Source organism: Mesocricetus auratus, unplaced genomic scaffold, assembly GCF_017639785.1.
Source record: "Mesocricetus auratus isolate SY011 unplaced genomic scaffold, BCM_Maur_2.0 Super-Scaffold_100006, whole genome shotgun sequence".
Taxonomy (NCBI): Eukaryota; Metazoa; Chordata; class Mammalia; order Rodentia; family Cricetidae; genus Mesocricetus; species Mesocricetus auratus.
Genome location: NW_024429190.1, coordinates 67,573,270 through 67,645,358, shown reverse-complemented (window position 1 = coordinate 67,645,358; position 72,089 = coordinate 67,573,270). Strand labels below are relative to the sequence as shown.

The window sequence follows — 72,089 nt, the reverse complement described above, 5'->3', positions numbered from 1 at the left end:
ATGAGAGAGTACATGCCATGTTTCTCTTTTGTGACTGGGTTACCTCGCTCAGGATGGTTTCTTTTAGTGCCATCCATTTGCCTGCAAATCTCAGGATTCCATTGTTTTTTTTCTGCTGAATATTACTCCATTGTGCAAATGTACCACCACATTTTCTCTATCCACTCTTCGGTTGAGGGACATCTAGGTTGCTTCCAAGTTCTGGCTATTACAAATAATGCTGCTATGAACATAGTGGAACAGACATCCTTGTTGTATGAATGGGCATCTTTTGGGTATATGCCTAAGAGTGGAGGTGCTGGGTCTTGTAGTAGGTTTATTCCCATTTTTCTGAGGAATCTCCATACTGATTTCCAAAGTGGCTGAACAAGTTGGCACTCCCACCAGCAATGGAGGCATGTTCCCCTTTCACCACATCCTCTCCAGCATAAATTGTCATTGGTGTTTTTGATTTTAGCCATTCTGACAGGAGTGAGATGGTATCTCAACGTTGTTTTGATTTGCATTTCCCTGATGGCTAATGATGTTGAGCACTTTCTCAAGTGCCTCTCAGCCATTTTAGACTCCTCTATTGAAAATTCTCTATTTAGTTCTGCAGCCCACTTTTTAATTGGATCCTTTGGTGTTTTAGACACTTTTAATTTTTTATAAATTTTATTTAAATTAGAAACAATCTTATTTTACATATCAATCCCAGTTCCCTCTCCCTCACACACCCCATCCCATCCCCCATCTACTCCCCAGGGAGGGTGAAGCCTTCCATGAGGGATCACTAAAATCTGTCAAGCCATTTGGGGCAGGGCCTGACACCCCCACCCCCACCCTAACCCCCGTACAATCAGTAAGATGCTATATATAAGAGTGTTAACCCAATGAAGACTACTGAAATAAGCATGTACAATAGAACGAATTAATGAGAATGACATTCATGGATGCAGGATTTGGAAGGTGAAGGGGGAAATCGGGCTCTAGTGACTATATATATACACGGATTATATGTAATATATTTTAATTATACAAATACCTGTATTATATACAAGTATAATTAAACATCACTTCAATTTTAACCTTACAGGTGAGTATTTGCTATATATATCTTACCTTTTGTTACAAAGTTTTTATAAGTAATGTCAAAAGGGTTTAGTCTGTAGGGTGTTTTTCTCTTAACGGGGAAAATAAGGGAGTTTTACAATTTCTCCATCAAAATTCCTTTGAACTTCTTTTATTTTTTGTTGCCAAGCTTCCTTCTTCCTTGTTATGGGTATTAGTAACTACAAACCATATTTACTTTTGCGGTTTTGTTCTGAAAAAGAAAATTTGACATATTTACATAAAACACAATATTAACCTAGATTCTGAGCTAGAGGGTCTAAGAGGAAGTTACTGCTTGTTTTGGCGCAGCCGAAGCAAGAAGGAATGCACTCAGTGTTGACACCTCTTCTGGTAAAATGCCATGCCGGTCACTGGATCAAGTGCTCCTTCATGATGCCTGTACTGTGGGTCCTGGAGAAGAGCCCTAGCCTATAGGACTCAGTGCAGAGCACGGGAAGGAACATTCTGAGACATTGCTGATTGAGGGGCATCTAGGTTGCTTCCAGGCTCTGACTATTACAAATAATGCTGCTATAAACATAGTGGAACAGATGCCCTTGTTGTATGAATGTTCATTCTTTTGGTACATGCCTGAGTGGAATTGCTGTATCTTGAGGTAGATTGGTTCCCATTTTCCAAAGAAACCACCATACTGATTTACAAAGTAGCTGCACAATTTGCACTCTCAACAGCAATGGAGGAGTGTTCCCCTTTATCCACATTCTCTCCAGCATAAACTGTCGTTGGTGTTTTTTTCTTTTTTTTAGCCATTCTGACAGTTGTAAGATGGTATCTCAATCTGTTAGTGGAAATGAAATGTTCATTGTGGCTTACAAACTAGAAAAAATATTTCAACAAATACCTGATTACATCCCATTAACTGAGTGAAAGCCATCAAAGACAGAAATGAGAAAAAAAGACACTAAAGTAACTCACAGAATCATAAAAATAAATGAAATAGAGTTTTCTGCTCCACCAAGGGAATTAGGACTAGACCGGCTGCCTGTGCTTGGGGTCTACTGCTGCATCTTCCATCCCAGTGGCGGGAACCAACGTACCATAGTCTCCTGCTCCACCCACGGGACCAGGTAAACCAGGTCCCATTTCCAGACTGCCTGCCTGAACCCGGGCTCTGCCACTGATTGAGGCTTCCATCCAGGCAGAGGCAGCAGGAGCCAAGGTACTGTAGTTTCGTGCTCTACCCATGGAACTAGGATTTGACCAGCTGCCTGTGCTTGGGGTCTACCCCTGAATCTTCCATCCCAGCTGCGGAAACCGAGGCACCATAGTCTCCTGCTCCACCCACGGGACCAGGTAAACCAGCACAAACACTGAGATCTACAATTAATAAATGGGACCTCCTGAAACTGAGAAGCTTCTGTAAGGCAAAGGACACAGTCAGCAAGACAAAAGGGCAGCCCACAGAATGGGAAAAGATATTCACTAACCCCACATCTGACAGAGGGCTAATCTCCAAAATTTACAAAGAACTCAAGAAGCAAGTCTCCAAAACACCAAAGGATCCAATTAAAAAGTGGGGAACTGAACTAAATAGAGAATTCTCAATAGAGGAGTATAAAATGGCTGAGAGACACTTGAGAAAGTGTTCAACATCATTAGCCATTAGGGAAATGCAAATCAAAATAACTCTGAGATATCATCCCACTCCTGTCAGAATGTCTAAAATCAAAGCCACCAATGACAGTTTGTGCTGGAGAGGATGTAGAGAAAGGGGTACACTCCTCCACTGCTGGTGGGAGTGCCAACTTGTACAGCCACTATGGAAATCAGTATGGAGATTCCTCAGGAAAATGGGACTCAGTCTACCACAAGACCCAGCAATTCCACTCTTAGGCATAAACCCAAAAGATGCCCATTCACACAACAAGGATGTCTGTTCCACTATGTTCATAGCAGCATTATATGTAATAGCTAGATCCTGGAAGCAACCTAGATGCCCCACAACTGAAGAGTGGATAGAGAAAATGTGGTACAGTTACACAATGAAGTACTACTCAGAGGGAAAAAAACAATGGAATCTTGAAATTTGCAGGCAAATGGATAGCACTAGAGGAAACCATCCTGAGTGAGGTAACTCAGACACAAAAAGACAAACATGGTATGTACTCACTCATATATGGATTATAGATATGGATCAGGGGAGTCTCAGCCTACAATCCCAGTGCCAGTGAGTCTGGGAAACAGGGAGGTTCCCAAGAGAGATGCATGATACCCCAGAGAAGTGGAATGAGGCAAGATCTCCTGAGCAGATTGAGAACATCGGGGGAGGGGAGAGGGAGCCAAGAAAAAGAGACATGGATAAGAGGAGGGGAGAAGAAGACATGGGGGAGCAGGAGGTTTGAGTCAAGATAAGAATAGAAGATAGCAGGATGAGAGATACCATAATAGATTGAGTCATTATAGGCTTGAGGAGAGAGTTGACACTAGTGAGATCTCCAGAGATCTACAAGAATAGCAGCAACTGGCAAACTAAGCAATAGTGGAGAGACTGCATTAAATGCCCATCCCCGATAATGAGATTGATGACTACCTTATATGCCATCCTAGAACCTTCATCCAGTGACTGATGCAAGCAGAGACAGATACCCACAGCTAAACACTGAACTGAACTCCTGGAACCTAGTGACAGAGATGGAGAAGTGATGAGCAAAGGGGACAAGGTCATGATGGTGAAACCCACAAAGACAGCTGACTGAACAAGGAGGAGCTCTTGAGTCCCAGACTGATGTGTGAGAGGCCAACAGAGAACTAATCAAGACTCCAGGAATATAGTTTCAGTGAGGAGGCCACAGAAATCACTGGGGCCTTGGATAGTAGATCAGTGTTTACCATGGTTTATGAATGATCTTTGGGAGCCCATTCCAAATAGAGGGATGCTCTCTCAGCCTGGACCTGGAAGGGCCTAGGTCCTGCCCTGGATGAAATGACAGACTTTAGAGATCCCCCTAAGGAGGGCCTCACCCTCCCTGGGGAATGATGTTCGGATTGGGTGGGGAGCTGGGGGGCTGGTGGAGGGACAAGGGAGGAGGGGTGGGAGAGGGAGCTGGGATTGACATGAGAAGAATTCATGTTTTTAATTTAAATAAAAGCATTACAAAAATAAATAAATGACATAATTGGAGCTCTACTTCTATGCTATTCAGAGAGGGGACCGCATTTTAGTTCACAGCACTAATGTTGTTTAGCAGTTGTGGCAGATGGACTGTGGTTTGAAAGATGGAAACATTTGAGACAACAAAGTGAAGCATGTATGGGACACTATGATCGCCAAATCCTCTAAATCTGTTTCTATAAGAGTCTTATAAAATAAAAACTATTCTATTTATTCTAATGCTAAAGTGACCTCATTTTACTTTTATCACAATGAATCAAGGTCAGTTAGAATTAGATACGAGTACATAGACAGTAAGGATAGAAATTATGTTTGTTTACTATGAGCTTTGAAGAGTCATGTATCAGGAATTAGCTTTACCAGATCCATGTTAGACTGATTCTTACAGAAGGCAAACTCCCCAGAAAGATGTACCTTCTGTAGGATAGGCAACTTTTAGTGAGGTTTATTCTAAATAAAAAGAAAGAAAATACAAAGAAATGTATACCTGTACTATGTATTTTCTGTGTCCCAATTGGACCTTCACAAATTAAAATTACATGACATTCTTTATTTTTGGTTGTTTGGATCCTGAAGCCTTGAATTTCTCAGGAAATCTTCCCATAAATAAATGTGCTTTCAGTTGGGCATAGCGTCTCACAGCTGTAATTCCAATGCTCAGAGTCTGAGACAGGACTGTCATGAGTTCAAGGTCAGCTTGCACTGAAATGTGAGACTCTTGCTCAAAAAACTAAAATGTATGTAATTATTAGGTATTTTCAAATCCAAATTTATATAAATCACGTAACTCAAGATGTATATGAGGACGTAACAAAATATACAACATTCTGCAATGGTATTACAGTGTATCACAGAAAATGATAATCTACCTGAAAACTTCAAGTGAAATAATTTTGCAGAAAAATGTTTCAGATTTATTGAAGCTGTTTTAAAAAGACTTCAAGGACTTACAAAAATTTAGTTACAAGCTATGAAAAAATATATATACACATACACACATACATGTATCATAAATGTTTGATGTAAAAATAGAATTTCAAGTATCATTTTGGATACTGATAAATCATATAAAGTAATATAATAAACTTAGGAAATTTAGCCCCATTTGGTTTTGTACAAAATTACATTTCCACTGATAAATTCTTTCATATTGTTGACCTGATTTTGAATAGTTTAACTTGCTACCACAGTTGAAATAAAAACAAATGCATTCAAATACTTTAAACCTAAATCTTAAACAAGTCGATCAACTAGATATTATCCTAGTTAAAATTACTAAGAATAATAGAAAGTAAAATCAAACACACCTTTGTTTGCAGTGTCGTATGAATTGGTGTGTATTCCTCACACACAGTGATAAGCATTGTAAAGACATTTTCATAAACATCATGTACTTCACATTGACACCTGTGCATTCTCCTTTCTCTTCCCTTCCCCCCAGCCCCACCAGTTCCCTTATATTTCCCAGATAATCACCCTTATTGTTTTATGCTATACATTTTAATGTATGTGTGTACCCATATAATCTAGGATCCACATATGAGAAAAAACTGTGATTATTTGTCTGAGTCTGGCTTATTTCATTTAATATGATAACTTATAGTTCTTGCTGTTTTCTTGCAAATTTTATGATTTTATTCTTCTTTATGGCTGACTGAAACTCATTGTATACATACGCTATCTGTTTTTGGATACCTAGGATGATTTCATACCTTAGCCATTGTGAATATTGCCACAATAAACACGGAGTCTGGCATCTCTTTTGTATGCTGACTTGGACTCTTTAGAATGTAGCTCCAGAGTTGTATAGCACTAGTGGTTGTTTTGTTTCTAATCTTCAAGAAATCGCCACACTGATTTCCATAGAGCCAGAATATTTACACTCTCACCATAGTGTGTAAGAGTTTCCTTTTACCCTTAACACTGGCAACATCTGTTGTTTTCCTCATGACTGACATCCTGAAGGGTGAGACTGAGAATCAGTAAGTTTTTATTTACCCTTCTCGATGACTGATAATGCTGAACTTTTTGAAAGTGTTTATTGAACACCATCTCTTCGGTCCACAAGAATGACCCCAACTAGGTTTCTAAGCAATAATGAAGAGGTTGCCTTAAATGCCCTTCCCCTATAACGAGAATGATGACTACCTTAAATGCCATCCTACAGCCTTCATCCAGTAGCTGATGGAAGCAGAAGCAGAGATCCACAGCTAAGCATTGAGCCAAACCCCTGGAATCCAGTTTTAGAGAGGGAGGAGTGACAAACAAAGGGGTCAAGACCACGCTGGGGAATCCCAGAGAAACAGCTGCCCTGAGTAAGTGGGAACTCATGGACCTCAGTCTGACAGCTGGGAAACCAACATAGGATCAAACAAGGTTCCCTGAACATGGGTGTCAGCTAGGAGGACTAGGCAGTCGATGGGTCCCCTGGCAGTGGAACCCTAGCACACAGAGGGACTTTGGGAGCACATTCCCCCTAGAGGGATACTCTCTTAGCTTAGATCCATGGGAAGGGCCTAGGCCCTGCCCTAAATGACTTGACAGATTTTGATGATCCCTAGTGGAAGGCCTCACTCTCCCTGGGGTATGTTTGGGGGATGGGAGGAGGGGTCAGCGGGGGAGAGGGACATGGGAGGGAACTGGGATTGATGTGTAAAATGATTGTTTCTAATTTAAATAAAATTTATAAAAAAGAAAACATCTCTTCGTTTTATTTGCTCACTTACTGATTGTGTTACTCGGGGTGTTTAATTTTACAGTTCTTTATATATTCTAGGTGTTAGTTATCTCTCAGATGCTTAGCTGTTAAAATTTCTTCTGCTCTGTAGGATGTCTCTTCCCTGTTGTTTCTTTTGCCATGTGGAAGCTTTTTCATTTAACGTGATTTAATTTGTCAATTCTTAGAATTATTTTCTGAGCTATAGAATCTTTTTTCAAAAAGCCATTGCTTTTTATGACATAAAGTTGTTTTTCCTGTGTTTTCCTCCCTGATGGCTGTCTCTTACAGTTTTTCTACTGTCTCTCCCCAATGGTCCCAGAAATAGAGTGTTTTTTAAAGTGCAGCTTAATAATAATAAATTCATTGTTATCTATTGTAATGTCTTCCTTTTAATTTCTAGTTTTATTAATTTGGGTCTTTCTCACTATCTTTTGCTTAGTATGGCTAATGGTTGGCCAATCTATATCTTTCCTAAAACCTAACTCTTCTTTTGTTGATTTTTTCATTTCTATTTGATTAACTGATGCCCTGATGATTATTATTTCTTTCCATCTACTAATTTTGGGGTTTTTTTGTTCCTGTTGTCCAATGCATTGAGGTAAACTGTTAAACTATTAACTTGAGCTGTATATGGTTTTAATAAGCACATTTTTTTACTATTTTTTCTTTCATTGTATCCCAAAGATTCTGGTATGCTGTGCTTTCATTTTTATTTGACTCCAGAATTATTTTTATTTCTCTCCAGATTTATTCAGTGTCCATTAATATCTCAATAGTGCATATTTTCTGTAGTTTCCCTCATGCTCATTTCTAGTTTTAGCCCAGTATGCTCAAATAAAATATAAAATGTTACATAAACTTTTAAAATTTTATTGACTGGCTCTCTATCCTAGATATGACTAATTTTGGAGAGAGTTCTATTGATTGCTGAGAATAATATGCATTCCATGCTATTGGCTAGACTATTTAAAGAATGTCTATTATGTACATTTGATCTAAAGTGTCTTTAACTTTGATATTTCTTTGACAACTCTTTGGATGACCTTGCTACTATTGAGAATAGGATAATACAGTTATCAGCTATTGTTATGTTGAAGTCACTTTGTGCCTTTATCTACAGTTGTGTTCATTTTATGAAATCTGGTGCATTTGTGCTTAGAATTGCTACCTCATCTTGGTTTAAACAGTATAGCAGTCCTTCTGTCATTTCAAGCTAACATCTGACTTATGGGGGAACAAAGAAAAAAGTGAAAAATTTTGTTTGTAAAGCTATTTAAGGTTCTTGTTCTTATAAACTCTGGCTTTGCCTTTATGTAGTTTGCCTTCACTAGCAATGCTCTATGTTGATGCTGGCTGGGGGAAGGGCAGATTTACAGTCATTCAGAACCCTCAGGAACCAGTTGGAAGCCCTGGAGAGCTTGAGCGGGGACGTGTTGCGAATATTTGTATCTTAGAAACCTGTAAATATTAAAAATCAGGGGTTTTTTTCCAGAGAGTATTTTATGAATCACCACTGAGAGCAGCTCTGTAGCTGATGGGAAGCCAATAGCTACATATATCAGGCTCTGAAATCCAGCAGGCCCAGTTTTCCTGACCTTGGCTCTTAACTACTGAGGAAGCCAAGCAGGAAAATCAATGCAGACCCCTTCCTAGAACACATGAGTTTTCTGTAACTGGTAACTGGCTCTAACTTCCCCAATGATGTTGCTAAGCTTTCCTTTGAACTACACTGAAACACAAGATGTTTTCATGCAAGCTACTCCTCCTTCATCTGGAACAAGAGCTGTATCACCATCTGACAGCTCACCCAGCTTTTCCCGTGTCCCTCCCCATCTCCCACACACATTTTCCCTTGTAAACCCCCAGCATATCTAACCTTCTGTTGACATTTCCTTCTAGAAGAATTTGAGCTAACTAACATATACATCCAATACAACTTCAGCTGAACCTCAATCAGTATCTCGGGATTATAACTCTACCCTGTGTTTCATCGCTCTATTCTTCTAGACACAGACACATTCGTCCTCATTCATGCCCTTGATCCCTTTTCCTCAACGGACTTCCTTCTCGACTCCTCTATGTTCTGTACTCCAGACTGTGATTACTCACTACTGTTCAATGACTCAGATTACATGTGAAATTGGCACTGAAAAGTAAACAAATATGTTTGTTTGTTTTCTTTTAATACAGTAAGTATAAAGTTTTGCTGTATTGTTAGGGGACCTGTGGAAAAGCAATGTATCACGGTTGAAGACAAATATGGAGGGGACACCCACCTCATGGTGGTTAGGAGGAGAAAAAAGAAGGAAAAGTTGGAACATAAATGCCCCCTTCAAGGCCATCTCCCAGTTACCTGATTTTCTCCCATTAGACCCTCATCCTAAAGGTCCATTGCCCAGTAGTACGACAGACTGTCAATTAAACCTTAGCACACTGGCCCTTAGAGGACACATTCAAGACACAGCACTAGGTCATGAATAAAGTCTGCCTCTCCTTTAGTATATAGGACCAGTTCTCTCAGCTGCATCATTTTTGCACTCAACAGGAGAATTTGACAGTTCTGGTTGCTCAAGATTCACACCAAACATTGACATTGTCTTTTAATTTAACTGTTTTTGATGAGTGTGGTTGTTTTTTCAACTGTACAGCATTTATGCTTAGGACATATAATTGTTTTGTCTCTGAATTTCATACCATAAAGAGAAGTTACCATTCATTTAAAATTATGTATTGTTAGTGCTGTGTGTGTGTGTGTGTGTGTGTGTGTGTGTACCCATACACCCCCATGCAAATATATGGAGGTAAAAGGACGACTTTCAGACACCAATCCTTTCCTCCCAGAGTGGGCTTCAGACACTGAACCCGAGTTGTCAGACCTGCACTTCAAGTACCTTTGTCTGTAGAGTCATCTCACCACCCTTATTGTCAGCAGTTTTTAACTAAGCTGTTTTATTGAGTTTAACTCTACCATTGAGTCCAGGTGTTGCTACTTTCACATCCTCCTGGAATGCATAAAATAGTATTTGTCCTCTACCCATCTTCCATTGTGTTGTGCACATTGAATATCCTGACCACTTATCAAAGCAGCACCCTATTCTAGACCAAGGATGCAAATTTTAGAAGTATGTCCTCAATTCTGTGTGTGTGTGTGTGTGTGTGTGTGTGTGTGTGTGTGTATGCATGCGTGTGCATGTTCATGTCCCTGCATGCAAAGGCCAGAGGGGGACATGTGCTATCTTATTCTATCATTCCCTACTTTGTTTAAATAAAACACAAGGTTGAAAGTCTCTCACCCAACCAAAACCTTCACATTTTGGCTAGTCCAGCTGACCAGCAAGTCCCTGGGATCTTTCTGCTGCCATTCCCCAGTTCTGGGGTTACAGACATACATGTACATGTCCAGATTTTTCCTGGATGCTGGAGCTTCAATGCAGACCCTCAGACTTGCAGAGCAAGTCCTGTAACCACAGAGACATCTCCCCAGACTCTTAAATGTGTGCTTTAGAAACATGAGCTGTGACAAGGTCTGTTCTTGCTCCTATAGCAACCAAACAAAGGGTGGCAGAAAGTGACACTGCGCCTACTCTTTTGGCCCCAGGCCATAGGAGATAAGAGCTTGGTTCAGGTGATTCCCAGTTGTGTTAGTTTTGTAAAGATAACTGGTTTCTCTTTCATTTTGTTCAGGGTCCATACATTTCATTATTTCACATTAAAGAATATCAAAATTACTCATGGATGTTATAAAACAGAAGCCAAATTCATTTAAAATTTTCGCATTCAGAAAGCAATATGACTTGGTAGCATGGCTATCATTATGTTCTGGATTGAAAAATAGTCTCCAGAACTGAAAAAATCAAGCATGGGCTTTTGAAATTTTGTAAGTGAACTACTTCTGCTAATTCTGGTTTATTGATAGTATTTGGCTTAGGTTTTCCTTCCTTTTAGCACTGAACTGATCTCTAATTCTGTGCATCTTAGCTTCAGAGGTACAGATGCAAATTCTTCATTTAGGCCTGAGTTAGCAAAAAAGAATAAAAACTAAATTTGGGAGAATATAACTGTTTCTCATAGTAGCACAATGTTATTTTAAGACCCGTAGAGACAATATATACTAAAATTGAAAACACTGTGGACAAAGCTCTATCTGGATCTCGGTGTATTGCTTGTTATCCATAACCATCATTGGCTACATGTTTGAAAAATAATTGTGTAGCCACCTGAGAAAATATTCTAGCAGACTAACACACATCACTTTTCTAAAAGACATGCAAATGAGGTAAAACTTTGGGAGTTTCATTTCTTCAGATTACTTTTCCAAAAAGAGAAGATACGATTATTAGTTGCTTTTTAAATCCTTATTTTCATAATTTAGTGCTTTGAAAAATCTTAAAAAGATAGAAATGTGACTTGCATATTTTATAGGTTATAATGAATTTTGTTTATTTATTGTGTTGTGAGAGAGAATACGTATGTGATTGTGGGTAGGTGTGACACAGCAATCATAGGTATGTAAGAGGACAACTTTTGGAAGTTATTCTCTGCTTCAAGCATCGATTCTAGGGATTGAACTGAGTAGTTAGGCCTACATAGCAAGCCAAGCATTTGTACCTGCAGAGTCCTCTCACCAGACCAAAGTGAGTTTTCTAAACATATACAATATAAATGGAATATTACATTTTAAGGAATAAAAGGCAAACTTGAGAGATCAAAGGAGAGTATAAAATATGAATCTATGGGAAATATAGACAAATGGTGTGCAGTGAACCCTTAGCTTTGCACCAGCCTACCAAACAGTGTTGCAAAACCTTTTATAAATGCATAGACCATCCATTTATAGTTGGTAGACTTTTGACAGATGTAATCTATTAAGGATGGGACTTTTACCATGATGTCACATGATGGATAAGTTCTGGGTAATGGCAGGATCTGTGGGCCAGATGTTAGGCTTTGACAAGTCCTTGAACATGGTGCTTAGGTACAGCTTCATCAGAATCCCAAGGGTAGGAGGACTATAGCTGGCATCTAGCCATGTTTGACACAGTGTTAGACGTAGTTACTGCCCACGTTTCTTAGAAGTGCAGTGCCTTTATGAAAACTGAGACTTACACAGCACTCATTAATGCCTGTGGGATATAGAATATTCCATTGTAAGTACAGCCAACATTAATATTAATGACTAATTTTTACTCTGTACTTAAGGACAGCAGCTGTGACTTACATATGGGACCTAAACTTTCCGGTACAAAGACCAAGAGATATTTGATAATTAATTCTCATGAAGCTGCTTTGAATGAACCCACAGAATCCTATGATGTAATAATGAAGAAAGACTTGAACCAGAGAAACCAATGACAAGCTGTGGATTGAGGTACTTTTGAACAAGTACAATAAATTATCTGAATTTTAATTCTGAGTATTAGACAGGGTAATATTCCTTTCTCAAGTGTTGTACTAGGAGCTGGAGAGATAGCTCACTTAGAAACATGCTTGCCTTGCAAGCCTCATGGCCTAAGTTTGCTTCCCCAGAACCCATATTTAAAAGACATTGTAGCACATGCACACTTGTTATCCCAGCCCCCGGAGACAGAAATAGGCAGACCCTTGGGGCCGACAACTACTCCATTTAATGAGTTCCAGGTCAGAAAGAGATCCCATAGAGAAAATCAAGTAGTATCTGAAGAATGACGCCTGGATTGTCCTCTGGCCTTCAAATGCTCACACAGGCAACATACATGTGCACCCGCACATATGCCAACATGTATACCTATGAATATACAAACTCAATGTGTTTTACTAAAATAAAAGCATTTATAAATATCAATTAAAAACAAGTATAGGAATGTAATGTGTATCTAACACACATTTTGTTCTTGTGAGTCATTAACATTAAAATTCAGTAAGAAGGAACTAGTTGTTTATTTTGTTTTGTTTTTGGACTTAGAACAATGTTTTGCTTAAGCTTCCTATCTGATTTTCCCTATAAAAGATTTTCCTTGAAGCATTTATGAGGAGTTTTTATTGTTTGGAGCATGAGTATAAACAACCTTTGTGTATATCAAGTCTGTCAGACTGTAAAATAACCATCAATGCATAGAGTTTCTATTGTCTGTAAAGAAACATGCAGATATTATTACATTCAGAGATATTTATACTTCAGGGAAGGACATTTTGCATAGAAATGGTTTTTATTCCTAGTCTTTGCAGCAGTATAGTACTGGATAAAATATACACTACTTACTCACCATTGTCATAGAAATTCACAATTAATTTTGTGATTATATCCAGTAGGGACTCTCTCAATGGATCCTTAGACACAAAGAGATACAGCAAGGATGGAAACTGGTCAGCACAATAGACTCTTGGGAAGCTTCTCTCTCTCTCTGTGTCTCTCTGAATTTTTAAATTTTATAATTATGTTAATTATATTTTATTGTTTAAAACAATTTAAAATTTAAATACAAGTTTATCATAGTCTTCCCCTCCACCAAGTTCTTCCAGATCCTCTTCCTCTCCCTACGCATCCAACTTTAAGTTCTTTCTAAAAAACAAAACAAAATAAAGCAAAAACCCAATACAACAACAAAACCAAGAAAATAAAACACACCCAAAAAAGAAAACGAAGTGTAACCAAGTAACAGTACACAAAAAACTGTAGCATATATATATGTGTGTGTGTGTGTGTGTGTGTGTGTGTGTGTGTGTGTTTGTTTGTCAAGTACTCCTGAACATGACACCTGTTCTGGAGTGGTTGATGTACACTGCGTCACTCCATCAGAGAAAACTGATTTTTCCTCTCCCAGCAGGTGTGACAATTCAGTTATTAACCTTTACCTTAGTGGCTAGGTATTCTTCCCTTCTTTCTTATTTCCTTCCTTCCTTTGTTTCTTTTATTTTTCCTTCATTTTATTTTACAATATAACAAGATAAAATATAATAAAATAAAACTAAAACTATCACACAGAAGTTGGACAAGACAAACCAACACAAGAAAAAGAACCCAAGCGAAGGCATAAGAATCAGAGACCCACTTGTTCACACACTCAGGAATCTCATAATTAGTTTAAAATTGTATTTTTAATTATCTTACAATATAGTACATTAGGATTTTTCATACATTCTCAGTTTCAGCTAACTCTACTTTCTCCTCTTCCCAGGCCCCGCTACCATCCCCCCTTAAACCTTTCCACTGCCCTAATATGCCTCCAGTACTTTTCATATCACGGGTAGCCTACTATTATCCCTTCCTTTAGACCACCCCCAACCCGCCACCTCAGTGGCCCTTTTCTAGTCTTCTGGACTCTACTGGATTCTGAATTAAACACATAAGTCTAAAATTTAAATGTAAGCTCTACATATGAGAGAAAGTGTGTGGCATTTGTCTTACTGAACCTGGCTGGCTTAGTTCGCTCTGTATAGTATTTCCAGTTCCATAAATTTTTCCTGAATTTTTCATTTTACAGGAACAAAATTCCATTGTGAATACGCACAGAATTTTCATTATCCATTCATGACTTCATGATCGTCTAGGCTCATTCTATTTCCTAGCTATTATAACTAAAGCAGTAGTGAATGATGATATGAAAGTATCTGTGTAGTAGGGCAGGCTTAGTTGGGTATATGTCCAGGAGTGGCCTAGCTGGGTCACATGATAATTCTATTTTTACCTTTTTGGTTTCCAAGGTGACCTCACCAACAGTATACAAGGATCCCCCTTTTGTCAGACTCTTGCCAGCATTTATCATCAGTTTTTCTCCCTAATAGTAGACACTCTGACAGGGGTGAAGTAGAATCCCAAAGGTGTATTAATTTGCATTTCCTTGATGGCTTGAACACTTTTTGAACCCAGTAAAGATTTAACGATCTCATGATGATTTGTGTCATTGGGGTGGGGGTGGTGAAGTGAGAGCAATTGGAGAAGGAGATTGTATGGAAAGGAAGGAAGATAGAAAAAGGGTTTATAACTGCTTAAACATTTACCTAAATAAAAAAGGGAAGGAAAACATAGACAGGGCCAGCCTATGATTGAACCAGGAATTCGATACAATTAGTTGGAAATAAAAATACAGAAATATTCCTCACCTACATCTTCTCAAGATACTACCCTTCTAGCATATCTGTTTCTGACTGCTGAGTCCTTGGTTTTAGGGCTCAAGAGAAAGATCTCAACCTTGTGTTAGAATCAAACTGGGGTTCATGCTAACCAAGCAGAAGCAGATAGAACGGGAAAGGCAAGGGCAGTCAAGAGGGAAGTGTTGGGTCAGAACTTGAAACTTCATCTCCATTATTACCTTTAAAAAATTAGGGAAGAGCATGGTTAAAGGGAAAAGGAAACGATCCAAAGCTAGGGCTGAAAACATAACACAATCCAGAAAATTACATGGTTCTAGAAGACAGTTACAGGCCAAGTTAAAGCAGGTCTTTGCTTTGGCTGAATCCCAGACAGGTGTTATGGAGTTGTAAGACAGTCCGCATGAAGCTCCACCAAGTGGATTTAGTCTTGACATTTTATTCTCTGTATTTGGCAATCTATCTTTTACTGTCTTCACATGTCCCACAGTCCTGTCTTTTGTTTTGCTTTTCTGCAACTGGGAGATCAAAAACAATTCTTTCAGAAACAAATTGTTACTATAAGAGAAACAAGTAGATAAAGAGCCTTGTTCCTGTCTGCAGAGGCCTGTGAAAAATCACTCACAGCATAAGAGGAATGAGACAGGAATGCAAACAGAGAAAAGCAGAAAGTGTGAAGGTTTTCTTCTTTATTCAAATACCAGGTTACATGCTCACTCAATTCTAACACACAAAATTTACAGAAGGACTGATCTGCAATTCTCCAAAAATACCAAATCAAAGAACCAGCCCATTTGAAGAGTAAAAAAATAAATTCATGTGTCTATGCTCCACAAATGTCCTTATCTAACCAGAAGGTTCAAAAGTCCCAAGAGGATCTTAGGATCTGAATTTTCTCAGCAGGAGTATCCCTGTCAGTTGAATCCATGGCAACTCTTCCTGTGCTTGAGAAGGCTTAGAAATGAGCTAGTCACAAAGCTTGGGTTAGTGGCAGCTGTAAAGAACTTTTCCAGTGTGGAGGTGATGAAGATGGCACCCGTCAGAATGAGGCTGCCATAGATCTGCAAATGCCTAAGCAGCAGAAACTCCTTGCTTAATGAAGTCAAATTGCACAACACAAGAAAAAAAAGCTAAATACATGAAACAATCTTTGGATACTTTCAAACCACCTCACACTGATTATCTTTTAAAAGCTGCTTGAACATTCCTCTAGACATGGCTGAACTTTGGTTATAAACATCCGTCATTGTCTTCTCATCTTTGTACAAATAAACTTGGCTTTATTTGTTTAGTATTATGAGTTAATTAAGGACATTGTTAAGTACATAACTAGATATGACACTTTATTCAAGTTGTTTGAAAACACAGAAGCCAATGTTTCTTTACTTGTGAGTTGGAGAACCCTTGACTGCCCCTTCTAAGAATTTTGAAGGATGGAGTTAACCCAGTACCTATGCTGAGACTTTGAAAAGTCCATAACTGTATAGAGATGTTACAAAGGATGTACTCTATAAATATTCTGAACACTACAGGTGTTAATGTAATATTGGCCAGATTCACTCAAATTAGATAGCTAATTAACAGACTGAATGCATATCTAAGTTCACTAATATAATGCTAAAATATTTTACAAATGATTAAAGCCATAAGATGTAAATAAAAAGATATTTAAATTTATTTTAATCTTATTTAATTATTTGAAATTTTATTAAATCACATATGTTTTGTATTTATGCTTTAGATCATTCTAGTGCAATTACTTTATTATATTTACTTTCCCTTTCCTAAGATAATGACAGCATTACTCTTTTATGATGAGTAGATTAACTAAACTAGAGACTATTACACACAGTTATACTTAAATATTGATATATTGAAGTCTTTTGGGCATATTTACCCAAAGTGGCACAGTCATAGCACTTTTTAATATGAAAACTTGTTTACTGTCCACTTGCTGGAGAGCGAAGGCAACTCCAAGTAACCATGCTGGGATTAGGCAGGCTTTATGTGCTAGTGTTGTTTTGTTCCTATGCCCTCAGGAGGACATCTTTACCAAAGTTCATTTTGTACGACATTCAATTCATTTATCATGCTGATGAGAGACGACATCAAGGCATCACTTTCTTGAGTGCCATTCTTTGCATCAGTCCTTTCTTATCATAAAAGAATCCTTATGTTTCTAGCATGCTATTTCAGTCATTATTATCAGCCGGAATCTATACTTACTCTTGCCTGTCATCACATGTAAATGGCAATGGCCTCACTTGCTCACATGAACTTCCAACCACATTAGTCAATGGTTGTGCCATTTCAAATAGTTACTCTTCTAACTGGAATCAGTACTCATTACCTTTGGTCGCTGTGACCAAAATACCTGAAGGAAGCAATTCAGGGAAGGGAGATTTCTTTTAGCTCACAGTTTCAAGCCATAGCAGCAGTAGTATCCAAGTAGTACACCTTGTTCCCATCAATTATACCAGGAAGCAGGAAGAGTGAGGAAGAAAGGATCCGAGAATAATACATCATCAAGGAGCCACACCCCTTCCCCAGTAACCTACTTCCTTCAGCTGAGCCTCCTCCCCAAGTTTCCATAATCTCCCAAATGGTGCCACCACCTGGAGACTAAACATGAAACTGTGAACATGTCAGACTCAAATCAGAGACTCATAAACAGAAAAGCGCTTGACAGTATCTCGTGTCTAATATCTCTGTCCATAAGCATTTGGGTGAGAATGTTAACATTTATGTCATGTTATCAGTTGTAGCATTAGTATTTGATAAGAAATTTTGTTTCAATGACAAAAATGGGTTCTCACTCAAGTAACTGTTGATACATTGTTTTTCTTGGATTCACTCATTACTTTTCCTTTGGATTACTGGATTATCAATCTGCAATTGAAGCCAAAGTCTTTAGTCACCTTGAACTATTTTCATGATTTTTTTACTATTAAAATTAATTTAAATATTAAAACAGCAAGTAAAGATGATGATAGTATTTCCTTTCAAAAGTACCAGTGGTGAAAATTAATTGATTTTGTGCATGGTATAATCAATGCATGTATTGATTAAAAGTTTAATATAACATTTGTTTATTATCTCTTCATGCCTTTTAATTTTGCTTCTATTTGTAAAGCTAAATTTGAAATTTAAAGGTCATGCAAATTTTCCTCCTCGTTCATCCTTAGTCTTACATTCACTCTCTCTTCTCTGTTCAGTGTGTATGATGTGTGTGTGTCTGTGTGTCCGTGTGTATGTGCGTGCCTGCATGTGTGTGTGTGTGTGTGTGAGAGAGAGAGAGAGGGGGGGGTGGAGCATGATTACATGATGCTGAAATTCAAATTTGGTCTGTCTATATTCTTGCATTTCAATAAAATATTTTTGCTGTCTTATAGTTAGTAGCAATATAGATGGGGTTAAAGCTCTCACCTAGAACATTTTAAAGATGATAAAAGTAATGCTGAGGTGTCTTCATTGTGAAGAGTCTCTGAGTCTGTACTTGTTTTCACTTTGCATTCGGTGTTGATCCCTGATCAGACCACAGATATGTACTCTCCATGCTAGAGAGGATTTTCTGAGGTAGGCAGATAAGTCCTTTGTTAATTCCCCAGAGGACAATGAAAAGTTCCTTATATTAGATATTTTGAGTTGCTTTGTAACTCCCCACTTTGGAAATACCATAAAATTTCACAATTTGAAAGTAGACAAATCTAAATGCATTTAAAAGTTTCAGCTCTAACTCTAATCTAATCCATGAAATGCAGGTTCCACTCTATGTGTTAGTACATGTGTCAGTTTGACTTCAAAGCAAACTCTAGCCATCCCGACTTCTCAAGGTCTTGCCTGCAGACCACTTTCTCTTGCTGTCTAGATATCCCACTCCTACACCTCCTTCATTCCTAATGACTAAGTCCCAATCATATTTCAAAATCAAGTTAAGCTTTCTTGTGAACTTCCAAGTTAGTCACATTAGATAATGCCTACTGCTTTCAATGAACTCTAGTCTTCTCTTAAGACTGCTCATTCCTTTCCCTGTACTTGTCTATGAAAGGTACAGGATGAAATACTGCAACATGTGCAGGGAACTTAAATTGAAACAAAAGAAGATGAGAGGCTGGGGACGTTTCTAAATTGCCAGAGTGCTTGCCTAGCATGCAACAAGCTCTGGATTCAATCCCCAATGTCTTGCAAAACTGAGCATGGAACACCATGCCTGCAATTCCAAGAATGGAGGTGGGGCTGAAGACAGAAAGATCAGGAGTACAATGTCATCCTTATCTACATAGCAAGTTTAAGAACAGACTAGGCTAAATAAGACTTTGCCTCAAAAATAAGGGAGGAGAGAGAGAGAATATGGTAAATAAATTTAGGCATAATTCAAAGTATAATTAAGAAATGTTCAGCCGGGTGGTGGTGGCGCACGCCTTTAATCCCAGCATTCTGGAGGCAGAGGCAGGCAGATCTCTGTGAGTTTGAGGCTAGGCTGAACCGACAGCCTCCAAAATAATACAGAGAAACCCTGTCTCCTAAAACCAAAAAAAGAAAAAAGAAAAAAAAAGAAATGTTGAACATGCCCTGAGAAGAAATATAGATGGGAAGAAGTCTCTAGAGGAAAATAATTCAGGTGTTTCTCAACAATGAATGCCAGCCCTGAACTTCTAGTTGGATCCTGTTTATGTGTCACTCATATATCTTTTATTAACTCTACTGTGTTAAAACACATGAGTTAATACACAATGGGAATTTTCAGGTGCACTTAGCTCCATCCCATAGATTATATTGACTCACAAAGAGAATAGCAGCTGCAGTCACACATTTGACTATTAGTAAATAGATAACATAGAAAAAGTAGCTGCCAAGGTAAAATCACCACTGAGAAAAACCAGAGGATGCTCTCTTCCTCACCTTAGATGTCCCTTAACATGCTCTCTAAATATGAAGGGAGTAAGTGACTTCAGGGGACTTTGGATCATCTGTGTTGCATAAAGCTGATTAATTAACATACTTAAGCCTATTCCTTATGATCTTGAAAAGCCTTATTAACCACAGAAGAGTTTATGTAGATTGGACTCGAGTCAGTACAATAATCCATCTGCCCTCGTAGAATTCTTATATGGCTTTGTTAGGCTTCATCTCCATTGCTTTAAATGTTAGTGCTAACTACATGGTTGCTTTAGATTGCCTTTTCCAAGTGCTTGCTCCTGGCGTTTAAGGAAGAGACTTCATAAATTGTTTTCACACTCTAAAATCTTTATCCTCTGTTGAGTTCTACCTTGAAAACCAATGATCTATGAAGGATCTTTGTTTCTTCCCATTCATTATTACTTTTTGCAATATCTTATTCCTCAGGCCATGGCTCAGTGGGTAAGGAAATTTACTGTCAAATTGATGATCCTGGTTCAATTCCCAGAACTCACATGATAAAAGGAGAGAAATGACTCTCTCTCTCTCTCTCTCTCTCTCTCTCTCTCTCTCTCTCTCTCTCTCTCTCTCTCTCTCTCCAAATATATAAAAATAAGAAAAATTAAAAATATCTTTGTTCCTGTCTTATTTCCTGCCTAAGGTAAGCTAAAAGAGAAACAGTGGTAACAGATTCCTTGTTTTGTCCCAATTTAAAACCTTGAAGTTGGCATACAAATGGACTTTGGGTGCCCATCCCACAATGAGAGTTGTTCTCTCAGCCTGGACTCCTGTGGAAGGGCCTAGGCCCTGCCTTGGATGAAATGACAGACTCTGGAGATCCCCCATGGAGGGTCTCACCTTCCCTGGGGATCAGAGTTGAGATTGGATAGGGAACTGGGGGCCTGATGGAGAGAGCAGGGCAAGAGGGGAGCTGGGATTGACATGTGAAACAAGCTTGTTTCTAACTTAAATTTTAAAAAAGGAAGAGAAAAAAATTATCCATAGTCGCTTAGGTTGTTATGGAGCTTGGGCACAGAAAAATAAATAAAATGGGCAAATCCCTGAAGTTTAAAAATTTTTATCTTTAATTATTAATTTACGGTGTTATTGTATTTTTATCCATAAAATTTATATTTTTAAACTACTTCCTTCATTTCTGAAATAAACAATTTCAAGTCTAAAAATTGAGCCCAGGGCCTCCATTGTTGAAGGTAGCGAGTGAGCACTCCACCACAGAGCTATGTCTTCAGCCTGAACCTGGCTTTTCTTTCCTTCTTCCCTTTTTGACATGGTTATATATTAGGTCATGTCTCAGTTGTTTATGAATTGAGCTGACCATTATCGTCTTGCCTGGTCTCTCTATTAGTTAGTCAGTTACAGCAATTCATTTCCAGTTATTCAAATGGCTTTTCAGCTCTCAAACATAATTAAAAATTATTTTAGATGTGCTATCATGAATTAATGCCAAAATTGTCATGCTCTTTTTGTTTTTACTTAGGCTATTTTAAGACACTCATTAGTATGTCTTTAACATTATAGATTTTACTTATAATATTTTAAAAGTACTCATTAGTATGTCTTTAACATTGTAGAATTGTGTAGAACTTTTAAGATCCTGAGCTAGAAGTGTAATTAGTATCATAAATAGTATTGTAGAGTTATAGGTAGCGTAATATAATTTTTCCAATTACATTAAGTTTTACAGTTTAATAGCATGAAAATAATAAGAAATTCTTCTTTCAATTAGTTTTTCTACCCAATCAATTTAATTAATCAAACATATAAGCTTCCCTTTTGTTTGTTATGTTCTCGGTAGTTCTTAAGTATTTTTAACTACTTCTTTGATTTTTTGAGTTTATATTTATGTCATTTCCCCCTTTCCTCCCTCCAAACCGTCCCATATATCCCCAGAAGCTATCAGTTGCCAATAACTCCACAGCTAGAGGCAACACTGTACTAGCTCCCCTTTTCTATGCTGGAGTTTAGTCTTGTTTGGGCTTGCAGAGGACCTGTTATGACCAGCTGTCGGTCCGTATTTGCAGCTGTCCTGCTGTGTCCAGAAGACAATATTCGCTTGCCATCATCCACCACCTCTGGCTCTTAAACATTTTCCTTCACCTCTTCCACAGTGACCCTTAGCCTTGGGAGGAGGGCAGCATGAAGTACATATGTTCCATCAGAGTTGAACGTTCTTGCAGTCCCTTATCCTCTGCACCTGACTAAGTCCCTGAGGTAATCACCATCTACTGCAAATAGAACTTTGTCAGATGAGGGTTGAGAGATGCATTGATCTATGTGCATCACGGTAAGTCATTAGGAACTAGTTCAATATTGTGTCAATTTAAGCTGGATGTGGTGGCACACACCTTTAATTCCAGCACATGGGAAGCAGAGCCTGGTGGATCTCTGTGAGTTCCAACCAGGGTATACATAGATAGGTAGACAGATAGAAGATAGATAGGTAGGTAGGTAGGCAGATAGATAGATAGATAGATAGATAGATAGATAGATAGAGTCAATTTAGTCAAATAAGTAGTGGGTTTTCACCTAGAACTTAACTGAGAGATGAAGGAAATCCATGCCTGGATATTCTTTACTTTGTCTATTCTGTGGGTGTAAACTCCAGAAAAAAAATTTTTAAAGACTCCAAGAAAGGAAGTAGGAGTGAATATGGAAGTAAGAGAATAATCTTGTTACATAAAATCAATATATGGATAATGTTTTCTTTCTCCTTGTTCACGGTAGCAAAATGAAATCTAGTTTTTAAAGATTGAAAGTGAGTTACACTGCCAACTAATGGTGATTCTGCTAAAACCAGAGCAATGAGGAACACTAGCAGGGGAGAGGGTTACTCTTTATCCTTCATAATTAATTGCTCATGTCCCCAACAGACACATGATTCAAGAAAAACCTACACCATCATTTCACAGTCAAGGGAAACAAAATTGGAAAATGACTCACAGTGTGTACAGCTTTAGGCCCAAGTGTCAGTTGTTCCCCCAAATTCATGGCAAAGATAATGATGAAAAACTTAATATCTCCCCTAGCTTGAGACCCCAAGTACGATTTCCAGGTTGAACACCTTTGCTGTTTCCAGGGATTATTTGTTATTTGTCACAACAATCATCTGCAATATAGCCTTCTTGACTCTCCCACACCAGTTACTAAATTAAACCCTGGTTGTTGTTCCTAAACCAGGAAGGAGGAAGCCACTGCCCACAAGCTCTAGTGAAGGTTTAAAAGAAAGAAAAGAGCTGTTTGGTCCAGGGCTGATGGATGAACTTTCCATGCACTTCCTTTCCCTGAGGGTGAGGGAAGGGATTGGAAAATAATGACACCATCCCCTGCAAAGTTGGAGATAACAGCAAAATAGAAATGGGTGGAGAGAAGGCAGGCAAGAAATAATATACAGTCACCCAGGGAAACAACAGCATGGACACACTGTCCAAAGACTCAAAGAGAAATGAAGCAGGTGTTAGAGTCAGAAATGAATTGAAATGTCACATTTCTTTTCTGGGGTTGACCCATTTAGACTTTAGCAATAGGCACAGAGTTGAAAGTAACTGAGCGGTTGGGATCTTATTACTAAGCTTGATATTTTATTTCTGGTACTACGCAAAACAGCCCTACACATTCATGTTCATTATTCTAGTTTTTTCCAGATGAGAAGGCAAACTCAGAGGCATTAAGCAACTTGAAGAAAGAAGTTTATTCGCCAAACATGAAGCAGAGCTAAGCTTCAGAAAGTTTCTCTCTTCTGTCTCAAGAACAGGTCTCTTCCTCCACCAACCTGCCCGAGAAGATTTAGAAGGAAGGAAAAGGGGGGCTCTGTGTGCCACATGGGGACAGCAGAAGGACCAGCCCCACCTCACAGTGAGGTCTCAGGCTTTCCACAATTCTGTAAAGGCATTTCTCTCCCCCTTCTTCAGTGTTATGCTTTTCTGTGAAGCTCAGTGTGTAGGAAACTTCATATATGCCTGTGCATAGGGAGAGGGATTTTCCCCAACACTCAGATTTACCGAAGCCTTCAGAGAATTTGTACTTATCCTTGAATGTCATTGAGAAAGTTCTGGAGGCTGAGAGAAGGGTGCAGGCTAAAGAGCATGGAAGGCTAGAATGAGGAGTTGCAGGATGCTGAGACTGACCTTCAGATGCTGCCCCCTGCGCCACACGTGGCGGGGTGTGAACCAGCCTAGACTAACTGATGAGTAAAAGAGAGATTCTGCATTAAAAAATAAGACAGATGCCTCCTGAGGAATGACATCTAAAGTTGACCGCACATATGTGTGCGTGCACATACAAATATACTTGCCCCCTCACACACATATACACATACAAGATAGTCCACATAAATCTCTCATCTTAATTGTTTTAAAATATATACACTGGCATTGTTTCTGTGCAACCACCAACCACCGCTATCCTAAAGTACCAGCTTTAGGATAAAAATTCATCTTCTCCTCTGACATAGGAGAGTGTCTTGATGTCTGAAGCCTCGCTTTCTCCAATTTTAAAGTTAAGACATTTAAAAATTGGGTATGAAAAGCCGGGCAGTGGTGGCGCACACCTTTAATCCCAGCACTCGGGAGGCAGAGGCAGGCAGATCTCTGTGAGTTCGAGGCCGGGCTGGACGGACAGCCTCCAAAACATTACAGAGAAACCCTGTCTCATAAAACAAAACAAAACAAAAACAAAAACAAAAAAATTGGGTATGATTGCCACAAGGACTGCATAATACTTGTAAAGTGCTTAGTACAGTGACAAACTCTAGTAGTCATTATTGTTATCGCTATAATTTCCCGGAATTCTGGTCCCTGTTAACTCCCATGAGCACCAGGATCCTCCGTCATTACTCTCCCCACATTACAGCACCTCCTGGCTCACTCTTAGATGCCTGAGCAGTGTGTCTTTCTTCCTCACCAATCTCTCACAGTATTGTTGCTCGTTATATCTGGAAAGCATGTAATGAATTACATGGCAGAGAAAGGGAGAGTTGCTGCGGCAATAATGAAATGGAATTTATCACCACTTGATGGAATTTATCACCACTTGAATCCAATACATTTGAACTGATGACTCATCTTTACAATCATATCAAAATCTGAGTCAGGGCAGGAGAACCTAGCATGTGAGCCTGGGAGTCAGACACGAGCACAGTTTTGACAGAAGAAAGTCCATCTGTGTGTCAGACTCAGAGCCCTCACACATGTCCTGTCAATGTTGTTTTTAAGAAAGATTTTATTTTTTATTTTTAAGTCTCTCTCTCTGCGCACGTGTGTGTGTGTGTGTGTGTGTGTGTGTGTGTGTGTGTGTGTGTGTGTGTGTGTGCCTATAGAGAGCAGAAGAGGACATCCAACCTTTTGGAGCTAGTTATAGGCTCTGGGAACTGAACTCGGGCCCTCTGCAAGAGCAGTATGAGCTCTTAATTGCTGGGCCATCTCTCCATCCCCACATATCCTGTTCTTGTCAATGCAGTGGCCAAACCAGTGATCAGGGACGGGGAGTGCAGGTGGCCTCCTCCCTAGCTCCAGCCCCTGGAACTGCCTGATTTTCTGTCACTATCCGAATGCTATCATCTATGACTCCTCCTCTCTGCCCTCCTTTTTCCTTTTCTTTCTTGCCCTTTGCCTGCCCAATCTTGAATTTCTAATTAAAACATGAAGCATTTTCCGTATAGGACATCAAGGAAATAACAATACATGTAAGCCTCACCACCCAGAGAAATATTATGATTTATTCTTTCCAGAACTGTATATTTATTTCACATATTTCAATATTGGAATAGCAGATGTGCAATTTGGTCTTTGGCTTATTCTATTCCTATTCTCACCAGCATGTGCTATTCTTCAATATTCTACTTTATAATTTTTCAATTTCTGTGGCTATCAGTAATTTTCCTTAATGTCTTCCTCTTTGGAAGTCTTCATCTTCATAGCCCCACCATGCTATAGCTATTTCTGAACTCTCAAGACTAACTGATCCAGACTCCAGCTTCGAATAACTCCTACCCACCACTCCTGTCAAGTGACCTTCCTGAGCTTCAGACCCAACTCTGTCTTCTCCCAGCTTCAGCCTTCAGTCTAGTCGTCACAATGGTCTTCAGAACAGTTTGTGTTCCTTGTCCAGTCAGATGTCCTTCTCCATGTAGCCCTCCCTTGTCCTGCCTTCCTTGTACCCTTCCAGTGTGTGCACAGTCTTCCTGAGAGCCACCCCTCCCCCATCTCTCTCTCAGTGACTGATTCTTTAAATGTGTCCAGCACACACGCCCTTCTCAGCACTGCTCTCCGCCTGGCTCATTTAGGTTCAGGTCTGCAAACCATCCTTCAAGCCTGGTACAACTCTGGCTATGGAGTCAGTCAGAAGGAACCAACAGGTTCATGAGACACAGGTCTGTCACTGGGCTCTGCTCTGCCACTCTGTTACAGGCCAAAGGCTAATAGAATCAATCCTTCCAGCAAGACTTTAAATGGCACCCATGATCAATGTCCTGAGACAGAATTTAAAGGCCTACGCTCCAAGCCAATGTGCTGTTTCATAAGTGATTTCCAGTGTCTATTCCTGTCTTATGAACAGAAACTTCTATGTAACAGTATCTGAGTTCATTCCCAAGGGTCTCATACAATGTAAGTGCATAAAAGTATCTTCCAAGAGCAGGGGGGTTAGTTTAGCCATAGAGTGCTTGCAAAGCATATCTGAGGCCTTAGGTTCTAATCCTAGTGCTAAAATAAGTAACTAAATAATAAACTTAAATACCCTGAAGAGAAAACCTCCCTCCTGGGTTCTCTAGCGCAGAACCCATTGATGGTTAGCTTTCTTCCAAAGGCTCCACTCCAGTTGCAGATTCCTGAGGAATGAATCAGTGCAAACCCCTGTGAAATATCATTTGCTGTCATACCTCAGGAGTCATGGGGTTGAACTCCTTGACCACAAGTGGAATTTCCCAAAGATTTGAGAAATCTCCCTTTAAGCCCCCTTTCTTCAATGAGTTTTCCACTGCAGATATCTCAAGGAGAATAATAATAAGGCCTTGTTTGCCTGAAGGTAATTGCCAACTCTCTACAGGTTTCTCTTTAGCTACCAGAAGCCACCAAGAGTGGAAGAAGGGGGAAGAGAAGAGACAGTTCTTTGAACTTTATCTTAACATTTTGGTAAAGTGTCTTTCAGTGAAAATTGTGCTTGTAGGGCACAAGAAAGGCAGAACAGAATGCTGAAAAAAGCACAATGCTTTAGACAGAAACGCCCCTTTGAATTGACCTAGTAGAAATTTCTTATGGGAAAAATTCTAGTCTATCCTATTCTACTGATCACATCTGCTTTCTACTCTAAACTACCAAATTTCGGAAAATAGCTATTCATTCCATTTAAGCAGGAAGCCAAAAACCAAAGTCTTTTATCCTTAGTGTTCTTATTTCAGTTTTACATGTTGAGCTTACAGGTATTAAGACAGACTTGTAAATGTGCTAGTAGTTTGTATATTAGAGCTTGGACACTGGGCCCATGGTTAAGCACATGCTCTGCTGATTCAGTGGTCTCAAGGTCAGTTCCCAGCACCCATGTCAAGTAAATGACAATCACCTGAATCTCTAGCTCCAAGAGATCTAGCACCCTCTTCTGTATCTTCTGGGTACTACATTCACAAGTACATGCGCCAGGCCCCAACTCCCTATATCCCCCTGCTTCCATCTTCCTGGGTTTTCTCTGGTCCTAGAGAGGACCTGCCCCTCCCAGAATGATCACCTGAATCTGGCCACACCTCAGTCTTCAGTGCCCTCTAGTCCTTGCCCTTTGCTTGAGGTGAGTGGGGGCCCTGTTCTGAGCCCCAACTCCCTACATCCCTCTGCTTCAATCTCCCTGGGCTTTTTCTGAACCTAGAGAGGACCTGCCCCTCCCAGAAGGATCACCCTGAGTCTGGCCACACCTCAACCATCAGTGCCCTCCATTCTCTGCCCTGTGCTTGAGCCCCTGCCCTGGGCTTGAGTCTTCAGTCCTCTCTGGTCTCTGCCCTGTGCTTGAGAGTGCCCCCATCACTCTGCCCCCATCAGAGTATTGGACCTGCTTGAACACACTGGAAGGGATCCTTAGACCCAAACCCACCAGGAGAGAAAGAGACACCATGAGCTCCCACTGAAAGAATGGAGTACTACTCAGCAGAAAAAAACAATGGAATCTTGAAATTTGCAGGCAAATGGATGACACTAGAAGAAACCATCCTGAGTGAGGTAGCCCAGTCACAAAAAGACAAACATGGTATGTACTCACTCATGTATGGATTTTACACATGGATCAGGGGAGTGTCAGCCTACAATCCCAGGGCCAGTGAGTCTGGGAAACAGGGAGGTTCCCAAGAGATATACATTTTACCCCAGAGAATTGGAATAAAGCATGATCTCCTGAGCAGATTGGGAACATGGCAGGAGAAGAGAGGGAACCAGGAAAAAGAGAGGGGGATAAGAGGAGGGTAGAAGAAGACATGGGGGAGCAGGAAGTTTGAGTCGGGGTGAGAACAGAGAAGACCAGGATGAGAGATACCATAATAGTTGGAGTCATTATAGCTTTGAGGAAAGAGCTAACACTAGTGAGATTTCCAGAGATCTACAAGGATAACACCAACTGGAAAACTAAGTAATAGCGGAGAGACTACATTAATAGCCCCTACCTGATGATAAGGTTGATGACTACCTTACGTGACATCCTACAACCTTTATCCAGTGACTGATGGAAGCAGAGACAAATACTCACAACTAAATACTGAACTGACCCTCTGGAACCCAGTGACAGAGATGGAGGAGTGATGAGCAAAGGGGTCAAGACTGTGCTGGTGAAATCCACAAAGACAGCTGACTGGACAAGGGGGAACTATTAAACCTCAGACTGATGGCTAAGAGGCCAACAGGAGACGGATCCAGACTCCATGGATGTCAGTGAGGAGACCTCAGAAATCTCTTGGGCCTTGGGTAGTAGATTAGTGTTGACCATGGCATACAAATGAGCTTTTGGGAGCCCATTCCACATGGAGGGATGCTCCCTCAGCCTGGACACATGGGGAAGGCCTAGATCCTGCCCTAGATGAAATGACAGACTCTGGAGATCCCCCAAGGAGAGCCTCACCCTCCCTGGGGAATGATGTGGGGATTGGGCTTGGGGGGGTCTGGTGGAGGGACAAGGGAGCAGGGGAGCTGGGATTGACATTTGAAGTATGCATGATTCTAATTTGAATAAAAACAAAAAAGGAAAGAAGGGATGGGAAGAAGGCAATATAAAAACACAGCCAACAACAGAAGAACCAGTATGACACCACCAAGAGTCTAGAAACTCTACACCAGCAAGATCTGAACTTACTAACACAGATGAAAAGAATGACCTTCAAAACAACCTCCTGAAAGTGATCGAGGCCCTCAAAGAGGATATGAGAAAATCCCTTAAAGAAATGGAAGAAAACACAAACCAAAAGTTGCAAGAAATCAACAAATCTCTTAAAGCCAAGAAAAAACAATCAAACAGATGAAGGAAACGATTCAAACAGTTCAAGACCTGAAAACCGAAATGCAGACAATAAAAAAATAACCACAAACTGAGGTAATGCTGGAAATCGAACGGCTGAATAAACAATCAAGAACTACAGTTGCAAGCATAACTAACAGAATACAAGAGATGGAAGACAGAATCTTGTTCACTGAAGATAAACTAGAGGAAATAGATTCATCGACAAAATAAAGTCTTAAATCCAACAAATCCTTAACACAAAATATCCAGGAAATATGGGACACCATGGAAAGATCAAATCTAAGAATAATAGGTATAGAAGAAGGCAAAGCAGCCCAGCTCAAAGGTGCAGAAAACATATTCAACAAAATCTTAGGAGAAAACTTTGCCAGTCTGAAGGAGAAGATGCCTATGAAAGTACACCAAATAGACTGGACCAAAAAAAGTCCCCTCACCATACAATAATCAAAACTCATAGCACCAAACATATAGAATAAAGAAGGAATATTAAAAGCAGCAAAGGAAAAAGGCCAAGTAACATATAAAGACAAACCTATCAGAATTACACCTGAGTTTTCCATGGAAACTATGAAAGCCAGAAGGGCCTGGATAGATGTTCTACAAACACTAAAAGACCGCAGATTCCAGCCAAGACTACTATTCCTAGCAAAACTCTCAATCATTATAGATGGAGAAAACAAGATATTCCATGACAAAAACAGATTTATGCAATATAGATCTACAAATCCAGCCCTACAGAAAGTTCTAGAAGGAAAGCTCCGACCCAAGGAAGTGTAGACTCAAAATAACATGGGTAATAGATAATCTAACTTCACCAGAAATAAGAAATAAGGGAAAAAACTCATACACAAAACCACCACCAAAAATGGATCCAAAGCAAACAAGAATCAACAATCAATGGTCATTAATATCCCTGAATATCAATGGTCTTAACTCCTATAAAAAGACACAGGCTAACAGAATGAATAAGAAGACAGAATCCATCCTTCTGCTGCATACAAGAAACACACCTCAATTTTAAAGATAGATGCCACCTCAAGGTTAAGGGTTGGGAAAAGACTTCCAATCAAATGGACATAAGAAGCAAGCTGGTGTAGCTATTCTAATATCTACCAAAATAGACTTGAAACTAAAATTAATCAAATGAGATGAAGAAGGTCATTTCATATTCATCTTAGGAAAAATCCATCAGGAAGAACACTCAATTCTGAACGTATATGCCCCAAATATAAAGGCACCCACGTTCATAACTGAAATATTACTAGAATTCGAATCACACATTAAGCCCCACACACTTATAGTGGGAGATTCAACACCCCTCTCTCACCACAGGATAGGCCCACCAGACAGAAACTTAACAAAGAAACAATGGAACTAACAGAAGTTATCACCCAATTGGGTTTAATAGACCTCTATAGAACATTCCACCCAAACAAAAAAGAATATACCTTCTTCTCAGCACCATATGGAACCTTCACTAAAATCTACCACATACTTGGCAAGAAAGCAAACCTCAACAGATACAAAAAATTGGAATAATCCCCTGCATCCTGTCGGACCACCGCAGGTTAAAATTAGAATTAAACATTAACACAAATTGCAGAAACCTCACAAACTCATGGAAATTGAACAATGGGTAAAGGTAAAAATAAAGAAAGAAATAAAAGACTTCCTAGAATTCAATGAAAAATGAAGGCACAACATACCCAAACTTTTGGGATATTTTGAAAGCAGTTCTAAAAGGAAAATTCATACCACTAAGTGCCCACAAGAAGAAACTGGAGAATAGTCAAACTAGAGAATTAACAGCACACCTGAAAGCTCTAGAACAAAAAGAAGCAAACTCACCCAGGAGGAGTAGACACCAGGAAATAATCAAATTGAGAGCAGAAATCAAAAAGTAAAAACAAAGAAAATAATACAAAGAATCAATGAAACAAAGAGTTGGTTCTTTGAGAAAATCAACAAGATAAAGAAATCTTTATCAAACCTAACCAAAAGACAGAGAAAGGACATGCTAATTAACAAAATCAGAAATGAAAAAAATGGGACATAACAACAGACACTGGGGAAATACAAAGAATCATCAGGTCATATTTTGAAAATCTGTTCTCCATTAAATTGGAAAATCTAAAGGAAATGGATGATTTTCTGGATAGATATCACTTACTGAAATTAAATCAAGAACAAATAAACTCTTTAAACAGATCTATAACCCCTAAAGAAATACAAGCAGCCATAAAAAGTCTTCCAACCAAAAAAGTCCAGGGCCAGATGGCTTCAGTACGTAATTCTACCTAAAATTCAATGAAGAGCTAATACCAATACTCTTCAAATTGTTCCACACAATAGAAGCAGAAGGATCACTACCAAATTCTTTTTACGAGGCTACAATTACCTTAGTACCCAAACCACACAAAGAAAGGGAACTATAGACCAATCTCCCTCATGAACACTGATGCAAAAATACTCAATAAAATGCCGGCAAATCGAACCCAAGAATGCATCATAAAAATCATGCACCATGATCAAGTAGTCTTTATACCAGGGATGCAGGTATGGTTCAACATATGTAAATCCACCAATGCAATCCACCATATAAACAAGCTGAGTAACGAAGCACTAGATGCTAAAAAGCCTTTGACAAAATCCAACACCCCTTCATGATAAAAGTCTTGGAGAGATCAGGGAAAACAGGAACATACCTAAGCATAATAAAAGCTATAAACAGCAAACCAACAGCCAGCATCAAGCTAAATGGAGAGAAACTAAGGATGATTCCTCTGAAACGAAGAACAAGACAAGGATGTCCACTCTCTCCATATCTCTTCAATATTGTACTTGAAGTTCTAGCTAGAACAATAAGATAACAAAAGGAGATCAAGGGGATACAAATTGGAAAGGAAGAAGTCAAACATTCACTATTTGCAGATCATGTGATAGTTTACATAAGTGACCCAAAAAACTCTACCAGGGAACTCCTAGAGCTGATAAACACCTTCAGCAAAGTGGCAGGATACAAAATTAACTCAAAAAAATCAGTTGCCCTACTATATATAGACAATAAAGGGGATGAGAAAGAAATCAGAGAACATCACTCTTTACAATAGCCACAAGCACCATAAAATATCTTGGGGTAACTCTAACCAAACAGGTGAAAGACCTGTATAACAAGAACTTTGAGTCTTTAAAGAAAGAAATTAAAGACGATACCAGAAAATGGAAAGATCTCCCATGCTCCTGGATAGGCAGGATCAACATAATAAAAATGTCAGTCTTACCAAAAGCAATCTACAGATTCAATGCAATCCCTATCAAAATACGAGCACAACTTTTCACTGACCTCGAAAGGACAATCCTCAACTTTATATGGAAAAACAAAAGACCCAGGATAACCAAGGCAACCCTGTACAATAAAGGAACTTCCAGAGGCATCACCATCCCTGACTTCAAGCTCTATTATAGAGCTATAGTCCTGAAAACAGCTTAGTATTGGCACAAAAACAGACAGGTAGACCAATGGAATCAAATTGAAAACCCTGATATAAACCCACACACCCATGAACACCTGATCTTTGACAAAGAAGCTAAAACTATACTATGTAAAAAAGAAAGTATCTTCAACAAATGGTGCTGGCGTAACTGGATGCTGGCATGTAAAAGACAACATCTATATCTATCACATGCACAAAACTTAAGTCCAAATAGATCAAAGACCTCAACATAAATCCAGCCACACTGATTCTCTTAGAAGAGAAAGTGGGAAGTACCCTTGAATGAATTGGTACAAGAGACTGCTTCCTGAAACTAACACCAGTAGCACAGACACTGAGATCGAAAATTAATAAATGGGACCTCTTGAAATTGAGAACCTTCTGCAGGGCAAAAGACACAGTCAACAAGACACAGCCCACAGAATGGGAAAAGATATCCACAAAACCTACATCTAACAGAAGGCTGATATCCAAAATTTACAAAGAACTCAAGAAGCAAGTCTCCAGAACACCAACGGATCCAATTAAAAAATGGGGTACAGAACTAAATAGAGAATTCTCAATAGAGGAGTCAAAAATGGCCAAGAGACACTTGAGAAAGTTCTCGACATCCTTATCCATCAGGGAAATGCAAATCAAAACAACTCTGAGATACCATTTCACTCCCGTTAGAAAGGCTAAAATCAAAAACACTAATGACAATTTATGCTGGAGAGGATGTGGAGAAAGGGGGACACTCCTCCATTGCTGGTGGGAATGCCAACTTGTGCAGCCACTTTGGAGATCAGTATGGAGATTTCTCAGGAAAATGGCAATCAGTCTACCACAAGATGCAGCAATTCCACTCTTAGGCATGTACCCAAAAGATGTACCCTCATACAATAAGGACATCTGCTCAACTGTGTTCATAGCAGTATTATTTGTAATAGCCAGAACCTGGAAACAACCTAGATGCCCCTCAACTGAAGAGTGGATAGGGAAAATGTGGTACATTTATACAGTGGAATACTACTCAGCAGAAAAAAAATGGAATCTTGAAATTTGCAGGCAAATGGATGATGCTAGAAGAAACCATCCTGAGTGAGGTAACCCAGTCACAAAAAGACAAAAAAGGTATGTACTCACTCATATAAGGATTTTAGACATGGAGCAGGGCATTACCAGCCTACAATCCCACCACCAGAGAGTCTGGGGTGCAGGGAGGACCCTAAGAGACATATGCATTTGTAACCCGAATAAGAGTTATGGGACGAGATCTCCTAATTGGATTGGGGGAAGCAGAAGAGGAGGGCAGAAGGAGATGGGAGAAAGTGAGGAAGAAAAAAGGAGGGGAGAAGAGGACATGGGAGAGCAGGAAGGTTGAGCCAGGGTAAGAATAGAGGAGAGAAGGATGGGAGATACCATAATAGAGGGAGCCATTATAGGTTGGAGGAGAGATCTGGCACTAGTAAGATCTTTACAGCTCTACAAGAATGACATCAGCTGGCACTAAGCCTACCTTAAATGCCCTCCCATGATAATGAGAATGATGACTACCTTATATGCCATCCTAGAACTCTCATCCAGTGGCTGATGGAGGCAGAGGCAGACACCCACAGCTGAGAACCAAATTGAATTCCTGAAACCCAGTTGCAAATAGGAGTGATGACCAAAGGAATCAAGACCAGGCTGGCAAAATCCACAGAGGCAGCCCACCTAAACAAGGGGGAACACATGGACCCTAGACTGATGACTGAGGGGCCAGCATGGGGCTGATCCAGACATCCCTCCCACAGAACCTGGGTGACAGAGAGGAGGCCTTGGCAATCTGTGGGACCTTGGAGAGTAGAGCAGTATTTATTCTTGGCATACAGATGGACTCTGGGAACCCATACCATGTGGAGGGATGCTGTCTCACCCTGGACACATGGGGGAGGACCTAGGCCCTGCTCGGGATGATGTGACAGACTCAGAAAATCCCTCATGGAAGTAAGTCCTTGCTCTCCCTGGGGATCGGATGGGGGATGGAGTGGTGGTGAGAGATTGGGAAGATTGGGGGATGGGGGAAGAGAGGAGGGAGAAGGAACTGAGAGTGGCATGTGTAAAAAGTTAAATTTTAAAAAATATGGAAAAAATAAATACATAAACCCAAACACACACACACACATAATTAAAAATAAAATAATTCTATAAAAGGAATTTCTATTGATTTAGGTGATCTTGGACCAGATAAACTTGGGAATTAAATTTTCTTACCAGTTGTTAAAAAGAACCATCCAACTACCACAGTGCACACTGATCCATAACCTTTCAAGAGTAATTGTTTTCTTCCTAAAAGAGCTGGCTCTATCCCCCCACCTGGGGTGGGGCTCCCAAGAGAGGCCTGGGCTAACCAACTCAGCTACCACCCAGACCCACATCCAGGCTTTAGAGTTGACCCACCCCAATGTCAACCCCATCTGTGACTTGCTGGAGTGAGTGAAGGGACTGGTTCTGTGGAATCCTAGCCACAGGATCTCCATGACTCTGGGCAACAAACACCAGGATGCCTGAGAGGAGTCCTGATGAGGAACCATTATTGATGGTGTAGCAGAAGCCAGAGGCCTAGAACCAGACCAGCAACTCATTGCAACCAGACCAGCAATTCATTGGAACCAGGCAACAACTCATTGCAATGAGCATTTGCAAGTAAAGCTGTCTGAGCAAAAAGGTGTACTGTGTGACAAGCTGCAGCTCCCAAGGCCGCTGACAAATGAATATGTGTTGGGGAAGCAGGCAAATAGAGGAGTGAAGTTGGGGTTTTTTTCTCTTCTTTTCTTTTGGGAGGAGGCTACAAGGGTGGAGGGCGGATGCGGAAGGACTGAGAAATGAGCGGGTTTGGGGAGCACGATGCAAAATTTATTCCAAAGAATAAAAAAGATATGTCAAATTTTAAAAAAATTCATGCTGATCTCATGTTTTTGAAAACATCTATAAAAGACATTTCTGTTGATTTAGGTGACCTTGGACCAGATAGCCTTGGGAGTTAAATTTTCTTACCAGTTTTTTAAAAGAGCCATCTAACTTCCACAGTGCACACTGACCCATAATTTTAAATGAGTATTACCTACCCTTAGTGCAACTACCCAGTTGTAATTGTTTTCTTTCTTGACTAACACTATAATCACCAAGGCACAAGTGAGTTAAAACTTGAAGATAACTTCAGGGGCTGAACTCTAATGTGGTATTGAGAGGGACTTGACTCTCTGATGACCAGCAACTCAAAGATGATTTATAGATACTTAGGCAACAGAAGACAAACATAGCCAAGACCACAGACACATTTAAACTTAGTTTTATCTTTAAACCACACCAAGTACAGAGATAAAATGGTAATATTTTCCTTTCCCAGATGAGAAAGCAGGAGATGATTTACCTAACGTGCCTCTGGTGGCTCTCTTTTCTATCCTTTTACTAAACATATGGAAAGCTTTTACAACAACAAAACACATCTCAGGAGCAATAGCTGGTCTGTGTGGCAGAGAGTGGACTATCCTGGGTATCAAACAAAATCCACTCTCATTAGCACTGGCATTATTCCATCCTGGTTGGAGCCCAGAGACCTAAAAAGCTATATATAGATGCACAAACAGTTTATATTGTCAGTTCACCAAAATTATATAATATCAAAAAAGGAATCATTTATGGAAACTGACAAAACTATATCTTTGAAGCTTTGATGATTTGATCACACAATATTAGTTTCCCAAAATACAAAGGCATAAAAGAAAGACATATATTTTCCTAAAATATAATCATAAAATGGCTTTGTTCTTCATGTTCTTAGAGGACATTATATCATTAACTCACCATTCGTAATTTTTCAGTAATCCACTAGGTTAATATTTATTAAATATCTATTAATGTGGATATCACTATTACTTTAAACACGGTTTGTATTTCTAGTGTATAAAATGCTAGTTTACCCTGAAACTCATGAAAATTATGCTTTCCTTGTGGCAAAAGCAAAAATAGTCATAATATCACTGTGATACAAAACTAAAACCGGGAGAGAAGAATGCGGAGGGAGAAGACATGCTTGCCTCAGTTTACCAGTATTTGTTCCCAGAGTGATTAAAAACATGTTCAGTATTTATGTTTATGTTGCAAATATCATAAAAAATAAATTTTGTAAGTATTGGGTCTTGAATCCGGAAGACAGGCCCTTCCAGTACCTGTGAAATAGCTGTGTCCCCTCTGAGGTTTTGGTCATCATGAAGTTCCGACTTGGACTTAATCTTTCCCAAACTCATTCCTTTTTGTCTCGGCTGTTGATCTTGGTGGTATTAGATGTGAACAGGCTGTAATTAGTATAAGAAGGAGGATGCGTGGACCACCCCTGCTTCCTCCCTGACCATGGATCACAGACTTTGATGTAGCCCATAGCAATGCCTGCGGTGGGTAAAGACATCAAACAGGAACAACTGTATGTGTGAGGCTGCATACGCCCAGACTGGTTTGTTGCAGTTACATGCCAATTTTCTGTCTTTCTGTGGAGACAGATCTGTGTTGTTTCAGCATCCTGCCTCTTTCATTGACTGCGGTGCGTGGTTGGTACACTGAAAAAGAGTTAAGACTCCTACATTCCATCACAAACGTTTCTTGGAGACTGCTCAAGTAGATCATTGGTGGGAAGGTCTAAAGGGAGATCGTTGGTGGGAAGGTCTAAAGGGAGATCGTTGGTGGAAAGGTCTAAAGGGAGATGATCATTGGTGGGAAGGTCTAAAGGGAGATCGTTGGTGAGAAGGTCTAAAGGGAGATCGTTGGTGAGAAGGTCTAAAGGGAGATCGTTGGTGGGAAGGTCTAAAGCGAATTCCTGCACACTGTCGTCCATGCTAGTCTTCTAGCCCCGGCCTAGGACCCTCTATTTCTCTGCTTCCTGTTGTCTTTTATAATATACACAGCTTTTAAATGGTTAAAAATGAAATTTATTGTAAAAATAGAACTTTTCTCTCTAATACAAAAGCAAAATGTGTGTTTCAACAGGGAACTTCAGACATCATTTCTGAGGGCGGAGATTGTTTTAGTCATGGGGCATTCCCACTTCCCCCAAAGGCACACCACACAGACATTATATATGCATCTAACTCTAAAACTAGCCCTAAAATGACCCTAGGTCATAAGTCAGACTGAAATCACATTTTTATGAAAAAATTGTGATTTTTTCCAAAGTTAATAGAAAACTGTCACTACCAGACAGTATTACACACACTGAAGAACTCATTGACATTTATTACATGGTTTTAAATCCATATCAGAGAAAGTTCTGTTCTTCAGACTATTAAAAAAAAGCTTACTTAATCCTCAGAGGTTTTACTTTCCTTGGCTATTAAGTGAAAATCTCAAACAATTATAACTAAATATATTTAGCAACATATTTTCACTGTGCCAAAAATTATCCCTGTATGTCAGTACCTCTATAAGAATTGTTAACCCATAATCTGTTAGGGACTCAGAATCTCATCAATGAACTTTAAACTCATAATCAGACACATTTCTCTTTGAATCATTATTTTCACAATGAGGTGTTGATACACTTCTTAACTATTAAAATATCTGGGTGTGACCAGCAGATCAGACAAGTCTTATGAAGTCTATTCGGTAGCAAAGGTTGATAATGAAATAAATTTAAATTATTTCATTCAACTTCTCTCCTTTAATGTGTTTTCAGGTCTTCTAAATTAGCAAGACCAGAGTGCTGGTTTCTAAGGACTTGCTCAGCTGGTTTGCTACTTTGAGAAAGTCACCCAATCCTCATCTACTAAGGTAGGCATTCTCTACTGCTTCTTACAGTTCCTCCAGTGATGAACTACACATGGAATCTCAAAATTGTTAGTCTCATTCGGAGAAATAGTCTAAACCAATGATGTCATCCTAAGCTCCTCAGTCAAATCCTGTTTAGAAAGTCCAGGGTTCTCAGTGTTAGCCATGACTTCCTTGCTTTATGTCTTCCCTTATCCAGAAAAAAAAGTTATATTTTTTAATATTTTAGAACCTACTGTCAAACTTCAGGGGTATATTGCTTCAAAATCACATCTTCCAGTGAGATATTACAAAGCTAAGCTGAACACACTGCTCTTGAGGACAGTGGTGTGTCCCCAGTGAGGGCTGCAATGATCTCTAGCTACCTACAATGTGGATTTACTAGTTACTTCAATTGTTAGTCTCACAATTTGTTTCTTAGCCCTCAAATAATTTTGCCAGTCCTAAAACAGATGAATAAATTTAAAATATTTTCAAGGGCAGGGAGAAATCACACCATAAACAGAAAATGGCTATTGTCAGTGCCTTCAATTTTGAGAAGGTCTTAAAATACAAGTAAATGTGATTCCAGGAAGATTTTAGTGAGTCATCCATTCGTGTTTCTGAACTGTGTTTTCAGAGCAAATTCATATCAGCAGGCATTATGTGGCTGAAGGAGAAAAGCACCAACAATCCTTGGATAACAACCAATATGGGGAAGCATTCATTGGAAAGAGAAATTATTCCAGGAGCATATCATGGAAACTTATTAGCAACACCTACCTCTAGCTTTCCAAATTCTGGTTCTAACATTGACCTGGTTCTAATACTGATTCCTTGTGTTTGACAGACATTAGATCTTCCAAACCTGTCTTTACACATTTCATTTCTCTACATTTGAATTATGACACTGAAGTATTGACCTTATTTCTCTTAAGAATGCAAGCAAGCACACCTACATAGTGGCCTACTTTGACATTTCATCACAGCATCTTCTGAGGCATAGTTTTCCTTCTTCTTTTTGATACCTCTAGACCATAACAATATGTTGTCATGGAAATGAGGATCCCTGAGAGATAACAATAGATCTGGACACCAGGAGTTCTTCAGCTGTCCTAGCTACTGGAGAGGATCATTTGAGCCAGGTGGAGAGCCTGAACCAAACATGGTAAGAAATTGTCTCACATGTTGAAAGGAAAAGCAGAACTCAATTCAGATAATAAGCAATGTGCAATAATGTATAGTAAAAGTGGCATAGGCTTTGCAGTTGAATACATTAGAATAAAAACCCTGGATTTGCCTTCCTGGGTGACATTGACCAAATGTTTTAATCTGTCTTCCCCCAAAGATTCTCATATACATAGTAAGGCAATTAACTACTACTTCACAGGACTGTGGTTAGCATGGATTGTGAAAATATCAGTAAAAAATAAACATAAAAGCAAGAAACCACCTACCACAGTGACAGATATAATAAGCAGGGTCAGAAACATCTCAGTTCCCTGCAGTAACATGTCACTCACTATCAAAGTACATATATGGAAAGTCTTGACACAGCCTGAAGACCTGCCTTTCAATGTCTGCTTTGTGAGTGGTGGCAACCTCATTCCGCATTCAAACAAAAGAGGGGGAAAACATACTTGAAGAGGAAGAAGTGGGGAAGGAAAGCACAAGACTTTGTATGTAGGAGAAACTAGGCCCACTTGCAGGTAAAATTGTGGGCACAGCCTGTCTTTGTGCAACTCTACAAGGCATGTGACAAGAGTACACAGTGGATCCAGACCACTCTGGCTTTCAACCTTGAGTAGAACAACTAACTCATCAGCAGAGAGACTTCCAGACTTTTTTAAATTATGGAGCCTCTGGTCTTGTGTGGAAATGTGTGACAGTGATGGATGAACTGATACAGTAAGTATGTGTGGTATTAGCAGTATACAGTAGGCATTCAACAAGTTTTAATTATTGCCTGTATCATTTATTTGGAGAGTTACTCTTAAGTCAGCTTTGAATAGGTTCAGAGTTTCAGTGAGCCCTTTCATTCATTTTACTTATTTGTAAAAGTATGAATATTGGTAATTCTTCAGGAAGTTGCTACAGAGGACAGTCAGGCATGAAGAAAACTGTCCTCTCCTCTCACACGCTATGGGCACCATCGTGAGGCAGCATTCCTTGCGACGATTTAGAAATTTGTTCTGCTTATGAAGACATGAGCATTTTGAATGCTATGTGTCAACTGTCCTGCCAGGATTCTGACCTAGAAAGTGCAAAAAGTATTGACTTCTCCTTTTGACATCACATGCCTCTAACCGTAAAGGTTAACAAGTGCCTAGAATGCTTAGTTCTGTTTTTAAAAGTCCCTCCCTTTGTCAAATTTGTGTGTGTGCTTTGTTGTTCTTTGGAAGGGTGTTATGTTTTTCGAAAGACAGAGTTAAGACAAACTCTATTCATCCCAGGCTGACCTTGAATTCCTAAGCCTGGTTACCACACCATCATGCCTGGGTTTTATGTTTGCTTGTTCATTTTTTTTCTTTTTTGGTTTTTACGAGACAGGGTTTCTCTGTATTGTTTTGGAGGCTATCGGTTCAACCTAGCCTCGAACTCACAGAGATCCGCCTGCCTCTGCCTCCCGAGTGCTGGGATTAAAGGCGTGAGCCACCACCGCCCGGCTGCTTGTTCATTTTTTTCAATGCAGATCTGAAGATTGAAGAACAAAGCCAGGGTCAAACCCAGAATTTTGTGCACATTTTCCAAGCATGCTGCTAGCAAAGCTACAGCTCCAGGTTTCTGTTTTATTTTTTAATTTCAAGATTTCCTTTAGCCCCATGTATCTTATTTTACTTTACCACTCCCCAAACTCTGTAAAATAAGCATCATTATTCCCTTTTACTCTTGTCAGCTACTCATTCGTTTTGAACTATGAGGGAAATGGGGAGGACGTGAAATCACTGCCATTTGCCAGTGATTTTAACAGCTGTTGGACAAGTGTACTGCTTGGGAATGGACTGGGAGAGGGTACTGATAAGATCTCCTAAAGCCCCATTTTACAGAAGAAAGTTAGAAAATTCAAGTGATTCTATAATACATGTGTAGCTAAGAAAAAAATCCAGATGTTGAACTAAACAACCTGACTCCTGGGCTAGCACTCTCCCACACCACCAGTTGCCAAAGGATTCTAGAGGCCTAACTGTGCATTTAGATGTGTATATCTTGTACATTGGAAGAATGGCTTTATTTCGAATATAAATCACTCTAAAATGAGTAGTTCCCTTCGTCATCCCTTTGTAATATCAGCTGATGTTACATTATCCATTCTCTGGAAATGGGGAGGCACACACAAAAGCCATTTGCCCATGTAGTCTAAAATTGTATGCACATTGATTTTTCTTTGTCTTAAATTTTCACTCCAAACCTAAGTGCTATTTAGTAGATTGGCTTTCTTGGGATGGTTAGGTTTAGAGTACTACAAAGGAACATTTAATACTAATACGGGTCTGTCCTTATAGGTCTTGTATCCAATGGCTGCAGTTCAAATGACATTGTCAGTCATCACCTGATCTGCGGCCAGCATATGGCATCACAATGTTAGTGTAAACAACAATTCCACTTTTTTCGCCGTCTCAGATTTGGCATCACAGGTTAGCAATGACCTGTAACATCTTGGATCTTTCCCCCTTTCCTTTGTTTCTTTCTTCCTCCCTTCATTCTTTAATGATTTTTTTGTGTCTCAAATGTGGCCAGGAACATAGGCATTTTCATATTGGAATTGATCCACTCTCAGGTACATGAACTTTCTGACTAGAAATAATAAGGAATGAAGAGGGAACAGAAGAAACGTCAGGAGGAGATGCTCGGTATCAATCATAAGTAGCAATTCCTTTAAGGAGCTGAGCAATCCTGACGCCCAGATATGAAATGGGTGGAAATTCATGACCAAGGTCCCTTTAATAGACGGTTAGATGATGCAGGAGAAAGATAGGATAGGGGCAGGAGTGGCATGTGTCTATTGGAAGCAGGCTCGTACCAGTTATCTTTGCATGCTTGTTATCTTCCATTAGTCCCCTCACGATGCCCGTTGGTAACTTGCCCAGATTAAAGTTATTCAGAATGAAAATTGCCTCCCTTTTTGTCCATCCATTTAAACTGAACTGTCAGGGCTGATGGGAATATTAAACAGGAACGGACCCTTACTTCCAAGTCTGAAGACTAAATACAACCCCCAGGAGAGAAATGATTTCCACATGTTGTGCTCTGACCTCCACAGGCACACCATGCCATGCATGCCCCCCCACACAAATAAATAAGTAAATGTAAACAAATAAATAAGAGTAGCTCCATCTGGCATTTTAAACATCTTATAGTCTTTGCTGACCTTGATTATGAATTAAGAAAGAATGACAGAACATAGACCATTTGTTCTTATTTTCACTAGGTGAGCTCCTACCTCACAGATATCTGCACATTGGTCTCTTTTTTCCTCCCCAAGACTACCTGACCATGTCATTTGCATTTCCAGCTCCATGTTTAAAAGTTACAGCCCAGCACTGAGAAATAGACTCTTAAGTATTGCTGGGCCAACAGCTCATTTTCAAACCTGACCTTCAATGCAGACAGACCTGGGCAATATCTCCCCCTGCCCACATCTTTGTCAATCTATGGAGTGACTTGTTATACCTACCTCATAACATACTAAAAAGAATCAGCTCTACAAAGAATTAAGTTGATATAAGTTAAGGTGCACAATTCATAATAGATAATGGTAACTCATTGTACCATGAGTAAACAAAACTAACAAATGAAAATTTTTGTAATTCAGTTGACTATGTGTGTATATATGTGTATGTACACAAAGTGCATATATATGCATGTGTGAATTTGTGTATGTGGGCATGAGTGGGGTGTGTGGGGACTGTATGTGTATATGTGTGTGTCCTTACATGCTACCCTCGTACTAAAACAAAACAAGAAAATTCCATTCAAAGTTTTCAAAGGCTTTAGACATTCCACCCCACTCAGTAGCAATCTGCTTCATCATGCTGGCCAGGATGACACCAGTGAGTCAGGACACTGATCATGAGTAGAATTCAAGAATTCTTGGTAGTCTGGCAGGCTTGTTCCTCAAATCTAGTCAGAGAACTCATTTCCCTTTTCATAGTGACGCCAGTACCATTCCATGTCCTGGCAAGAGAACAAGATGTTCTCCCCTTTGCTCTTGGAGCCTAACATGAAGATGCAGATGTGGGAATAACTGAGTCAGATCTAATGAGAGGTCCTGGTCCCAGGAAATCTTGCCTCATTGCTCTACTGTTTTCATCAGATATTTGGTGAGCACATGCCTCTGTGACTATCAGGACTCATAATAGAGATCCCACAGGGTCCTCCCACTGTGGAGGAAGTCTTCCCAGGGCTGAAATTCCACCTCTGCAATCTTTTCAGTTTCCTTTTCTCCTTCTCTAAATGGGGAACTGATAGCTCTCCAAACTCAGCCAGGAGCTGGAGACATTGAGATCATTGGAAAGCCCTGGAATGATATTAATATCAGTTACTAATATTATGAGAGTTGAAGAGTTAGTCTCCTTTTGAATAAACAGTCCTACTGGGCGTAGTAACACATACTTGTAATCCCAGCACTAATTAGGCTGAAGCAGGAGGATTGCCTCAAATTCAAGGTTAGACTGGGTCAGAACTGGGGAGGAAACTGAGAGATAGCGTGTGGAAGTTCTAGGTTCAAATCTCAGTAATACAGTCAACCAATCAATAAGTAAATAGTAATCTACTTTCTTGCTAAATAGTAGTCTAAGTAAATATACTGCTTCAAACCAAGTTCTAACATCTCCACTATAGCTTCTTATTATAGTTTTCTCTTTTCAAACCACTCAACTGATCCTTGGAAGTACATTTTAGTTTTCTATTTTCAAAAAGATTTGAAGTCAAAAGAACATCTTTCTACAAGAGGAGGGGAGAAATATGATATTTATTTTCTGTGTATTTTTGTAGTTCTAAAATATCTCCCGGTGGCCCAGTCTCTGGTAGTTTATAAGGGCAGCACCTGCTTCAGCTGACAGATAGCAAGTAAGAAGTCACGAAGTTGGATTCCCTGTCTCTCTAGTTGTTGCCTGTTGTCGCTGAAGATTTCTTTGTCCCACCTGGTCCTGCTGCTTCAGCCCCAAATGAACACACAGATGCTGTATTAGTTATAAAACTGGAGACTGATGACTAGGGCTTCTTATTGGCTAGCTCTTCCTTAATTTGTTTTTGTTTTTCAAGACAGGGTTTCTCTGTATTGATTTGCAGGCTGTCCTGGAACTCGCCCTGTAGATCAGGCTGGCCTCGAACTCACAGAGATCTGCCTGCCTCTGCTTCCCAAGTGTTGGAACTAAAGGCGTACGCCACCAACGCCCAGCTTGTTTCTTAATTCTTAACCCATTTCTATTAATCTAAGGTTTTTCACGTGGTCTTATCTTGCCAGAGAAGGATTCGAACCTTTTACTCCTTTGGTGGCCTACATGGGGACTGTTCTGGTGGGCTCCTTCTGCCTGTCTTTCCCAGAATTCTCATCTCCTAGTCCCACCTATCTTCCTGACTTATTGACCAACAGTGTTTTACTCATCAACCAATAAGAGAAACGTATATAGAAGGACATCCCCCATCACTATCTCTGGAGTTCCACCTATTTCTATAAAGCATGTCTAAGAATCTCTCCTTTCAAAATTGATGTGAAAGTTACATAAAAAAAGATTCACAAAAAGACAGCATGTTGCCAATCCCAAAGCAAATCTTCTATACATATTTAAACATTCACCCCTTTTGCAGTCTTTTCCATACTGTAATCTCAAAATTCAACAATCAAGATGCCATGCAAATCTGTAAACACTCAATCAGTCTAATGATTTATCATTTATACATTGTTTGCACTTATTTCGTTGGAAACCAGAGTTCTGAGAGTTTGTCATTTGCAAAACATGTAAGGAACACAGAAGATACAGGGGGGAGGCCTTCATTCCATGCCTATTTGCATCATCTTATCCACTCCCTGGAGAAGTTTTATTAAAATTGATTATGAAAGCAACTACTTGAGGTTTGCATCATTGTTTCTGAATGCTGAAAAGTGGAAGAGATGATGGCGTATTCCTATACCTGCAGCTCACGGTGAAACAACCTCTGATAGTCAGTAGAAGCCAGACACACAGGAGAATATCCTCAAAGGAATGACCACCCAATGCACTGGATAAAAATCAAAGTAAAGTGTGTTTATCCTACAAAGGAGCCTAGCTGACTCCCTTGTAAATGCCCAAGTGTAACAGCCAAGATGAAGCAGCTAGCATGTGTTATGCACAGTCCATCTAGGACCAGCTTTCTAAATTTAATTTTTTATGGCCAAAGAGAAAATGAAATGAAAATTTCAACAGAAATTATTAAATGGTTAATTTGCAGAAGAAAGTCTCTTGTGCTGTCCTGCCCTGGTTCCCTCTGTTTTCAGAATGTGTCTCCTCCTAGCTCTGGCAGCAAGACCTTTGATGGGGACACCTTGCTTGTCTTGAGTGCTATAAAATGTCACATGAGATGATCCCTTTGAAGACTGTCAACTCTTACACATGCCACTGCTAAAATAGCTTTTATTAAAGGCAGGACACTATGTATTTTATTTACAGGTCAGTCCCAGTAGTTGAAAGGAAGAGCTGTCAAATCAGAAGTGTTCAAAGGAGACTGCTTTAGTGGAGACAGTCTATTAACAAGAATAGGACAGTGACTGTGACATCACATAAATTCCAAACAGCCAGGGTTTAGCCCTCAGTCTAAACTGCTAATAATAGTGGGTCTCAATTTGTCTTTCTCCCGCTGTCTCTTACCTGTACTGTAATCTACTACAGGAGTAGGTCCTTAAGAATATCCACCAAAGCCGGGCAGTGGTGGCGCACGCCTTTAATCCCAGCACTTGGGAGGCAGAGGCAGGTGGATCCCTGTGAGTTCGAGGCCGGGCTGGACCGACAGCCTCCAAAACAATACAGAGAAACCCTGTCTCGTAAAACAAAAAAAAAAAAAGAATATCTACCATGGCATATATATGGAACATTTTAATAACTTCTCTTTGAGAAGTCATTTTTCCTGAAGTATTAAGTCACTACTACAGGTAAAAATTGCTGTCAAAGGAATTTACACTTGGTACACATGGTGGTATAAGTCATATTTTCCCCTTTAAAAACACAGAATGTGGCCAAAATCCTGATCTAAAATCTAGATAGCATAATAATGGCTTAAACCAGAAGACTTGGCACAAAAGCCATCAAAGTAGAGAGTTTGCTGGCTGTTTTATCAGAGGTGGGGAGAAGTCTCTACAAAGAGATTACCTTTAGGAACCTGAAACATTGGAATCTCTCCAATTATCTCTTTTTTATTGTATAATGACTTCTATAAAATGTTTATATAAAACTCTAATTTCATACAACTCTTAGGAAAAAAGTATAAGGTAAAAAATGTGAACTTTTTGGTACTAATTTAAGTAAAGTTCTGCTTTGGCCTTATAATACTGTTTCTACAATGATTGGCTTCATATCATGTCTTATATGCAGCCCAGCCCAGTACCTACCATGATAGCTGAGACCATACCAGAAAAAAAATGGAGTACCTGGTGCCAAGTGCACAATGTGCTTGAGGGATTTAAGTTAGGAATGCCACAGACAACAAAGGAAATTGCACTCACCACATTGTTGAACAGCAAATGGTGAGTCATCCCCAGTGAAAATTATCTCATTGTTTCATGAGACAAGTTAAAGTCATCGTCAAAATACAGGTCATGCCTTTCTTGCATCTATTCTGCAACTAAAACTGAATTCCAGAAAAGCAAGTATTTTGTGGGGACCCCGAGTACCTACGTCTGTGTCTAACATATCTAGTGAGCTACCTATTGGAGAATCAGTAACTATTTTTAGAATTGAATACATGTTAATAACGTTAACATACTAAAAAAAAAATCTGGAACAGTTAACAGTGGTCCAAAGTAGACATCAAGGCCTTAACCAGCCCCAATGATGCATCATAAAAGAATAAACTTGGAGTTTCCCATTAGTTCACTAGAAAATTAAGAAAGAGAGTTGATTGTTTTTAGGTGCTGTCTGCTTGAAAAAAAGCTGCTTCTCTCTCTGTCTTCACTCAGGGGGATTTCACACCCGCTATGTCACAGCATGCAGACTTCGGCCATTGGTTAGGACTCAGTGAGTCCAGTGAGAATTAGATAGGAGCAGTAAAAGCAGACCCAGAGGCACTCACTGAGAAATTCCATTTGGATAGTGAGTGCTACACCCACGCCGGTCATTCAGAAAGGAATGGCTAGGTTATGAGGAGTAAACTCTAGATCTTTCCACTGCATTTCTCACAGCAGTGAACACAAACTTTGGTCAATAACTATCTGCCAAGAAGCATCCTGGGTGGGGAAACAATGGTATGACTGAATGTTAACTGGGAAAATGGGCTTCCCAGCAAAGAACAGTGCACAGGGTGGGAGCACTATGTGTCCATACAGCACAGCAATAGGACTCAAAACATTGGTTGGCCAGCTATGGGCTCCTGTAGGGTCATAGGACTCTACTTGTCCTCTTAAAAATACTTCTTTCAAGATGTTTTATTTTAGTAAAGCTTACTTCTGAAGTGCTAATGGCCAGTGCCTTCTCACTTTAGGAAATAGGTGTTTTCATTGGTTGAAAGGCAAGTTTTTTTTTCTAATGTAAGCTTGGCTAAAGAGAATAGGATCAGCCCTCATGTAACAGGCACTTTGTTCCTAGGATTAAACAATCCTTCCGTGAAACCTGAATGATGGAGATGGAGAATGGAGACAATGGAGGATCAGTGATAGTCACTGCCTGGCATTCTCACCCTGCCCGAGGGCCTCACCTCCAGCCTCACATCTCAGACCCTGGCCTTCGTGTGGAATGAATCCCCATTGGCACGTGAAGTTTAGGAGCTAGGCTACAAAACAAGTTAATTCCATCCATATGTTTGTCACAAGGAAAACCAGGAAATGTTTGGCACTGAGAAGTAGCCTTCAAGAATCGTTTTCCATGTTGCATTTGCCTTAACTTGTCATGGACCTGACCTTCCACAGAAGGAAAACAGCGTGACCTTGTCTGTTGGCATCCTGTTGCCCTCTACAGCCAGGGTCAGACTGCTTCTCCTCTTGCTCCTTCCCTGCTCCTCTCTGCTGCCAAACAACAGCGGAGCTGACCTGCTGGTGAGTGTGTCCAGCATCGTATGTGCCACGAGTGAGTAGCCTGAGTTGTGCAATCAGCACTCGCTTGGCAAACATTTCAGTTTGTTGAGTCACAAGCCTGACAAGTAGCTACAACCAGTGAAGCAGCATTTCCTGAGCCAGAGCATGCAAGAGGGAAGTGTGGCTAGGGCTTTGTTCAGCCTGGTGCACTACGCACGTCCTCCATCCACCTGAGGCCACAGCCTCGTTCTGCAACGGCTTACTGTCTACTTGACTCAGCATCAGTCTCCAGTAATTCAGCGCTCAGACCTTCAGAGCTGAATCCCAAGAAACACAGTGAACAATAACCCCCACCTTCCCCTGCTCCATGAAAGTGGCCCACCAGGAAGTGACAATAGCTCTTAGCCTACTAATTCATGAGCAATTTGATGCCTCTTACATGGTAAGTGCAAGTTGAAAAAGGAACTTCCTGCTGTTGAAATACCAATACCTTGGGAATTTTTCAGTGAAGAAATACAAGTTTATTCTTTGCATTAGTAAGGCAAAAAATATTTCATAAAACTAACCAACTGAAATGTCTTAAAACCCAGAGTGGTTTCTGAACCATCAGGCTGTGGCTCTACCTCATGAGTAAGCTTTTTATGAATCAAAGAACCAAGATAAGCATGATAATGATTCTTTGTTTTTCCTGGTCATGAATCACTTTTCATATTATTACCATTTCATGGTGGCCTTCTACACCATTCAACGAGCTCCCTTATAGAAGAAACTGATCCAACTGACTCTCAGACACCCAAAGTGAGTGCTGGGAACCAAAGCTGGGCCTTCTGCAAGTACAGAATATGCTTGTAACCATTTCTCCACCTCTAATTTTATTTTATTTTAATTACCATTTTGATTAGCATGTAAAGAAATGGGCTCCATTATGGCATTTTCATATATGTATCTACATTTTTTCTTACCTGTTCCCTATTCTGCTCTCATCCTCCCACCTTTTGGGTCCCTTCCATCGTGCTTTCGACAGGCACATAAATTATCTACTCTTCATCATCAGCTCTCCTCTGGCCAAATGTGCACATAAAGGAAAAAGAAAGCCAAACTGCTGGGAACTGGCTGCCTGCAACGCAACCAGATTGTCTGCCTGGACTAGCAGTAGTAGTGTGTCAAATCATTCTTGCTTCTCCCCAACCCCCACTCAAGGTTAATGAAGTTAACCCTAAGAAGAAAAAGAAAGATCGTTGAAAGCTAATGCTTGATGAGTTTTGGTTCAGTGTGTTCATGATGAGCTGCTTAACTATAGGAAGAAAAGGAAGTTGTCCAGGCAATATGAGATGAGGAAGAAAATCCCACTGAAGAGGGGTAATTCAGAGCAGGATCTACATCCCCATAGTGAGAAAGAGCAGAGTCAACTCCTACCAGATGGGTACAGCAGAGCCACTTAGTCAATCCATGCAACTTAAGAAGAACCAAAATCAAAACAAAAACAAAAAGCCAATGCCATTGATGACTACAGAGGAAAGAAATAAGGGCTACTGTTGGCCTGACCTTGGTAGAAACCTTCTAAGGCTCTCCTGCACTGGACTTATTTTGGAATGGCTAAGGTATTGTGAGCTTCTATTCACATAAAAAGTGAAAACATATTCATAAACAGGACTATAAACATGAACTGATGTGCAAACACCACACATTACTAGTGTCACTAGAAACCCTTCCAATTCCTCTCACCCAGTAGACATAGTTTTAGTAATCATTGCCTGTGGTTCTTTACCTCTTTACTTTCTGTGCGTGTACCCATAAATAACAGAACTCATTTCATCTGACTTGATGCTTCATATAAGTGGAATGCTAATGTCTCTATTGCCGTGCAGTATGTCCGTATGATTCACTGGGGACATTCATGCAACTGTAACTGATTTGTTTTCTTTTCCATTAGTGGCTAAGAGTGGGTACCGTAAAGCTAGATTGCCTAGACTTAAATACTAGCTCTGTCCTTACTCAGATGTGTGACTTTGTACAAATTACTCCACCTCTCTGTGCTTTAGTATTCTTTATCTGGAAGTAATTTTGAGGAATGAAATGAGTTAAGGTAACCTAAGTGGGTCTCCTGGGGAAACAATCTCTAGGCTTGCAATCTGTATACATGATGCTTATGGGATGATGAGTGTGGGAAGACCACCTGAAAAGCACTGAGCCAAACATGTGTGGATGGAGGAAAAGCTAGAATGATGAAATACAAAGAGAGGAGGCCACAGCAGAATCCATGAGAAGCGCTGGCTCTGGGATGGCCATCCCAAGTTGCCAGAAATTCCTGGCACTTATACTCTGGCATCACTCATTTTATTGGTATGAACTGTTCTCAGGAAGAGGGTGCAGCCTTCAGTAAAGCATCTTCTGTAGGCCAAGGACAATTCCTGAAGAAGGTTTCAGCTGTGAGATGCCACAGCATCAATGCATCGCCAAGATGAACTAATGTCACTGTTCAGAATGGGAGCTTTGGACAAGCCACCACAAACTTTAGCACATTTTAATTTGTTTATCTGTACAATAAATTTACATCATCTATAGAGCACTTTGTTTTTTCTTGTGGAAATTTCCTTTTTTTCTTCTCTATTTTTTAATTTAAACTACAATCAAGCTTGTTTTACATGTCAATCCCAGGTCCCTCTCCCTCCTCTCCTCCCCTGCCCTGCACTAGTCCCCTACACCATCCCCTTTCTGCTCCCCAGGGAGGGTGAGGCCTTCCATGGGAGATCTTCAAAGTCTGTCATATCCTTTGGAGCAGAGGATAGGCCCTTCCTCATGAGTCTAGGCTGAGACAGTATCCCTCCATGTGGAATGGGCTCCCAAAATCCATTCATATGCTAGGGATAAATACTGATTTACCACCAGAGGCCCCATAGATTGCCTAGCATCCTCACTGACACCCACATTTATGGGTCCTGGATCAGTCCTATGCTGGTTTGCCAGCTTTCAGTCTGGGATCCATGTGCTCCCCCTTGTTCAGGTCTGCTGTTTTTGTGGGTTTCACCAGCCTGGTCTTAACCCCTTGCTCATCACTCATCCCTCTCTGCAAATGGATTTCAGGAGTTGAGTTCGGTGTGTAGCTATGGGTGTCTGCTTCTGCTTCCATCAGCTACTGGATGAAGGTTCTAAGATGGCATATAAGGTAGTCATCAATCTCATTATTGGGGAAGGGCATTTAAGGTAGACTCTCCACTATTGCTTAGATTGTTAGTTGGTGTCATCCTTGTAGCTCTCTGGACATTTCCCCAGTGCCATATTTCTCTTTAAACCAATAGTGGCTTCCTCTATCATGGTATATCTTTTCTTGCTCTCCTCTATTCTTTCCCAAAGTCAAACTTCCTGCTCCCTCATGTCCTCCTCTCCCCTTCTCTTCTCCCCTTCTCTTTCTCCTAGCTCCCACTCCCCTTCCCCCATGCTACCAATTTTCTCAGAAGATCTTGTCCCTTTCCCTTTCTCCAGGGGAACATGCACGTCTCTCTTAGGGTCCTCTTGGTTTCCTATTTTCTCTGGAATTGTGGATTGTAGGCTGGTAATTCTTTGCTCTATGTCTAAAATCCATACATGAGTGAGTACATACCATGTTTGTCTTTTGGTGACTGGGTTACCTCACTCAGGATGGATTCTTCTAGTGTCATCCATCTGCCTGCGAATTTCAAGATTCCATTGTTTTTTCCACTGAGTAGTACTCCATTGTGTAAATGTATCACATTTTTTTAATCCATTCTTCAGTTGAGGATCATCTAGACTGCTGTTATGAACATAGTGGAACAGATGTCCTTGTATGAATGTGCATCTTTTGGGCATATGCCAAAGAGTGGAATTGCTGTGTCTTGTGGTAGACTGAGTCCATTTTCCTGAGGAATCTCCATACTGATTTCCAAAGTAGTTGCAGAAGTTGGCACTCCCACCAACAGTGGAGGAGAGTTACCTTTCTCCACATCCTCTCCAACATAAACTGTCATTGGTGTTTTTCATTTTAGCCATTCTGACAGGAGTAAGATGGTATCTCAGAGTTGTTTTGATTTGCATTTCCTTGATGGCTAAGGATGTTGAGCATTTTCTTAAGTGTCTATAAGCCATTTTAGACTCCTCTATTGAGAATTCTCTATTTAGTTCTGTACCCACTTTTTAATTGGAGATCAGCCCTGTGTCAGATTGGGGTTGATGAATATCTTTTCCTATTCTGTGGGTTGCCTTTTTTTCTTGTTGACTGTGTGAAGCTTCGCCGTTTCAGGAGGTCCCATTTATTAATTGGCAATCTCAGTGTCTGTGCTACTGGTGTTATGTTCATGAAGCAGTCTCCTGTACCAATTCGTTCAAGGATACCCCCCACTTTCTCTTCCAAGAGGTTCAGTGTGGCTGGATTTATGTTGAGGTCTTTGATCCATTTGGACTTAAGTTTTGTGCATGGTAATAGACATGGATTTATCTGCAGTCTTCTACATGCCAGCATCCAGTTATGCCAGCACCATTTGTTGAAGATGCTTTCATTTTTCCATTGTATAACTTTAGCTTCTTTGTCAAAACACAGGTGTTCATAAGTGTGTGGGTTAATTTCAGGGTTTCAATTCGATTCCATTGGTCTACCTCTCTGTGTTTGTGCCAATACCAAGCTGTTTCCAGGTCTATAGCTCTATAACAGAGCTTGAAGTCAGGAATGGTGATGCCTCCGGAAATTCCTTTATTATACAGGGTCTATTCTGGGTCTTCCGTTTTTCCATATAAAGTTGAGTATTGTCCTTTCAAGGTCTGTGAAGAATTGTGCCAGTATTTTGATGAGGATTGCATTGAATCTGTAGATTTCTTTTGGCAAGATCGCCGTTTTTACACTAAACTGAACTCCTGGAAATCAGTTGCAGAGAGGGAGGAGTGATGAGCAAAGGAGCCAAGACCTACCTGGTAAAATCCACAAAGGCAGCTGACCTGAACAAGGGGGAGCCCTTGACCCCAGACTGGTGACTGAGAGGCCAGCATGGAACTGACCCAGACCCCCTGAATGTGAGTCTCAGTGAGGAGGCCACAGCAATCTATGGGGCCTTGGATAGTAGACCAGTATTTAGCCCTGGCATACAAATGGACTTTGAGAGCCCATACCACATGGAGGGATGCTGTCTCAGCCTGGTCACATGGGAGAGGGCCTAGGCCCTGCCTAGGATAAAATGACAGACTTTAAAGATTCCCCATGAGGGCCTCACCCTCCCTGGGAAGCAGAGGGGGAATAGGGTGAGGTTTGGGGAGACTGGTTGGAGTGGGGGGAGGGAGGGTGAGAGAGTTGGGATTGACATGTCAAGCCAGCTTGTTTCTAATTTAAATGAAATTTTTTAAATGGGGGAAAAAAGGACAGGCCAATGCAAAAGCCTGAGAATTAGAAAAAGAAAAAAAATTACCATTTTTACTATGGTGATCCTACCTAACCAAGAACATGGGAAATCTTTCCATTTTCTGGTGTCTTCTTTAATTTCTTTCTGTAGAAACTCAAAGTTCTTGCAATACAGGTCTTTCACTTGTTTAGTTAGCATTACCTCAAGATATTTTATGTTGTTTGTGGCTATTGTAAAGGGTGATGTTTCTCTGATTTCTTAGCCCTTTTATCATCTGTATATAGTAGGGCTACTGAGTTTTTTAGAGTTAATCTTGTATCCTGCCACTTTGATAAAGGTGTTTATCAACTGTAGGAGCTCCTGTGTAGCATTTTTTGGTCACTTATGTAAACTATCATATCATCTGCAAATAGTGAAAGTTTAACTTCTTCCTTTCTAATTTGTAACCCCGTATCACCTTTTGTTATCTTATTACTCTAACTAGACTTTTAAGTACAATATTAAAGAGATATGGAGAGATTAGACAGCCTTGTCTTGTTCCTGATTTTAGAAGAATCACATTGAGTTTCTCTCCATTTAGTTTGATGTTGGCTGTTGGTTTACTGTATATTTCTTTTCTTATGTTCAGGTATGTTCCTGTTATCCCTGATTTCTCCAAGACCTTTATCATGAATGCAATGTTAACTTTGTTGTGTTAACTATCTGTACAGAATTCCTTTATTAAGCTCTTTTTAGCAATTCTAATTTGAGAGTCAATTATTTTATAAAACAGATTTATATTAACTCATATATAGATAACCAATGGAAGAGAAACAAAGGAAGACGTCTACACTGTCAGCAGTGTCTATGAAATTCTTCAATCTTTTTCATTCTCTCTCTTGTGTATGAAATGACTTCACCTACTTTAACCTTGGGCATGCATTATCAATTATACATTCTTCAAAACTAAATCAAACTATGATTGCCCTTAGGAACTCTCACTACCTTATTTCTCTATAATTCCACAGAACTTCATAAAATACTATAGGTTCACATCCTGTGTCAAGTCCAACCTTAACTAGCTATGTATTATCTACATGTTCTAATTTCCTTTTGACTTTTTATCAGCGCTCAACTTAAAGTACTTACTATGTTTCTATTTTATTTTCTATTCCAAAAATTAATCTCTCCCCTAGGGATTATGAATTCTCTTTTGTATTCCCATGGTCTAGGTCTAGCACATGGTTTCATCCTATGGATACAATATGAATTCAGGATAGTAAATCTCAAAATTCCAAATCCAAGTTGCATGTTGGTTTATTAGAAGGCAGAATCAAAAACATTCACTGATAACTAAATCCAGTGCCAGAAAATTCAGCTTAAAATGTTAAAGCTAGCAATTATTTCCTTAATTTAAGACCCTTGTCTCAAGATTGCCTACTTCTCTGAGTAAAGGATTCTACTCCTCGCCGTCTCTACCTCATACAAAATCTGTTTTTCTGGTAGGATATGGGAAATGGATAAACCGAAAGACTAGAAATAAAAGAAGGGCTAAGAGAGAACAAAGGAAAGAGGAGAAAGGAGGAAAGTAGGGAGGGAGGGAGGAGAAAAGAGGAAGAAAAAGAAGAGGAAGAGTAAGAAAAAGCAACAGGAGGGGAAGGGAGGAGGAAGGGGGAAGAGAAAAGAAGAGGAAGGGGAAGGAAGAGGCCGGTAGAAAGGAAGGGAAAGGGGAGAGGAAAACAAGGATGAGAAGTCAAAGAAGAGAGAGAAGAAATAAAGATGAGACGGAAAGGATATATAAACACAGCACTGTACAATCCAGCCTCAAACCTTTGGGGCAGTTTTCTTCCAAGAGGAAAGGGTAACCAACAGCAATGTAGCCAATTTTCTAAGTGAGTATCCTCTAGAATAACAAATGTGTATAATAAGACAATAATGTGCTTTTTTTTACTCCAAGTCCAAAAGACAAATTTTTTAAGAGTTTTAAAAATATTGCTTGATCCCTTTCCAGGCACTATACATCCAGAAATATTGAGGTCTGCCTTTGTTAAAATAAACACAACTGGATTTGTTTTGCTTTTAAATTTTTTACATTAGCCAACAAGAAATTCAAACCCAGGATGTTGCAACAATGGGCATGTGTAGCTACTGGTTTGTGGTAGCCCCAGAATGAGTTTTTGATGGATGACTCTATGGGAAGGCTTTAATCATCAAATGAGACCAGATGACAGAGTCAATTTAGATGTAATTCACTAGGGAGTTTGTAAAGGAACAGGGTCTCCACCTGCTGCCACCTCCCTAGTCCATGTGTGCTGTTTGGAGGGTGAGGCCACCCTTGACCTCTTCCTGCCCTATGCCCTGAAGACAATCCTTGTATCATTTAATATGACTTCATCATGTCAAATAACAGTCAAAAGAGTAGGCTCAGCAGAAAGAAATTCATCAAGTAAAGATGGTACACATAAATTTCTTCCTAATTTTCAATAAGTTCTTTTGAACTGAAAGAAATCCAAAAAGAACGAAGATTCACCCGAACTCTTGGGGAAGGGTCTAGGCCCTGCCCTATATGAAATGACAGACTATGCACACCCCCATGGAGGGCCTCACCCTCACTGGGGAAATGAGGGGATAACGGGGGGGGGCTCGGGAGGAAGGGAGGGAATGGGAGAGGGACCTGGAACTGACTTGTGAAGCAACCTTGTTTCTTATCCAAATTTAAACTGGAAAATAAAATTTAAAAAAAATAAAATAAAATTTATAATGTATCTGGAAGAGTATCAATGTGGTAACATACCTGTCTCATACTGTAATTTCAATATTTATATTTTTGTAATATTCACTTACTACCTAATGTAGTGTCTGATGGTTTTACTGTTGTTGTTTACTTTTGCTGAAAACTGTTCAATATGTTTATCCTACTTTTCTGTGGGTTTTGCTGCTTAATTTTAGCTGCAATCAATAGATATTATTTGCCAAAGTCATTGTAATGCATCTTGTCCCTTATAACTTGTTGGAGTATGTGAATCAGTAAGTTCTCATGGGGATTTAAGCATGACTTGTGATATTGCTTATATTGTACCAACCTAGACAATTATAAGTTCTTAAAGATAGTTTTCATACTGGCAAAAAAAAAATAAGTTAAGACCACAGTTGGATTCTAGAGCCTGCAGGCTGTGGGAAGACTGCAGAGAGAGAAAGAGTTGACTGGATTGTCACTTGGTCTCCAGCAGCTAACCATGGCTATTTACAAGGTCATAGAGAATGTTTGCTCCTGTTTCAAGGCTTATAGTCAGAGGATGCTGTGATTAGCAGGCTTTTCTTTCCCATAGCCACCTTTGTTTGTCCTGAAAGTACCTTTGCATTGAGGTCAGGGCTCAGCTCAGTGAAGTGGAATTGCCTTCCTGCTGTGGAACTTAATCTCCCTCCTGAATGACTGTTCTTCAAGGTGATCATATGACAGGACTCAGGACCTGTGGGATTTTAGGTCAATGGGGCATGAGGTAAGTAGGTCAACCTGCCAGCAGTCCTGCAAGAATAGGTCTATAGGGTTTGCTATCATTCTGCCAAGAGCAAGCATGGAGGTACATGAGAGCGGTTGCTTGTGACTAGTGTATAAGTAAGTTTGGGTGGTCAAGCTCTGTCTACATGAGTTAGTACACACTGAGGTGAACAGCCTAAAGGGCTGAACATGGGAAATTCAGGATTCACGCACTTTCTGATCGGCCTCAGCACAGGTCTAGTCCTCCTGTGATGGCCCTTCCAATGTCAGGGCAAGGTCAAGGATCAACGTTTTATAGAACCAGCATTTCATATCTGGTGCTTCCCACAGAAAATCTCCTAATTCATTGGTTCTAAGGCAGGAAGTATCAAAGGACTGATGCTTGCTTTCTTTTTATTGTCTTTCCTTTTTGTTTCTGTAAAGGTCCTTGAAGAGGACATTGTCGCAGTAATTGTACAGTGAGGGAAAAAAAAAGAGAGTGTAGCATGTCCTTAAAGACAGAGATCTGAGGGTGGGTGAGAGGGTGAACTACCAAGACTGGGACAGTTGTAAAGGTCTGACTTCACTCAGGAAGGGGGATCCTCAACCTGTTTGTCACGTCTCCGGAGAAATGACAGGACTCTAGGAAGGTGTTTTCTTTCATATGGAGGAAAGTTGGACCCAGGAGCTACAATTTTCAAGTCGAACTCCATTCATGAAGTTCAGGAGTTTATGTCCCAAGCTTGGGATTTTCTGTGCTCCCAGCATGCAATTCTGCTCATCAATGGACAGAATGGGCCTACATTAGTGATGTAAAATCAGAGGGACATTCTCCAAACATTTTCTTCGCATAACTCTCGTCAGACCTTAGAATTAAGTATCTTGGGGAGGGAGGAGATAGCTGAAACTAAGTATCCTAATAGTCTAGTGGAGATGGAAATAAGAGTCAAATTTAATATTCTTCTGTTTAACAAAATTTTTAAGAACAAAAAAGTCCCATACACCAGATTTAGCACAAGAGTTATATTAACTACACAAGGCCAGAGGGCACATCGAGACCTTTAGTCAAAATATATGTTTGAAAGAGAAATATAGATGGTCTATTTTGTTAAAGACTGATAAGAACCCAGATTTTTTTAAATTTATGTATTAGTGTACCTTCATCATTTCCCCCTCATTCAATCCCCTCTGTATCCATCACTCTCAAATTCATGGCCTCTTAGGGTTGGCATAAACAAAATTTTATCTTGAACAAAAGTGTGTCTAGTCCTTTATAAGACACGTAAATAATTACTTTCCTATGCAAAGCAAAAACACAACCAAAACAAACAGATATGAATGTAGAATGGGGACGTGGTGGGAGCTGGTTAGTGGATGTAGAAATGGAATAAGAGGAGGCAATGAGTGTGACCATAATGTATTATATACATCAGTGGCATTTTCAAAGAATGAGTTCATTTCAAAAGTGGTCTGGTACATGACTGGAGAAAAAAATGTTGATATAATGATGACTAATGATATTCTGCTATACTCATATATTGGTGTCCAGCCAACTGTCATCAGAGAGACTTCATCCAGCAACTGATGGAAACAGATGCAGACCCACAACCAAACATTTGGCAGAGCTCAGGGAATCTTGTAGAAGAAGGGGAGGAAGGATTGTAAGGAGCCAGTGGTGTCAAGGGCATGGCAAGAAAACTTACAGAATCAAGTAACCTGGCCTCATAGGAGCTCACAGAGACTCAACTGACAGAATCAAGTAACCTGGCCTCATAGGAGCCCACAGACTCAACTGACAACCAGGAAGCCTACAAGGGACTAACTTAGGCCCTCTGCATATATGTGGCAATTGTGTAGCTTGGTCTTCTTGTGGGACTCACAACAGGAGCAGGAACTGTCTCCGACTCTTTTGCTGGCTTTTGGGACCCTACTCCTCATACTGGGTCACTTAGTGCAGCCTTAATACAAGGGCAGGTGCTTAGTCTTACTGCAACTTGATATGTCATGGTTTCTTGCTATCCATAGGAGACCTGCTCTTTCCTGAACAGAATTAATTAATTTGAAAAATAATAATAAAAATAGTGCTGATAAAAATGGCTAGCAGAAAAGGTGCTGCTGAATGCCAAGACTGATGACCTGGGTTTGACCCCTGGGGCCTACATGGTAGAAGGCAAAGGCCAGCTCCTGCAAGTTGTCCTCTGATCTTCACATGTGTACCAGAATGCCTACATATGTGCACATACACAAGCATGCAAAAGAAAATAAGTAAATAAAATATATAAAATAAAATGAAATAAAAAATTGTCTTAAAGTTGAAAGGAAAACAAGCTGACTAAACACAAGACTAAGTTAAATGCCATAAATTTCCAACTTAATTTCAAGAATCTTATACTACTTTGTATACATACCTCATCTAATATGCAACAAAGATCCTGAGAACTTATAAAATCATGGCTGTCATATGGTTTTGCAAACACAATAACAAAAGCAAAAAAAAAATGACCTGTAGGATTCTGAGAGGGCAAAATCATCAACCACAAGACAAAGCAACAGACAAAATTCAAAAGTGCAACAATGCTCACAGAAACTGGAAATTTGCCATTTTCTAATATTTTAAACATTACAAGAAATTTTTCTGGATTAGTTTCCTGTAAATGACTACATGCAATCCAGAGCTGGCCACAAGGAAGAAAATAAAATAATCCCCTGGGACTGTTACAGTAAGAAGCCAGAATGTAGAAAGAAAAGTTATTGGATGTTTGGGTGATTGCCATTAGCATGAAACCTTCATCTTCATAAACTCCACTTGAGTTATCTGCATAGAGAGATCTAAATATCCTGTAAGTTTCTTCTCCTTCATCTTTTCATTTTCATTTATTTCTTCCTGCCTTCACTTTGCTCCAGCCTAGCTTGGTCTCTATGGTCTATCAACTCAACCTTCCCCTTCCCCCCTTTTATTGAATTAAACTTTCTGTCAAGCTCCAGTGCACCTTGGCTTCCTGGATGTGGATGGAGGAGATGGCTGCTGGCCACACTATTTTAAAATTACCCCTCACACACATACTCTCTGTTCCTCATATCTCTACACATCTGTGTGCTCACTCTGCCATCATTCTTCCCAAATGAAGTCATAAAGCCATCAAGATGAAGATAAACACTTTACAAAGATGCAGCAAATAAAGATGTCAAAGAAATATCACACTTCCTCATTGTGTTTGCTTCCCTTCTTTTGTCATCCATAAACCAGCCTGACCTGTTATTATTCACCCCGACTATTGACTCGCAGTATCCTCACTCAGACCTCTTGCCTGTCATTTCAAACTTCTTCTGTGAAGTGTCAGTGGACAATGCAACTGAATGAATCTGTCTGCTTCTTTATATTTCCTAGTACATCTATACTGATGTTCATATAAAATATATACCACTTAGCTGGAAGCTATTTTGTTCCTCTTTGCAGTTGCATGGAGCATGGTAAACACACTCCCTATAGAACAGTTAAAGTATTATATTGACTTACACAAAGTTAAGCTGATTATATTGCTTCTGCATTACATTCTAGGATATTAAGGAACAATATCAAATAACTAATATAAAGGAGGAGCTTAGATCATGAGTTTGTGGAGAACAGATACAATCCAACTCCTCCATCAAATATGAGGGGCAGAAAGAAACTCACCAAGATGACAATGCAGTGTGGTACAGGGATTTCAAATGACTTTCATTCACACCCTTTATCTACAGTAGGTTACAATAATAGCGTTCGAATTCTCAAGCATTATCAGAAAAACCTGTCAAGTTATCCTTCTTGATGATGGATTTTTTTCTTCTGAAGAAAAATGTTAATCACAATGGAATACTCCGAAAGCATACCAGCGAAGTTTCAGCCCAACGTGGATTCCGTTCTTTATAACATCAAGAAGTCTACCATGGAAGTCTTGATCACTGTGAAAATAAAGTGTGACAGTTCACAGTACAACTTTTCAAAGGGCACAGTCGGATAATTTCATTTAGTTTTTGTTGGTTGTTCAATTAAGTCACCCCACACGGTGTCTTGCATTTCTGTATCAAATGTACACAGAACACTCGAGGGATGGAATTGTCCCCACTTCCCACTGAATAACTAAATGCCACAGATTTCATACCACCAGGCATTGCATAGGGAGAGCTTCAAAGCAGCAGCACTTCAGATTGTAATATGTGAATATGACCGTGTCCACTGAGAAGAAGTTCAAAATAAAGGCAGACTGTGAACGGAGATGCATTTTTGTTTATTAAAAAAAAGCAAGTTACATTAGTTGAGAGCCTGAAACACAGACCCACATGATAGCCATTTTGAAACACTTAAAACAAGAATTTGTGTAAGATGACCTCAGAGGTATCTTTGCACTTAACCTCCTGTGAACCTGTAATTGTATTTACTTACCATCAAGTAGATTGTGTTGTCTGTATTCAGACATATGAGTGTTTCCCACAGACATTGTCAGCAAGATCTGTGCCAGTATTATAGCATGAGTCACCATGTTCTGCCTTCAATTACTCAGGTTTATGCCTGACTCCAGTTTCAAGAGAACAAAGATGAAGGAGGTGCTCAGGTTGAAATCTTATTGCTCTAGGCTTTGATTGGTAGTAGCTTACATCTCTGAAGCCAGTATAATCCTCATCCCTTACCAGTAACTAGAAATAGAAACAGTCATACAGTCAGTATCGTACTTCCCACACCTTGGGTATCAGGCCCCATGGTCCTTATGGCAGCTAGCGTGGGCCTTTGGTGCAAGCATCTTTAGTCCATAGAGAACTATCTAGTGCTGTCCTTCAGCTCTCCATGGCCTTTGCTTTGTGCATACTTCCACTGTTTTCCATTTTCTCTGTACCTTTTCATTCCCACTGCGTCTGACCCTGGTCATCATCTGGAGCTCTTCAGCCTCCACCTCATCCTTTTTAGCTTCTGTCACTGCTGCTACCACTACTGCTAATACTGCCAGTGCTGGAGGCTCTTCTTCGTGTTATCCAGTTCTTCGCATTCTCCCCAGAATAAGTGTCACAAGCAGACAAGAAGAGGAGACCACCCAGGACTCTCTGATTGGACCTAATGCATCCCCAGGCTGGCTTTACTGAAAGAGTACATGGCATGAGTATGGTATACAAATGTGGTATTGTAATTTGTACCAATCACAGTTTCCAAATCCACCAGCTCCGGGTCTTGCATAAGGACTGGTTACAGACCTCACATTACATAAATCGCAAGTTTTCTGTTGAGCCACTGAGGGAAGCCTACCATCTCCAGTTCCACTCTGACCCAAGTGAGAACTGCAAAGTGAGGAGGGTCATCTGTAGTGACCTTGTCTAAGAGTGGTGTCTTCGAAGGCAGGTCAATGTTATCTGAAGGACACATAAATGGAGCAAGGCCTTCTAAAACAGAAGTCACAGAATCAGTTGTAGCCGGCCTTGAAGCTAGAGTAAAGTGTTCCTCAGAATAATGGTCAAGGGTTTAGAATATAAGGGTTGTCTTGGAGACAGGGTAGTTAGCTGCCTAGGGGCTGCTTTGATGGACATTCCCTACTTAAGAATCCTGAGCATGAGAATATTGGAAAACTTCTGCTCACGAGGTTGAACTGATGAGTTATTGAAAGGAAAAAAATCAAGGCACATAAACATCGAAGAACTGACATGAAACTAGCATTCTTAGCATTTTGCAGAGCTTTGTTCTTACTCTTTATTCATTGCTAAGCTTTGCTTAATCACTTGCCAAATGCTGCATGGAGTAGCTGGGTCTATGTCCTATTAGGTTCTTTAAAATAGTAAGTATCACCAGATGAAGGCTACTTTGGACCTCCCTGTAGCATCCTGGATAATTTTCCATGAATGAATTTCCCTGTGAAGACCAAGTCAGTCTCAGTCACTATTTCAGCCTGGGTGAGATGGGACTCATGAGTTACTCACTTTACTGAGAGTTGATGTCTGTTGTGGATGGAGAGTTGGTTTTTGATAAGGGTGAGACTCCTAATGGACACACCATGCTACAGTGAATGAACTCACACTCATGAGTATAAGGAAAACACAAATATTAGTCAGTGGTGTGTGTGTGTGTGTGTGTGTGTGTGTGTGGGTAACATGAAGTTGGAGGGGGATTAGAGGTGGCTCTGAGAGGAGTTAGAAGAACAAGTGAGAGGGTGAATGTAATCAAATGCATTTATTTGCATATGAAATTACCAAGGAATTAATAAAATATATTTAATAAAACGCTAACAAATATTATCTAGTAACTTTAAATAACATCGCTCTGAAAATTGAAGTTTAGCTGACAACTAAGCATATGAAAACAATGGATCAGTGATAAGATATAACTGCAGTGCTATGCTTTTAAATCAGAAATTCTCAATATGTGGATCAGGAACCCTGTGAGAGTAGAACAGGAATCACATATCAGTTATCCTGCATATTTACATTATAATTCACAACAGTAACAACAAAAATAATGTTATGGTTGGGAATCACCACAACATGAAGAACTGTGCTAAAGAGTCCCAGCACTAGGAAGGTTGAGGACCACTGTTTCAAGTGAACATTTGAGTTATATTTATTGATTGTTTTATTTATTTTTCAGTTTAAATTTAGATAAGAAACAAGGTTACTTCACAAGTCAGTTCCAGGTCCCTCTCCCTTTCCCTCCCCCTCCTCCCGTGCCCTCCCCCCAACCCCCCATTATCCCCTCATTTCCCCAGGGAGGGTGAGGCCCTCCATGGGGGTGTCCATAGTCTTTCATTTCATATAGGGCAGGGCCTAGACCCTTCCCCAAGAGTTCAGGGTGAGAGTGCACCTCACATGGTTGGATGGGAGTTGAAAGATAAACATTAAGGAGGTAAGAAGTAGGTTATTAGAGGAAATACTTTCTTTTTTTTAGTTCCTAGATTTTGCGGAATATATAAGTTCACAAACCAGGAAGACTTAGGGTGACAGTTAAGTTAATGAATAATTCCAACATGACAATTTTAAGTCAAATGAGGATTCAAAACAGCAAGTCACTACTTGTCTGACTCTTTCCAATCACTGTCTCCCTTCACCTAGAAAGGGACTCATTTCAGTCCCCAGAAACATCTTCCAGAGAATACATGAGAGAAGAGTGAACATCTCAGGGCATGTGTAAGAGCTAGGCTGGTTCAACAACCAGCATCAATCAGAAAACCCAGAATGCACTTGGCCATGCTTCTGTGTCCCCTCCTCAATTCACTTATGTCTCCTGCTCTGTACATGCAATTGGCTTACCAGTCACACAAGTAAGTGGAGAGCATCATTACCCAGGATCGTTAGACCCAACGAAAGCTCTTGATGTTCCCTCTGCAAAGCACATGCACCCAAGACTTCCTCAATGCAAAAAAAAATACCATTGTCTCCTTAGTCAAAAGCTAAGAACCTATGCTCAGTTCTTTTCTTTTCTTTCCCTGCTTAAGCACAGCTTAATCATCCAAGTCCTCTTACTTCTACATTCAGAATGCATTTCACACTTGTCTACTTTTCTGAATCTTCACTGTGATGGGGGATGTCCTTCTGTATACTGTGAATATATATTTCTCTTATTGATTTATGAATAAAGCTTCTTTGGCCAATGGACAGGCAGGATTTATCCAGGTGGGAAATCCAAACAGGGATAGAGAAAGGTAGTAGGCAGAGTCAAGGAGATGACCAAGAAGGTAGGATGTCTGGACATTCTCCAGTAAGCCAAGACCACTTGGAGATACATAGATTAATAGAAATGGGTTAATAACTGAGAGAGAACTAGCTAATAATAAGCCTAAGCCATCGGCCAAACAGTTTATAATTAATATGAGTCTCTGTGTGCTTATTTGAGACTGAACAGCCATGGGACCAGGTGGGACAGAAACTTCCATCCACATCACTGCCTAAGTTCAAAGAGCCTCATTCCTTACCTGGATTGCCGCAGCAACCTCCTAATAGTGTCTTTGCTTCTATTCTGTAGGGCAGCCAGGATAATCTTTAAAACAGAAACAAAACTCAGATCACATTAGTGGTTTGCTTACACTCCTCCAATGCCTTCCTGCCATATTTAGAATAAAGTGCAGCACCACCCTTGGCACAGCCCCTCCGACTTCTCAAACTCCAGCCTCTGCATCCAGATATCTCTGCTTCTGTTCCTGCTGCTTCTAATACTTTCTGATCTCAGTTCCATTCTTTGGATTTTATCTCTGCCTGAGTGCTCTGTTTCTAGAATAACACACAGTTTGAAGCCATAGTTCAGTATAACTACAACCAAAGTAAACCCTCTCCTATATAAAATAATTCCTGTCTTAGGTCTTTTTTAAAATTTTATTTTAGACAGGCTTTCTCTATATACCCTAAGCTGGCCTCAGACTTTCTATGTAGTCCAACATGGCCTCAAACTCATGATACTCCTGCTTTCGTCTCCACCGTTCTTAGACTAAATGTGGAATCCACCTCATCTGGCTACTGTGTTCACTGACTTATGTCTACTCTTCTTGGTTCATGTGAACTCTAAATGAAGACAATTAATGTTCTGTTGTCTTGCTCATTTTCTCCACTGTCTTTCATCAAGAGGATTAAAATCTGAGGGGGATATATTTTTACAAATGCACATGCTCAAATACAGGATTGTTCTAGATCAACACAAAATGACAAGCAAGGAGATGAACGTTAGTGCTATATGAGATCTCTGCAGATCATGCAGAGGCAGAGTTTAATAGAGATGTTTTTTATTCCCTCTCATTATGATTTATATTATTATTTTCTATGGAGGGTAATGCATACTAATAACTGTATTACCATTTAATGTATAGTTACACTAAAAACTAATGTGATAAAATACAGTGTGATGAGATCAAAGCATTTCTCACTTAGTAACCACAGTCACTCTGTCCGGCTTCCTCCTGCTGGTTTACTTCCGACTGAGGCATCAATATATCTTTTACTTTTGAAAGCTCCCTCTTTAGAAGGAGAATATTTAAGCAAGCATCTGCTGAAGTTTGCATACAATGTAATGAATAAACATTATAAATATATAGGTGACTCTGACCTACTTCAGACTTAGGGGATTTCTCAGACTGGTTTGGAAGTGTACCTTTGCTTCTAATGAGTCAACTCTATTGAAAGGTTCCACTATGTATTTATAAGACTCCATTCAAAATGATGAGTCAAATTATTTTTCTTTTGCTTTTGAGCAAAGAGGTTTCTATTGACCTAAGATGTGTCCTTTGTTCTGTAGATAACCAATCGCTCGCATGAAAAGAAGCTTTGTTACCTGATACCACAATTCAAATGTGAGGAGGATGAATTCTACCTGAGATAGTTCAAAAACAACACGGTAGTCATGGTTAAAATGCCTCTTGAGTCACTGGACTCTGGGCTACTGTTGGAGAACTCCAGTAAGGATGTTCTTAATCTAAACAAGCTACTGTTAATCAATTACACTGTTAAAAAATTAACTATAAAGTGAATACAGTCTCACAGAAAGCAGTGTATTCTCTGACCACAAACAACGACTTGTTTTAAACGCTGAGCATCACCCCCATCCAGACTCAGCTTTGACCTAAATTCTCACTCAAAAATCTAGGGGCAGCAAACCTGTTCTCTCGAGAGGCTCTTGTTTCCTGGCACAAACTTACCTCACTGTTGCTTCACAAATAGCGGGGAGATAGAGAGCAATAGGGGGAAACCATGAAGGACAGAATGCTGTAAGGGAAGAAAATTCAGAAAACCTGATTTCTCTGGGTTTCATATTCCCGAATGTAAAATAAGAATAGAGTTCTCTTGCATCCCATTAAACTCTGAAATGGAAGCAAGGACAGAAGGAAGGGAGGCAGGAATGAGAGAGAAAGATAGAGGAAGAGAGGGAGAAAGAGGAAGAGATTGGTTTAGAGTCTTTCTTGGGCAGCAAATGATTAAGAGTCTATCTACACTGAATTATCAAGAGAAGAACATGGCATCATAAATCATAATCTGGGCCTAGGGAGAATGATCAAGGGGTAATCACTTGCTGAGCAAGTATTAGACCTGAATTTTGAATCCCAAAATGAAGCTGTCATGATGATCCTGAAAGCTCACAGTCAGTGTAGCCAAATTGCAAGCTTCAGATTCTGTGAGAATAACCTGTCTCAAAGCAATGAAGTGGAAATGATAGAGAAAGGCACCTAACCACTACATATGTGTTCATAGACACAAATATTCACATTCATGTAACACACATGCACGCACACACAATTTTTGAAAATCTTTAAAAAATAAAAATTATTTTCAAAGTATCCCCTGAATGTATCCCCTTCCTCAGGGAATTTATTTAAAATACTACTGATGGAGAGTGATTGCAGCACAATAATTAGTAAATCTGCCCCAAGATACTTAAGTAAGGTGCTTCCAGCTCATTTCAACACAACCAATTTTAGAAAGCTCTAGCTTAATGTTCAACAATATCACAGACCTTGCAGACTCATTCCCACAATTAGGAACTATTGTCCCTCCATCTCTAATAAACCTTGCAGTAGGGTGGAGAGGAGCACTGTTGATAGCTCATGCCTCCCAATTCATGACTCTGGTGCCAGGACCTTTGTTGTCATCGAGTCCCCATGGCAGCGTTCATGTAAAGAGAGAAATTCCTTGTGCCAAGTTTCTATTAACGAAATGGCATGGTGAGTAGGTTTTAGCTTGAATGTCTGAAACTGAGTACATCATAAAGATCTTCCACAGTTAGGTGAGAAAACACGAATTTGACAGTTTACAAAATGTTCTCAAATGCTCCAGTTAGTAAACTGTGTAAATTCTAATTTTTCCTCCTGGTTTTCTTTTTCATCTCACCCAGATGCATGCCCAAATCTTCCCTGACACCACTGACACCCTCAACACTAGTCCCTGCATATCCCTACACTATAGCCTGCAGATAACTACCACTTAAGGGTAAATGAGAGTTCATCCCTTTCCATCACCATTTAGTAAAAACACAGAGGATGGTTCTTCTGGGTTCCTCTCCAAGACCCATGACTTCATCAACCCTGGGTGTTTGGCTAGGTTTTCCAGCAGAAGTCATGATTTACATCTTGTGCAGCAGGTCTGAAGTCCAATCAGAGAGCCACTGACTACCCAAAGTATGTGTGCCACTCCCGCACTCTTGGGTTACCATGCATGCTGGTTGTTGTGTGGTTCATAGGCATCATAACTGGGTAGGACTGGTGGTTCCTTCCCTCCTTTGGAAGCTTACACGGCACCTTCTAATACCATGACAGCTAACTCTCGGGGAGGTTGCAGCATAGTGCCTAACTACATTCTCAATATGTGTCCTTATTTCCACAGGTAAATGTGATCCTCACTCTTCATCAAGGGAACTTCTCTTTTCAGTGAAGACCATTGTTAGAAATCCACAAGCAATCAAAATGCAGAGATGTGGAGCCCAGTCCCAGTTGGTACATCTACAGAACACTTCTGCACTTAAGAATAGTGAGGAAAAGGGGACAGAAAACAACTAAAAACCAAAGGACCAGGCAGTTTCCGCGAGACCATGTCTCCTAGCAATGTGTGATCTATGCCCATGAAGTCACCAGCATGACTGCCTAAACAAGAGCTAAACACGGACAGCAATCATAGACGTGCCAAAGTAGACAGGGAAATCCCATGAGCACTCAACCCTACACAATAATTACAGTTAGCTAAGGAATTCTGAAAGCAGGGGAAATGGCCTCACCTAGGGAAGAACACACAGGTTGGTTATCTAACACCGCATGGTCAGTCCTGAAGGCAGACATATGAGTAACATTATACAGATTCAGCTGGTTATATTCAGTAATATATACATATATGCATGTACATATATATATGTATATATATGCTTGTCACAGTAATTAATGAAATGAGATCATTAATATGAGAACAAAGAGAAGCATTTGGGAGAGTTTGAAGGGAGGAAGGGGAAGAGAAAAATGACATGATTACATTTTAACCTCAAAAATAAACAAACAAAATACTGAGGATGGCCTCAGAGCCATGGCTTGCTGCTCCTGTTGTTTGACTCTCCACCCAGATAAATGCAAGTTCAGTCCCTTCTTTCAAGTCATACCTCAAATGTGACATTGTCGCAGAGGCCTTCTCCTGCTATTTGTTTGTTATTGAGATGGATCTCACTATGATTCCCACAGTAAAATCTAATTCATGGGCCCAAGTGATGCTCCTACTTCAGGTCTCCCAAGTAGCTGGAGCTAGAGATTCCATCTACCTCACCTTGCTGTCATTTACCCTAAATAAAATGACGCTTCCTGAGCTGGGAAGATGGTTCAATGATTAAAACCACTGGCTGCTCATCCAGAGGACTTGTGTTTGATTCCCAGCACCCACATCACAGTTTATAACCATCCATAACCCCAGTTCCAGAAGATCTGACATCCTCTTCTGGACTACAAGAATACACATGGCACACACACACATATGCAAGCAGGCAAAAACAATCATACACATAAAATAGAATAAATAAATATTTAAAAATAAAATTATGTAAAATGACACTTCCCTGTAGATCTTTTCACTCTTCTGCCATGTCTTACACAGAGCAGCTATTAAATACATTTCAGTACATTCATTAAATATACTCAATAAGTTTGATCATATCTAAAAGCGAGTTAGGATAGTGGGAAAATGGAGAAAAAGACATCACGCCTCTCTCTTCTACCTCTTTTAAGAGGTTCACAATGACTTCCTGCCAGCGAGCAACTACAGCTCATAGGCAGATGGATGCTAGAGTTCCTTCTATTCATGAGATGACCACACTCTGTGATTTTCCCAGCAATAACAACAATATCTTCACACATTTTATTTTCCAGAGAGCAAAGCTGTTGGCTAAAGCCTGGGGATACAGCCTTGATGAAGATGTTTCTAATAGCAACTTCTTTTTTCTCACCTTTTCAAATCCAGAATCTCTAGCCTTGATTTCGTTTGTCTGACTGATATTGTCAAGTTTAGGAAGATTGTTTAAGTTCTAAAAACACTAATAAAACCTAGCAATTATTTACATGCTTTGGTCTTCCTCCATTTTAGGTGTTGGTAGAGGTCCTAAAGATGATAAAATTGAAATAAAAAGGCAATGTTCACTTTTTCCTTTCTTTTTGGCCTTAGAGGAGAGCCACTCCACTAACATCCTAAGATCTATAAATATTAGTGTGTGGGCGATGCTTAATGGAAGACACCCTCGGGGGAGCATAGTAAGACACTTAATTGAGTTTCTGCTTGTGTCAGAAAATATGTTTTAAATAAATACTTTAACACTACAACCAAAGCCTGAAGTTCTCTCCAACTTGATGTAGTTACTGAACAGCTCTAGGATTTTCTGAGTAGATGTAAAATTGGCAAAGTGTGGAAATAAATGTATGCTTCAAAATATGTTCCTCTCAGGAAGTCTTGTCTACCATCAGTTTCTTCATAGCCTGATGGGTCTGTTTGCTTGAGTGTCCCACAAACATCTTAGAAGTCCCTAAGTGCATTATAGTGGTGCAGAGGACTTTTAATATCATTTATGTCTCTGTACTAAATACTACTGGTGTACTGAAAAGTAGCTCAGCTACTTTATCTGGAAATATCCATCCCTTAAAGTTAAGACTTTAAACCCACCAGCTCACCTAGGAACACTTGACAGTGTCTCACCAGACTTACTTCAAGATCTATGCTCTTGTCTTCCTATTATTCACTACTTTCCCCTCAGCATAGTTTTCCCTAAAATTGCTCATTTTGAACTCTAATATGCTATAGGTTATTTTCCCAATCTAGCATTTTTGTTTGTGAGCACAACTAGACAGTGTTCTAAGGGACAACAGTGCTTCATCAATAGGTGTCTCCAATCGTCTGTAGGGACTTGACAGCCGACAACCTAAGTCCAGTTTGTTTTATTTTAGAGATTTCCCTTTTCTTTCTTAGATCAACAGATGTCAATATAAATGACATCAATCAGATTATATGAGGATGAAGAAATGAAGTCAACTACTCAGAACCTAAAGTATCACTTTTTAACTATAGAATATATAGAATAGAATACAATCCAATATCACACACAAAGGTTAGGAAATATATATCATTACCATACTAATTTTGCTAATGTAGGAAGTGAGATAGCCTAGCATAAGATAACCTTTTCCAGATCACACAGCCAGCAAGTAGTGGAGTCTAGGTTTAACCCCACGCTAAACCATTTTCACCATGATTTCCAAAAATGGCTCTAGTAGAACAACTATTAAAAAATGATGCTAGGGTCATGCTCATTACTTCAGTTTGTAGTAACTCAGCACAAATATTTCCAAATAAGGACTCTAAAGAGACCTGTTTGCCTTAGAATTGCACACACTATAGCATGCCATGGTTTCTGTTTTTGTTTTTGTTTTGTTTTGTTTTGTTTTTGCACAACCACCACTGATACCCAAG

At 39.9% G+C, this 72,089-nt stretch overlaps 1 long non-coding RNA gene across 2 annotated transcripts; it reads left to right on the top strand.

Moving 5' to 3' along the window:
* Window positions 1-37,541: 37,541 nt before the first annotated feature.
* LOC121140871 lies at window positions 37,542-70,689 on the top strand. Of its 2 annotated transcripts, XR_005877819.1 has the most exons (5): window positions 37,542-37,719; window positions 38,598-38,692; window positions 39,703-39,836; window positions 68,985-69,094; window positions 70,502-70,689. It is a non-coding gene; the product is annotated as an uncharacterized LOC121140871 (long non-coding RNA). The 2 variants fall into 2 exon arrangements; XR_005877820.1 differs by lacking the exon at window positions 70,502-70,689 and having other exon boundaries at window positions 37,542-37,692; window positions 68,985-69,987.
* The last annotated feature ends 1,400 nt before the right edge of the window (window positions 70,690-72,089 follow it).